General features: G+C 37.8%; 3 protein-coding genes across 3 annotated transcripts; 1 reads left to right on the forward strand and 2 right to left on the reverse strand.

Annotated features, from left to right (window-relative positions):
- Positions 1-23,341: 23,341 nt before the first annotated feature.
- Positions 23,342-32,578, forward strand: LOC127644788 (UPF0489 protein C5orf22 homolog). The gene is made up of 9 exons (XM_052128169.1): positions 23,342-23,514; positions 23,734-23,879; positions 24,386-24,535; positions 25,478-25,904; positions 26,110-26,172; positions 27,233-27,354; positions 27,532-27,598; positions 28,769-28,908; positions 30,779-32,578. Exons 1-9 carry the CDS (start codon positions 23,446-23,448, stop codon positions 30,924-30,926), a joined length of 1,332 nt encoding a protein of 443 aa, XP_051984129.1. The 5' UTR covers positions 23,342-23,445; the 3' UTR covers positions 30,927-32,578.
- A 6,791-nt stretch (positions 32,579-39,369) lies between these two features.
- LOC127645674 (uncharacterized protein K02A2.6-like) lies at positions 39,370-43,179 on the reverse strand. The gene is given in 1 exon segment (XM_052129357.1): positions 39,370-43,179. A coding segment is annotated over 1 exon segment (3,810 nt).
- Positions 43,180-45,077: 1,898 nt separating this feature from the next.
- LOC127644790 (melanocortin receptor 4) lies at positions 45,078-46,058 on the reverse strand. Its single transcript, XM_052128171.1, has one exon. The coding sequence runs from the start codon at positions 46,056-46,058 to the stop codon at positions 45,078-45,080; it is 981 nt and encodes a 326-aa protein (XP_051984131.1).
- Between the last annotated feature and the right edge of the window lie 6,907 nt (positions 46,059-52,965).

A 52,965-nucleotide genomic window follows, 5' to 3' on the forward strand; every position in this document is an offset into this window, starting at 1 on the left:
ATGGTCAGAAACAATGCTCAGATAGGCCGTGGCATTTAAACGATGCCCAATTGGCACTAAGGGGCCTAAAGTGTGCCAAGAAAACATCCCCAACACCATTACACCACCACCAGCCTGCACAGTGGTAACAAGGCATGATGGATCCATGTTTTCATTCTGTTTACGCCAAATTCTGACTCTACCATCTGAATGTCTCAACAGAAATTGAGACTCATCAGATCAGGCAACATTTTTCCAGTCTTCAACTGTCCAATTTTGGTGAGCTCTTGCAAATTGTAGCCTCTTTTTCCTATTTGTAGTGGAGATGAGTGGTACCCGGTGGGGTCTTCTGCTGTTGTAGCCCATCCGCCTCAAGGTTGTCCGTGTTGTGGCTTCACAAATGCTTTGCTGCATACCTCGGTTGTAACGAGTGGTTATTTCAGGCAAAGTTGCTCTTCTATCAGCTTGAATCAGTCGGCCCATTCTCCTCTGACCTCTAGCATCAACAATGCATTTTCGCCCACAGGACTGCCGCATACTGGATGTTTTTCCCTTTTCACAACCATTCTTTGTAAACCCTAGAAATGGTTGTGTGTGAAAATCCCTGTAACTGAGCAGATTGTGAAATACTCAGACCGGCCCGTCTGGCACCAACAACCATGCCACGCTCAAAATTGCTTAAATCACCTTTCTTTCCCATTCTGACATTCAGTTTGGAGTTCAGGAGATTGTCTTGACCAGGACCACACCCCTAAATGCATTGAAGCAACTGCCATGTGATTGGTTGATAAGATAATTGCATTAATGAGAAATTGAACAGGTGTTCCTAATAATCCTTTAGGTGAGTGTATGTATGTATATATATATATATATATATATATATATATATATATTATGGCAGAGTTGTGGTCACAATGAACTGCTCTGTGGAAATTAAGTGGACTGGACAAAAAGCACCTCCTGAGCTGAGATGTCAGAGGTCGTTTGCAGCACTCATAGATGATACTGTTCTTGCAACAAACTGTCACATCATCTGCTGTCTCTTCTCGTCTCCAGTTCACACAATCCTCATCCCCTGCATACTAATCCCTCACTGGACTACAACTCCCACCATACATTTCCTCCCACCATTTTCTCTCACACCTGTTTATTGTTGCTCATTGTCTGTGTATTTAAACTCTGTTGTTCCATCATTCTGTGCGAAGTCTTGCCAGTTCTTTTCTAGTCTGCAATTCTGAGCGTAAATTCCTGTTTGCCTTTTTGGATTTTTGACCTGTGCCTGTTTATTGTGGATTTTGAATCGGTCTTCCCCATTTTGGATTTGTCAGCCTCTCTGGACTCTTTTCTGGTTTTGACCTTAGCCTGTTTTGATCACTCTTTTAAATCTGCATATGGATCCTACATCTGCCTCTCAGTCTGGTTCGTTACACAAACAAAACAAATTCAGAAGACAGAAACAAAGAAAGAGTGAGAACCTTTTACATGCGTGTGTTGCACGCCTCCGTATCCAAAGCGACTTACAGAGCCCTTATTACAGGGACAATCCCCCCAGAGCAACCTGGAGTTAAGTGCCTTGCTCAAGGACACAATGGTGGTTGCTGTGGGGATCGGCTGTGGGGTCATTAGCCATGACTAATAATAATAATGTAATACATTAATGGGAAAAAGAGCCAAATATCATCTTGACATCGTCAAAGGCATCAGCTATTGGTGATCACACTGACCATCGTTGACCCCTGAGATCATTGTCTGTCGGCACAACCCTAATGTGTATTTCTCTCTATAAATTAACAAAATGTTCAGACAGTCTCCTTTCTGTTTTTTCTGACATATTTAGAATCATTACCACTTTTGCTCTTCGTGAGTGCGCTTGCAAAATTTAACAGTTTAGTATTTCTCTGTAATGTAGAACAGTGTTAGCAATGTTACTTATAACATTCTTTCTCAGCCCTGGAACTCAAACCATTTTCTGAATCCCCAAAAAATATATATTTAAGTAATTAAATTAAAATCATAAATCTGCGACAACTAGTTGACTAATCGCTTAAACTAACTAGTCGACTAGGAAAATCTTTGGTCAGGGGTAGAACTACATCCCAGTTAAATCACATATTGTTTAGCATCATTTAGTCTGTCATGAGGTAAACGCTGAGATTTGGACATGGCCTGCATATGGATGACGGGTGAACTGAGTGATAGGACCGACAGTGGTAGTGTGAATAATAAGGGAAAGGAATGGAGAATCACACAGAACGGGTTGAAATCAGTTATTATTTTTAAGAATAATTATTGGTGACTAGTTAAAAGGGATAGTTCACCCAAAATTTAAAATGATCTTATCATTTACTCACCCTCATTCCATTCCAAATGTGTTACTTTTTTCTTCTGCAGAACACAAACAAAGATTTTTAGAAGAATATCTCAGCTCTGTATGCCCATAAAATAGTAAATGGTGACGAAAATGTATAAGCTCCAAAAAGCACATGAATGCAGCATCAAATTGATTCATATGACTTGAATCTATGTCTTCTATAGCTTTTGGTGAGATCAGACCAAAATCTAACTCCTTTTCAAAAATAAATTTCCTTGGACATCATGATGTAATGGGATTAGTGGAAAGGAGGCGGCGAGAACCGGCTTGACAATATAAATAATAATTTAATATAAAACTGAAACAAAAAGACAAACAAACAAAGGTGTCAGACAGCTGTCCGTAAATCTCTCTCTCGCACTGAGCTTCCAGTGGGCCTTTATCCCTGTCTGAGGCTTAATTAGCCTGATTAGGGTGCAGGTGTGCGGAATCACGACCCAACCCAGTCTGCCCTTCGCCATGCCACACATGATTTCAATCTCATTTACACGTTCTTGCACCTAACACTCAGCTTGAAATCATGATTGTGCCTAGAGACTGCAATGGCAAGATGTACAGTGATAAAAGAGTTACATTTTGGTTTGTTCTCACCCAAAACCGATAGCATCACTCATGAAGATATATATTAAACCACTGGAGTCATACAGATTACTTTTATGCTGTTTTATGTGCTTTTTGTAACTTCAAAAATGTGGTCTTACTTCACTTGCATCATGCAGTGTATGGGCCTACAAAGCTGAGATATTCTTCTAAAAATCTTAATTTGTCTTCTGCTGAAGAGAGAAATCCACACATCTGGAATGGCATGAGGGTGAGTAAAAGATGGGAGAACTATTCCTTTGATGTTTTCAACATTTAATTAGGAAGATCCATGTAAATTATACAGAATAATCCTGCGTCATCAGTGATGTTTGTGGTGAAACTGAAGACATCAAATGTTATAATTTTTGTATTAATGACCATATTGAATTATGCACATTTAATTCAAGGTTGAAGTTCTTCAAATTATTTCTTATAAAGCCTGTTTGATTTAGTGTGGTTTCACATATATAGTGTGGTGTTCAAAATGTAAGTGGACTTAAAAGAGGACCCAGTTTCTTATTTGGTCGTCTTCACATTAATGTGGTCTCAGACCCCTTGTTGTTCACACCACTTCTCCTTAAGAACTCAGACCCCATTGCAGCTAGGGCTGTCACTATTATGACATTTGGCTGACAATATATAGCATAAATAATTGTGACTATAATTATAAGCAATTGTCATACTTCTTAAGGTTCACATATGCTTATTACAGATAGGCCTGCACGTTAAGTAGTAATTCAGTGATTTTTAACTTGAAATCATATAATAAAATGGGGCTTTATTCAAATCCAGACTCAAAACACATCTGTTTAGCTGTGCATTTACTGAATGAGCACTGTGCCACTGTGTGTCCGACTGTTTGTACTGTATTTTATTTTATTTTATTCTAAACTGTTTCAATTATTTTAATCTCTTCTATGTAAGGCACTTTGAATTACCATTGTGTATGAAATGTGCCATATAAATAAACTTGCCTTGCCTTGCCTTGCCTTTAAGATTACTTTTAAGGCTTTAAAAAATATAGATTTTTTCATTACAAATTATTGCACAGGAATAGATTTAGATAAAAAGTAATATGTTATATAATTTATGCAATAGTAATAATGTATACTGTATTTCTGTCTCTCACATTATGTTAAGGCTCTCCGATAAAATCACTGATATGAAATCAGATATTGACTATGGAGAGAGATGTCTAATGAATAATAATTTTAGTTTTCGACGGTTTACCATCCATGAGGTTCAAACAGCTCTCAAATTACTAGATACAAATAAGTCAGCATATCAAGATAAATTAGAACCTTTATTTATAAAATTAGCAGCTGACTTTATTTCTCCTCCATTAGTGTTTATCTTTATTCTTTCCATATACTCAAATGAAATCCCAAAGATGTGGAAATCTGCCTTTGTTATTCCTTTGTTAAAAGGTGGTGATCCTACTTAATTGGAAAACTATAGACCGATTTCTAAACTCTGCATTCTTTCAAAGGTTTCAGAAACTCTTATCAGTGAACAATTGTCTTTGTATTTATCTGGAAATAATATTTTATCTGTTAATCAGTCAGGCTTTAGGAAAAAACACAGTACCACTACAGCTGCTATAAAGGTTGTAATTACATTATCGAGGCCCTTGATAAAGGACATCATTGTGCATCACTTTTTAGCGATTTATCTAAAGCCTTCAATTCTATCGATCATGAAATATTGAAACTTAGACTTAAAAATATAGGACTATCCGATAACACTATATCTTGGTTTGGACAAGATATAGTGTTATCGACACTATGACAGAACACAATAGGTGGGAATGGAAGGTCACTCATCTGCACTTTTACAGATCACCAAGTGTGTTCCTCGGGTGTCTGTTCTGGGGCCACTACTTTTTACTATTTATATTAATTGCCTTGATTTTCATATTATAAATTGTAGTTTTCATTTCTATGCCAACGACACTGTTATTTATTGTTGTGCTCCCACTTTACATCAAGCTGTTTGTCAACTACAGTCTGCATTTGATGTTGTGCAACAAAGGCTTCAAAGCTTAAAACTTGATTTAAATGTTGCTAAAACTAAAGCCGTGTTTTTCTCAAACACAAAGAAATCAACAACAAATCTAGCATCTCTTCAAACTTTGCAGGGTACTACGATAGAGTCTGTATTTGAATATATATATATATATATTATGGTTTTATACTTGACGAATCATTATCTTTTAAGTCTTTTAAGTCTCATGTCAGTTAGGGACAAAACTCAAGGTAAAGCTAGTTTTTCTAAAAACGAAACTCTCAGGTACAGAAAATTGCTGTAAATTATTCCTTACGTTCTCAGAATTTCTATACTATTTTGGTTCCATTTGTTCAAGCAGAATTTGGGAAACAAGCTTTTCGGTATGCTGCCCCCTGTGATTGGAACATTCTACAAAATGATTTAAAGATAAAAATGCTGATGTCAATGTGTACTTTTAAATATCTTATTCGAGTATTTGAGAAAGATGTATCAATTTGTAAATGTTTTTAAATATTTTCTTCTCTTTTAACTTCTTTTAGAACATATATTTATTTGTATTTGTATCTTTATATGTTATTTAAGACCGTAAACATCTGCAGCCTTCCTGTCTTGGCCAGGACACTTCTGTAAAAGATACTTAATCTCACTGAGTTTGATTTCTTGGTTAAATAAAGGACAAATAAATAAATAAAAACCTACAAGCCCTTATTTTGCATGAATGAAAACATTTGAAATTCTTTGTGCATTTTAAAATATGATTCTTTATCATCTCGAGAGTAATGGAGCAAGCAAGCATCTCCACCTGCGTGTCATTTACATTGTGTGTACGAGCCAAGAACATTTGCCATTGCGCAAATAAAATTAAAGTGAAACTATGAAAGTCCTCGCTTATATTTTCGTCTGAGTTTGGCGCGAACCACTGTAGATGGTATGGCCATAAGAGCACTTTAAATCTGTTCATCTTAACGTGCTGCTCTGTTCTGAATGTGACCAGTCCGTTCATTTTAGGTGCCAAATAATACAACAAGAACAGAATATGAGACACAAAAACACATCATTGTAATCATGGTATATCTATATTTGCATAAAATTCCCATATATGGACAGTAAATTGTGACTGGAATATGAAGTATGTAATGCAGTATGGCAAGCCAAAAGGAACTTGTGTCATAAAATGCAAAGCTTCACTTTAACATCGCACAAATCAGTCGAACCACAAAAGGACTCAAAAACAAAAAAGAGGTGGTCTGAGTACAGTTTGCTTTTGTGTCCTTTTAGGGGGGTCTGAGACCCCTTGAATTGTTCACATATACACATTATACTGATCTGAGAGCACTTAGAGTGCTCAAATGAACTAGGTGTGAAAACGCCCTAGTTTATTTCCTAATCTTAATTAATGCATTAACTATCAAACATGTACTAACATGGAATTAAGGTGACAGCTATTAAGGCATGAATTCATATGACTGAGTAGTTGTAGTTTATGTTAGCTCTTCATTAGTTCCTGATTAGTCCATTCCTTAACTCACCATTAATTTATGCAGAAGTATTAATTCAGTTATTAATTCATGATTATTCATGTACTGTTATTTTTAAGTGTTACCAAAAATTATGTAACTGTTTGAGATCAGGGGATACTGGGTTACAGGACTTGCATTACCCTGGATACAGACTTACATTATTGGCTATTTATTTTTTTATTACACATCTCTCTGGTTAACTTGACTGTCTGTTAAACATTGTCCCATTTCCTATAGAGCTTTTCTAGTTTTGTTGACCTAATTTGACTCCAAGATCTCTTACTTCTCACATAATGCAATTATTTCAACCCAGTAATTTTCAATAATTGTAACAATAATAAAATAAAAAATGTAATAATAAAATGAATTATTTCATGTCAGGGTCATTATCTCTTGCTTACTTTATTAAGGCTTTTCTAATTTATTTACAGTTGAGTCATAGATCTTATTGGGACCACATATGATCTATGACACAACGTGTCAGAGCACATGCACTAACCGGTATAACATGTCTCCAACAGCTTAATCCTCTATTCTCCGAGCTGTGAATGTTCCTATTATGGTAGCCTATTAGGTATTGAAATACATCACAACATATAGGCAAGCTGATGTCACCCTCCTTATACTGTGTGCATAGGGCTGCATGTGGGTGATGAGCTACAGGAAGACAGATTTGACAGGGCTAAGATTACCATAATGAAAGATTCACAAAAAAAAAATCAATCTGATAACTGTGGATTGAGAAAAGGAAAAATTGTGAAATCCTTCTTCAAATATTTTCTTCGACTCAGTGGTGGAGCCCTTGCATTTGAGCACAGTCTCAGAGCTGTCTGTCGCACTCCCTCCAGTCAAACTACCACCCACTCACCTACACTGGACTATGCTCTTTGAAATTTCAGCCAATCAGGATGCCCCAGGAGGCATGTGTCCTCAGTGGTGGCGAATGTGACAGGGGCATTCATGCGATATGGGAAGAGCTGTAAAGCAGAAAATAGACAGAGGGAGAGAGAGGGGCATAGAAGAAAGAGAGAGATTGAAAAGCAAAAAATACCAGTTAAAAAAGGGAGAGTGCATGGCTGTGAAAGAGCGAGCAAGAAAAAAGGGAGGGATGAGAGAAAGACAGAGAGAAAGAATGGGAACATTCTTCCTTCAACACCTTACTCGGTTTCTAAAAATAGAACAAACCTGCAAAGATTCTGGGACCTTCTTGACATTGATACATTTTCTCTGCCCTTCAAAAGGGCACAATTTACCCATGCAGTGGGCCATGATGCAGTCTGCTCTTCACAGTTACACAAAGCCTACAGCAAAAGCTCATAAAAATATATGAAATCTCTTTGTTTCATAAAACAATTAAAATGTGCTATAATTATCAATAAGATTGATGGGACTTGCAGTATATGGAATGTCAATAAGTAAGAGTGAACAGTGTACAATCTTGTGCAGAAGACAACACAACATAGCAAATTGAAGCTTTTGGCAAAGTGAACAGAAAGCAGGAAGACGATGTGAAAACGCCTAAAAGAACAGCTCCCATTCATTGTATAGCGAAAGAGAGAGAGAGGGAGTGAGAAAGAGATGAGAGAGAATAAGGGAGAGGCAAAGAAAGACAGGAGGAACGAACAGGAAGAGAACATGGAATCTATCAGGCCATCATTATTTATTCAGCAGAGCCCTGACAGAGAGTCAGAACTAATAATCCAGCAGAAGTGAACTGAGCCCTGTGTGTCCTAAAGAGTGCTGAGGAGCTCTGCATTCCTTCACTCTCCAAATCAGAGTGGCAAAGATCATGGTGCTGGGTTACAGACAAACTGACTGACTGCTCGAAGTTTCCACTTTCTTCTTTACACTTGCCTCACCTACTGTGAACTTCCTGGCATAAGTTTGAGCAAAAGGCTGGAAGCCATATGACCCAAGGAATAATTCAACAAAAGAGCTCTCCATGGCGCTTCCTGCTCCAGTGTGAGCTTTTTACTAACAAACCCTTGGCAGCTGATGTGAACCAGGAGCCACCAGTCCAACAGGCTGCCCCTGGAAGTAGGGAGGGATGAGGGGCGGTCGGCCCAGCGTGCAAGGTATGCAGCCTTCATCATTAGATTCTGTCAAAGCCAAAGGCCTCTGCCTATATTAATCATGGATGAGATGGAATGCTGCAACTCAGAACAGACCACATACATATATAGGGCTTTTACTGTACATTCCATTGACGTAAACCTTACAGCATCTCTCAGCGCACCCAATTAGAGATGGTTTAATACCATACTATGTGAGATACGTTGTACCTGTGCTAACTGTGTTAATGAAACACTTGAGACTTTTGCCATAGCGGCTACCAGAGGTTCATGATTCCTGGTAGCCAGGTGAGTGGTGCAGGATCCCACTCGGTTGTTTTAGTCTTTGGAAGTGGGGGTGGAGGTTCCCCCTCCACTGTTTCATAGTTTTAATCGTTCCCATTCAGGCCCTGCACTGCCTGTAGTTACGCCACTGGGGTATTTTGAGTTCATCAAGATAGATGATGACAAAGATAGAAGATGATCAATGAAGATAACTCTAAAAAAATTAAAAACATCATGACATTAATTAAACGATTTTAATTAAAAACCAACTGTTGACAAAAATGTGACTAACCAAAAAATAACAGGATACTGCAAGACATTACAATGGAGAATGTTTTTAGAAAAATAATACATTGAAAGAATTTATTCAAATAAGCCAGTCACAGTACGTTGGGGATTTCACCACTCCTATACTGTATATGTGAAATTAATCACCTACATCCACAAAACAAATAAAAAAATATTACAATTTACATCAGCACAGTCAATGAAGCAAATACACAGGTCAGCTTGAAGATAAATGCTTGTCAGTATGCGTAATGTACGTTGCAAATGCGAATATGCTGTTTCTGTAAAAATGCGCTACACACAATGCAATTTCCAAAACTGTCTAAAATATAGAGAATTAATTAAAGCCTTATACCGATTCACAACACCATAACATATGGTGAAAAAAGATTGTATATCAAGTTTACAGTACATAGCATTCATGCTGGCTATCAGTAGCTACAGTTCCCTTTCTGTCGCTCTCTCCACGTTGTGTCAGAGAAGCGACACTAGGGGTCTCTCTTGAGTGCCGATATTCACCTCTGAACTATGAAAAAAGGCCAATGAGATTTGGCACCCAGTATTTGCATGTCCCGCCCCCGGACATACGGGTATTTAAGCGGCGCAAATACGGGAGTTCATTCAGAAAATTTCTTCGGAGCTGATGGTCGTGCATGCAGTCTGCTGCGAGTTACACACCCAGTTCCTGTTTAATCCTCTGACGCTCTGCATGCTGTTGGATCTGACGGCGCATAACAGCGGCTTTCTCATTCGTGCACGGCTGTGCATTCTTGCCCTGGGCGCTCGACAGCGCAGACAACTCGAAAGAGTTATTCTAAAAGAGTGAATTTCGCTCTAAAAGAGCAAAACACAGCGGCGTTGAACGTCCTTCTCAGGACGCGTCTTTTTAAAGACGATTTTCCGCCTCTGTGTAGTTTCTGGATGCGTTGACTCTCCCCAACTCTGACGGCCATAAAAACTGCCTTGCATTCCTGGGTTGCGATCACACGCAGGCAGCGTTTTTATGAATGGTCTATGTTTTCAGTACGAGAACATAGCCATGACAGCATTGCGGTTGTAGGCTTTTTCTTGTAGTCTAGGTTACGTATGTAACCTCCGTTCCCCGATGGAGGGAACGAGACGTTGTGTCTCCCCTGCCACGTCGCTGAGCCGAGCCACTGTTGTGGCCGGACCATCTCCGGCTCCTCAGAAAAATCCTGAATGAACTCCCGTATTTGCGCCGCTTAAATACCCGTATGTCCGGGGGCAGGACATGCAAATACTGGGTGCCAACTCTCATTGGCCTTTGTTCATAGCTCAGAGGTGAATATCAGCGCTCAACAGAGTTGTGCACTATTTATTTTAATATATCTCTTTACATAAATACTATTTTCCACTTAAAAACTATAATTTCGTTATTTTACTATCCCAACTGACTCATCCACGCTTTCCAATAGGTTGCACGTAACGGGGAAAATTATTTCTTCCACTTAAGAAGAGTTGTGCACTTTTAAGCACTTTTTATTTTAATATATCTCTTTACATAGATATTTTTTTTCTACTGAAAAACTATAATTTCGTTATTTTACTAGCCCAACTAATTAGTAGCCTACTCATCCGGGCTTTGTAATATATTGCACGTAAGAAAAAAAAAGCTTCCTTCCACGTAGAGTTGATACAATGGCGTTGGTGTTGGTTGCTAAAAAGGGTACTACTTTGCCTATATGGCAATTTTTGGGATTTAGACCTGATGAGAGTGGACAGCCAAGGGACCCGTCCGAAGTTTTGTACAAGATCTGCTCATGTGTGATCCGCGCAAAAGATGGGCAGACGACCAATCTTCATGACCACTTGCGTGTGCGCCATCCAGCAGAATATGCCACCTTGTCTGCACGTGCTGGATATGTTGGTATTTCTGGCCAGAAACATCGAAATTTAAACATGGTGTTTGGTGAAAGATAGTAGACTTCTTTACGCATGTTTCCGTCCGTTGTGGAGCTATTCGATTTTGCATATTATTTTTTAAACGTTCATTTGTGTAGTTCATACTTTACAATATTTCAATAACATAATTTATTTTGTAGCCTGTGCTGAAGTTAATTGTGCTGCTAATTATAAGTGAAATGTTAATGCCGAGTTTCGGTCTGAGTCCCGTTTTCTTGTTCTTTATTTGTTGTTCTTCTATGTTTTAATAAATGTGTGTTATTCATATTCACCTTGTTTCTTTCATTTGATTTGACATTATGGATTTATGGCCAAGGAAATTTTTCTTTAAAAGTATTAACCAGACAAAAGTTATTTGATGTTCGCTGGTCTGGGTTTATCTTAAACTGCCGCTTCAGTGTATACAAGAGCTGTATAGCTCTATGTGACAATGAGCAAGATTTTCTGAGACACTACTAATAATTAATTAATTAATAAAGGCTATTTTCTTGTAGCCTACAACATAAAATATTTTAATCTAAATGTACAGTGTAAGACATGTAAAAAAAAGACAAGAAGCTAACAATGTCAAGATCAATATTTGTGTAGCCTGCCTGACACGGTATTTTCACAGACTAACACGTCATAACTCTGGCATATACTACAGTATTTAAAATAGCATATATGCATTAGTTATATTCTCAATTTAATTTACAGAGCAATCCCTGCAAAGTTTTTAGGTTAACTATAGAAGAGACTAGGATTAGTGAGTCACACTAGCAAGACTCGCAAAAGGGGGCGTGGCATCACGATGGTGGCTCTACATCGTGATGTTTGTCAGCCATCACGATGGACGATGATATCATCCATCGGCACAACCCTAATACAAACTTTCAAATTCCTGGGCATTATTATTTTTAATGCTCTCAAATTGCACAAAAATATCATTTCCAAAACCAAGAGAGAAATGCAGCAACGATAATTACAAACCCCTAAAGAATATTCACTATTCACTACCTTTTCCAATTTCTTCCTTCTGGCAAACAGTTCATGTCAGTGAAAACTGAGGCAGCACATCTCTAAACACATTTCCAACAATGTGGTTCATGGTGCACTCATGATGTCACTACAGATAGTTTTATTCATCACAATAGAATAGCAAAAACAACCTCTCATATTGTGCAGACCTTAATAGCATGCTTTCAGCTATGAGAGAAAGGTTGCTAATTCTATAGAATTATCTAAAACATGACCTGACCCTCATGCAAGTTTCAGTGTATGCACAACATCAAATTAAATGACAAAAAGCATAAATTGTTAAGTATTTCTTGACTACACTGATCCAACATGTGTATGTAGCCAATTGAAAAAATGTCATGTAATTTAACTCTAGTCATAAATTGGACGTGGCCCCTTTAAGAGTTTTGCTTTCCAGCACTCTCTCTGTTAGAGATGTGAGAGCATACTGTAAAGGGTCCACAGCAGAATGAAGGAGGACACAGGGAAACAGGCTTCTCCTGGCACAGATAAGATCTTTAATTGGCAAATTCAACTCTTAGTCTCACAAAACTCATTAGCTTCACAGGTACGTGGTTTCACTAACTCATTAGCTTCATAGATACGAACACTCGTAAACTCACAGCTTCACAGACACTATGGACTTACTTATGCCAGGCTCTCTATCTCTCTCTTCTGCTGATGGTGTGGCTGCTTCTATGCCACTCTTTCCATGCTCACTGTAATTAGAAACAGGTGTTAAACATAATCTAGCTCAGATGCAAGCATCCTGACACTTTCTCTCTCTCCGGACAGATGCTTGACCACGACCCCGCTGCCACATATCCCCACTGCCCGACTCAGGTCGGCGAACATCCGGCCTATCTACCACTCCCCAACCCATTTCTGGAACGGAAGTCGGCGACAGTCATCTGCGCTCCCAGCCTGTGGACCACCTTGAATTTAAACGGCTGAAGCTTCAGATACCAACGTGTGATCCGCACATTGGTATCTTTCATGCGGTGGAGCCATTGGAGTGGGGCGTGATCCAAGTAGAGGGTGAAGCCCCCCACACACACACACACAATTTCTATATCAAATTAACAAATGCAGAAACATTTGCTTAAAATCAATATTGAAATCAATATGTTCCATCAGTAATTAAGTCAACTAAACTATTAAACAAAACAATTTTATGGGGTGTTATCTGACAGTTGTTAAATAACAAAAGAAAAAAAAACAGCGGTTGATGGGGTCGTATACAAAAATGAATTACAAAAAATGAAATACAAAATTGATATACAAAAATGATGAGAAAATTAAATATGGAACTGAAATACGAAAATGTAAACAGGTCATTAGCCTACACATATGCTTATATAATTTATAGGATTTTATGCTTAAACCACTCAAAGCATCTTGTGCATTTAACACATGCTTAAACACTGAAAGCATTTTATGCATTTAGGGCCTATCAACCCATTAGGTGACATGGGCGACATCACTTCAAGAGAGCCCCGCTCTCGTGAGTCTATGGCCGTGTTCACAACTGCATACTATCAATACTTCTCTCACTGTTTTTGCCAAACACAGATATGACAGAAACTGTACGAGTAGTATGGTAGTAAGGCATTTAGTACACAGCCTATATGTTCCATGGGGACCACCACAACAAGTTATCGGAACACACAGTGCACATTTTGTTCGACACAGATTGGACGCATGCTAAAATTGGTTCGGTAGGTCGGCACCCCTGAAGTGATGTCACCCACGTCACCTAATGGGTTGATAGGCCCTAAATGCATAAAATGCTTTCAGTGTTTAAGCATGTGTTAAATGCACAAGATGCTTTTAGTGGTTTAAGCATAAAATCCTATAAATTATATAAGCATATGTGTAGGCTAATGCCCTGTTTGCATTTACGTATTTCAGTTCCATATTTAATTTTATGTTATTTAACAGCCATCAGATAAAACCCCATACAATTGTTTTGTTTAATAGTTTAGTTGACCTAATTACTGATGGAAAATCCAAGCATATTGATTTCAATATTGATTTTAAGCAAATGTTTCTGCATTTGTTAATTAGATATAGAAATTGTCTCGAAGGTATTTTGGTCCATTGCCCATAACAAAACTGACTCACATCACTTATATTTTTGGCATGCTTTGGATTACAGGCTTCCTTAAGCAGAGCAGCATCAAGTGAGTAAAAGGGATAGTTCACCCAAAAATGAAAATTATCTCATCATTTACTCATCCTCATGCCATCTAAGATGTGTATGATTTTCTTCTGCAGAACACAAATTAGGATTTTTAGAAGAATACCTCAGCTCTAGGGGTTACAATGTGATTTCGGAGGAGGGGGAAACCCTAAAATCAGGTGGATCATCTTATAGAACATGCTAAACTGAAATCTAATTGTGTAACAATGTAAAAGTAAATGTACATGGTTCTTAACGGGGGAAACAAACACCTTATACACAACTAGGCTACCTTTTACTCAAATTGTTATTCTGATAATATTATTTGTAATGATAACATTTGTGTTCAATTATAAAAAACTTTAAAATACTTTACTGCATCAAGAAGAAGCATTCATTATAGTGAATCCCACTGTATATTTACTAGAAAACCAAATAAAAATAGATGCTGAATAAACAAAAATTGAGTACAAACATAAATATACAAACAACAGTGAACCCTATTACAGTGTGATGGTCGAGTGGTATTTTGATCTCAAGTTGATCTCAAATATCAAGTATGATTGATGTATGGATGGGAGTGATTCCGGATTCAAAACCCCTCCATGTGTACAGCTTATTAACAAAACTAATCAAAATCGCTACTTCATATGAGTGGATCTATGAAACAGGTGAGCAGTTGATTCCGTATTACGCAAATTCTAAGAAACAGAGATCGGACCATGGCACGATACAGCAGCGGAATGCTTGTCTATATGCGTGGATGTGCTGTCTCTTGCTGTTCTCCAATATGCTTTCTCTACTAGCATCCACAACTGACTAGAGTGAAGCTTAATGAACTTGAAATATTTTTGAACAAGTACACTTGCTAAATAGAGACGGAATGTGTCAAATGGATAAAACAAAAACCGCATCAGAGAATACAATAAATGGAATGGATTGACAAAAACCGCATCGGAGAATACAATAAATGGCATTTTTTTTTTTTTTTTTTTGGGAATCGAAAGTGCCGGAATGCCGTTCCGGACTGTACCGGCCCAATTTAACCCCTGCTCAGCTCTGTTTTTCCATTCAATTGCCAGGCCTTTGATGCTCCAAAAAGCATTGATTAAGCCACTGGCGTCTAATGGATTACTTTTATGCTGACTTTTCTCCTTTTTGGAGCTTCACAGGCCTGGCCTCAACCAACAGATCTGTGATGTTCTTCTAAAAATCTTTGTTTGTGTTCAGCAGAATAAAGAAAGTTATTTACATCTAGGATGGCATGAGGGGGAATAAATGATGAGAACATTTTCATTTTTGGGTGAACTATCCCTTTAACAACGGAGTATTACAAGATTGACGTTATCATTACAAAATGCAAAAGCCATAACGTCTGAAATTAACTTGGAATGTGCCTTAAGAATTAAAAATGAACCACACATTGATTGATCCTGTTGATGTTGTAAAGACTTATTAAAGCATATTTTTAGTTTTTTTTATAGTGTTAAAATAAACTATTCAGATCTGAAAAAAATTTTTTGATTGTACTGATAAGTATTCAAATAACAAGGTGCACCCACTTTGAATGGACTGTTGTTCAGTTGATTAGTAGCATATCACTGACTTTTTAAAGACCAAGAAAATAAGCAACTGGACAAGATTATCACAGAAGTGACCAGGGAACATATTAAAACCTTTTAAGAGTTGCAGAGATTGTCCAGGTATAATCTCTTCATAAATTGCTCTTTGAGACAGTGAATACAAGGAAGCCTCTTTTGAGAAAGGCCACCATCAGCTATGCCTAGAAACTGCTAGAAGCCATGTCACAAATGACATGTTCATTGAGATTATAAAATTATGGCTGTTGTTGTCCTATTTATTAATTTCCCACCTTTGTGTCCCTACCCTCGAATGACTTTAAAAGTCATTCTTTCTTACAAAAAAGCTTCCTTACAAAGCATGATCTCACAGTAGTGTAAATCAAGTTTGGTTGTAATTAAATACAAATAAATATTAGAAAATTATTTCCTTTATTGTTTGTTACTTTGGGTCATGCTCATCCTGGATGATGTTTGTTTTTTCAACTGCTGGTAAACCTTAATATTCATATAACTAGACATATAAAAGCCTATGACTAGACAGGAGAGGACTGGTTTTATTGCACCACAAAATGGGCTGTAGTGTAGAATAATGCACAGTGGAGTTGAGCTCTTTAGTCTAAAAATAAAGCAGTTCGCAAATGCAGCCCCACACGCAGGTATCTTCATACCTTTTATTAAGCGCGATGGAGTAGTGTCATGTTTGCAATTAGTGTTTCAGCAGATGAGACAGTAATGCTTGTTGCCTGCCATTAACCAAGAAGAAACAAGGATGGAGCAAAATGTAGGGACATCTGCATCAGTCAACCAGAGACCTAAATGTGCGCAGCTCTTGCCTCTGTGTCTGCATTTGGGATAGATGATTAAATTGGGGTGCATTTGTTTCTTGAGAATTTTTGTCAAAATCAGAATTCTCTTTCGCTAGAGAAATGGGTATTCTAGAACGAAAATTTGTTTTTTAATTATAGACAAAATGTTGAATTAAAGTGTTATTGAAGGAAGAAAAATACTGTGCATTATAAATTTGGAGATAGAACAGGAAATATATGTGACAACACTTCCTGTAGGCACTATATATTCCAGATCATATAACTGTTAAACTTCAGCTCACGGACAGCCAGTGTACTATTCTGCAACAAAATGTATTTGCCATTGTAATATTGATATAACTGACATGAGCCAAAGCAAGAGTTGCCAGCAGATCCTTCTTGCTGCTCCACTGGAGTTGTTTGTGACTTCCTGAAGAACTGTCAGCCTTTATCTTTTTCTTGGCTTAGTTTTATTTGGACTACTACTCCTCTGAATAAGAACAGTGTTTAAACTCCTCCATTTGTACACCACATACCTTTATATTTTTTTCATAAGGGTTGCAAATGTTTTGGAATGTATTTGACATCTGCCTGTTATCCTTAAACCTATAATAATGATAAAATAAACTTTAAAAATAATGTTTTGTTATTTTTTTTTCTTATGGGTTCTGGGTGGTGGTGTCAATTATTTGGTTGAGTCCTGGGGTGGATGTGGCATGTATTTGGCTGTGGTATGGCTGACATCCGAGCATTCTGTTGTAGTTGTAGTCCAATAACGGCTGCTTTCTGGGGATATGGGGGACACAGGAATGTTGTGGGTGAGTTTTGTTCTGGGTCTGGTCTAATGTCGACAAGTGACTTTTGGGCCAATGTTGGACTGTAATTCCATGTGGTATGTGGGCCAAACTCACTGCCGAAACATTGCCAAATTCGACCCAAGGCTATTTTACTATCTGGGATGCCTGACAAAAGATTTTGGAAATCTCAAACTCACAAATGATCATTGGAATGGCATACTACTGTACAACTCTATTTCTTCCCCAGATATGGCAGAAGTAGGATGGGTAGTATGCCATTCCGAATTTATTGAATGTATTCAAGTGAGGCATAAAAAAATCAAAAAGATTTGAGGCTCTGGTTATTCTGTTTAATTCACATCAGCTGTGGTTTCCATGCAGAGCTCATGCTATCATCATGGGTCGTATAACAGTTAAAGATGCAATATGTAACAATTTTCATGAAAATTACTTTTTTTTCAGCAAATGTCCGGCCTCCAGCACAACACCAACTCCAACACAAACTCAGAGAAAGCCAAAAAAAAATACAAAATGATCTACTGATTCCAGTCTGGCTAAGCGGGAACGTGATCACGGTCGAGCGAAAATAGAGTGAACATCGGCAGGGACCTTAGTGCTGTTTTGAATCGCCGTTCTTATTGGACAGGTAAGCTTACATAACTGCAAAGCATATGAAATAAAGACTGATCTGTTTAATTTTAGCTAACTTGATCTTGCCTGCACAGTAACTGTCATAATCAATGTTAATCTGTAATTACAATAATAATTATTCAGCAAGGTAAACTACAATAACACATGAAATGAATACTAGATAATGTTCACGATAATGTAAAAAGACTGATTCATTAGTGTAACATAACTTGTTTATACATAAAATATATACATTATATTATTATAAAACAATAGTGCATCGATATTTCAAATTGACAGTTGTGATGGAATCACATCAATACTGATTTATCAACATATTTATAATGTACAGTCTATTTTATAAACAGATACTGTCATCATACACCAAATTTAGCTAACAGCTATTGATTAAGCTGGCTAGCTAGCTAATGCCGACATACGCTATCGTATAAATGCAGTCAATGTGTCATGCAAATAAAAGTGATTACTTCATACCAGAGCCATATAGAGAGAGAGTTGCGACAACGGAAGTTCTAAATGCTTGATCGTCACGTGATTCACGTAGACTTCAGATAGTTCCAGGAAGTGCTTTGGCGGGCATTTCAAACTGTTAGAGTAGAGTGACAGAACTGCGATTTCTGGTAATTAGTAGTCAATAAATGCATTTATTTTATATACTTATGTAACACACCGACATACACTCACCTAAAGGATTATTAGGAACACCATACTAATACTGTGTTTGACCCCCTTTCGCCTTCAGAACTGCCTTAATTCTACGTGGCATTGATTCAACAAGGTGCTGAAAGCATTCTTTAGAAATGTTGGCCCATATTGATAGGATAGCATCTTGCAGTTGATGGAGATTTGTGGGATGCACATCCAGGGCACGAAGCTCCCGTTCCACCACATCCCAAAGATGCTCTAATGGGTTGAGATCTGGTGAATGTGGGGGCCATTTTAGTACAGTGAACTCATTGTCATGTTCAAGAAACCAATTTGAAATGATTCGAGCTTTGTGACATGGTGCATTATCCTGCTGGAAGTAGCCACCAGAGGATGGGTACATGGTGGCCATAAAGGGATGGACATGGTCAGAAACAATGCTCAGGTAGGCCGTGGCATTTAAACGATGCCCAATTGGCATTAAGGGGCATAAAGTGTGCCAAGAAAACGTCTCCCACACCATTACACCACCACCACCAGCCTGCACAGTGGTAACAAGGCATGATGGATCAATGTTCTCATTCTGTTTACGCCAAATTCTGACTCTACCATCTGAATGTCTCAACAGAAATCAAGACTCATCAGACCAGGCAACATTTTTCCAGTCTTCAACTGTCCAATTTTGGTGAGCTCTTGCAAATTGTAGCCTCTTTTTCCTATTTGTAGTGGAGATGAGTGGTACCCGGTGGGGTCTTCTGCTGTTGTAGCCCATCCGCCTCAAGGTTGTGCATGTTGTGGCTTCACAAATGCTTTGCTGCATACCTCGGTTGTAACGAGTGGTTATTTCAGTCAAAGTTGCTCTTCTATCAGCTTGAATCAGTCGGCCCATTCTCCTCTGACCTCTAGCATCAACAAGGCATTTTCACCCACAGGACGGCCGCATACTGGATGTTTTTCCCTTTTCACACCATTCTTTGTAAACCCTAGAAATGGTTGTGTGTGAAAAATCCCAGTAACTGAGCAGATTGTGAAACACTCAGACCGGCCCGTCTGGCACCAACAACCATGCCACGCTCAAAATTGCTTAAATCACCTTTCTTTCCCATTCTGACATTCAGTTTGGAGTTCAGGAGATTCTTGACCAGGACCACACCCCTAAATGCATTGAAGGAACTGCCATGTGATTGGTTGATTAGATAATTGCATTAAAGGGTAACTAAACCCCAAACCAACTTTTTTTAGTTAATGATCTGTAAGAATGGGGCTTTATTAGTACTGGTCATTGATTCAAGTAATTTTTTTGACAGTGTTTTAATTCTACAATATATGGTGTAAAAACGTCTGAGTGCTGCCCTCTTCAGGTTGAACGGTGGCTACTGCAGTTGAATTTTCCTATTGGCTGTTTGCTGTACTTCGTGACGTAAGCGGTGACAGCTGACATAAGCAGGTTCCAGCTCACCACGCCCTTGGTACGAGCTACCACGCCCATGGCAGTATAAAAACCATCTTGTTTCGTCAAAACCACTGTAGCGAGTCAGGAGTTGGAATTGCGAGTATTGAAAACGATCAGGATAGAGTATTTTAGCATCTATTTAGCATAGCATTTATATAGTTATTTAGATTATTTTGTGTAGCCTAGGTAGATAATTAGCATATTTGTTAGTGTAGTATTGTTAGAAGCATAGTTAGTTAGTAGCATAGTATTGCGTCAGTTAGGATAGCTTCAAGTTAGCGTAGATTATATGTATTTAGTACAGTGGTCAGGATGGTACGTAGGTGTAGTGTTTCTGGTTGCAACAGCACTGCTGGACTGTATAGCTTTCCAGAAGACTTGGAAATTAGGCGCCAGGGGTTGCACGTCCTTGTTCTGGAAGACCGCGAGTTCCCGACTAGAGCTGGAGGAGTGTGCAAACTGCATTTTACGCTTCTCCAACGCAATGGAGGTGGAAATGGGCTTCTCCAAACAGCTCACGCTGAAAAGCGACGCAGTGCCAAACGCTGTTCCTCCTGCATGGACTCCACCACCGCAGCGGCGTCTTGAGGTGAGTGATCATATATATTTGAATCACAACTTATGGTTAGGCTAAAGTTAATCCTCTAGGGTCGACAAACGCGCGTTCGCGATGCGGGAGTGTTAAACGTAATGCACCCTTATACATTGTATTACGGTATTGACTACCTGTATAGTTTTATTTGGAGGTATACGGTTTTGTACATGATGAAGTTACGCTTTACATCACATTCTTCTAAGTTGAGAGAACAGCTAACTGATGTTATGTTCAAGTGAAGCTTGCTAAATAAAAATCCTGCTAAAAGGATAAACATCACTGAACAGCGTTTCGTTTGTTTTTCCTGCACGCGAGTGAAGGTGAATGCGCACTCGGATGCTCAACAGGGAGTTAAAACGCAGTTTGAGCCAGCGGCTCGAATTGATATGGCTCCGGCCCTGTGTCCACAGACAATTCACCCTCCTCCACTTCAGGTGAAGGTGGGGAAGAAAGGTCCTCGACTTCAAAAGACCGCTCCGTGGCAAAGCTACTTGCGTCACTCCAGTCACTCTCCATTTTAGAGTCTGACAGCAGCTGTCACTACGGGTCTCAGGTGCACGCCCCCCACACTCAGCCCCGCCCTCGGTTCGTCCCCTCTATCCCCGCTGGGGTCTGCCCACTTTTCGAGCATTTTTCAAATATTGCTAGTGGGTGGAGTCAGACTCTGAGCAGGGGTTTAGTTACCCTTTAATGAGAAATTGAACAGGTGTTCCTAATAATCCTTTAGGTATGTAGCATGAGTATGTTGTTACAGCGATGTTGTTTTTTTTAAAGATCAAATCAGCTAATATTTGAGGATTAGTGTTCGCTTACCGTTATTTGCCTCAACTTATTTCAGGCTAGGGTTTCTGTTGCCTTTTTATGTTACCTCATGTTCACTGTTTTCACTAATCTCATGGTAACTAATGTCATATTTATGACTTTTCAGATAGTACAGAGACAGGCTGGTGACCGCACAATGGGTCAATGAACTATTAACTATTAGCAGCAGTTATGTAAATGTACAATTTAGTGAAATGAAGCTTATTGTTTACAATTCTTAAAATTCTATATAAAGTAATATAATTATTTATGTATTATAAATATTATATATCTAATGTATAATTCTTACAATACTTATTCATATACACAATATATTCAGCTTTAAAACAACTTAAGCATACTCGTATATAAACTGCTGTTCAAAAGTAATGAGGCTGAAAATTCAGCTTGGCATCACAGGAGTAAATTACATTTTAAAATACATTAAAATAGAAAACAGTTATTTTAAATTGTAATAATATATTACGATATTACTTTTTTTTTTTAAAACGATGGATGAAACTGAATCAAGAGAACAGATTTTACAATTAATAGGGTGTTACTAACTTTATCCAGCTCCAATCCTTGCCTAATCTGTTAGTTATCGGATAACATCCCTTATCTCCTAATTTAATGAGTAATACTCTACTATAAGGTTTTAATTTACAAGTTATTTTTATTTAGATGTACTGATAATATACAGAATAAGATAATATTATTCTTTAAACGTCTCACCTTTTAAAAGTGCGTCGCAAACGGTTTGTTCTGCTGCATCTCTATGGCGCAGCATGTGTTTGCTGCTACTTCCGGGAACTATTGAGAGGCTGCACGAGCCGCCATTGCTGTAAAAAAAACGTTCCATTGGAGTCAATGGAGTTGTCGCAACTCTCTCTCTATATGGCTCTGCTTCATACTAGAGTCTCGCATAGTCAGACATATGCACACTTTGTTTTAGCCCTGTTCCAGCACTGGAGATTCAAATATAATATCTCAAAATATGTAAAAAAACAATCATATCTGCTTAATTTAAATTATGCTACCTCATCTGTCAGCATGATGCCGGTGAATCACGTTGTCTCTTTGTACGTTATGTCATTGTTTTGGAAAAATGTGGTAGGAAGCTGCTGGAGTTCGCTTAACGGCCACAAGTGTCATGAATAACAAGGGTTTCTGAATCTTAAGAAGACACTATTATACAAATTAACCAAATCCTTTTTTTTTTCTTCTTCTTCTTTTTATCATGCTTAACAAGATTCATTTATCACTAACATATGGAGTATGGAGAATTGTATTAATTTAATAAAATATTTATGTTCTATAAATGCACACGGATGTATTTTGTACTGTACATTTATTTATATAAGAAAGTATGTTAGTGTATATTACCGGTGACACTTTACACAATAAGGTTCCATTTGTTAGCAATAGAGAACAACACTAGTTAACATGAAATAATAGCAGTCCTTCAAAAGTTGTATAATTGTATAATGTACTTGTATAACTAAAATTAACAAAGATGAATAAATGCTGTAGAAAATACATTGTTAATTGGGCATGATAGGCCTACCTACCTTAACTAACGTTAACAAATGGAACCTTATTGTAACCATATTATTATACCTACTTTACTTATATATAATGGTTTTATATAGGTTCTTTAAATAGTATGTTGTCTAACTGCCATCGTATTGCCAATAACTCAGAATTCAAAATAATTCACTTTTACCTGAAAGTGCTTATTTCGTTACGGTACATCGTAGGAATTGAAATAGTATTGTTTTTGTTTCCACCCGGTCGAAAAATAAAGATGCACAGTGTAACACAAATAGCGGCATATACGGTATATCCTTGGGAAATCTTTCGCATATGTCTCCTTTTCTTTTCTAACTTTGACGTGAGACAGGAACTATTAACTACTCCTTTGAAAAAAATGAAGACACTCCCTCAGAAACGCGTTTATCCAAAGTTGCCCGTGTGGATTGTGGAGGACCATCATGATGTGAGTGGTTAGTTAGTACATGATTCCAGTTTCAGTCTCTGCTAACAAACTAAATAACTGCTTCAACAATAGTTATAAAACAGCATAATGTTATACTGAGGTATTTAACATTGAAGACAGATCAGTTGACTACTTAAACGTGTAAAAGTGCATTATGCCAAAATACTTGAAATGCACTTTCAGAGTTTTGTCACTTAACCCTCAGTTTACCTGCTTCAGGTTGTGCAACACATATATCGTGCCATTGGTTCTAAACATATTCCAATGAAGGATATTAAGATGATCCATTTGGACTCCCACCCTGACCTCCTTATCCCTGTCAATATGCCTGCTGATACTGTGTATGATAAAGAGACTCTGCTCAGGTGAGTTTACTAAATGTCTGTAGAGAAGTAAATGTAAATATCCAAACTGTCCAAACTTCTCAGACTAAATATCTTGTTTATTTTATTGAATGCATTGGTGAGCGTAAGGGTTGAGTCTTTTTGTTTTCACTTTGGTTGTTGATACAGTAGCCTCCTTTTGGTTAGTTAACACTGCAGGACATGCTATATTCCATCTAAAAACATTATTTTGCTAATTATTTTATCATTATAGTTCATGCATTTTTATGACCCATATTGACTGAGAGACTGCATGCAATATTTGTTCTAAAATAAAATAAAAATTCACACCCCAGGAACTAGTGAAGGCAAAAAGATGATAAAAAAATTATTAAAGCCTCAAAGGAGAAGCTAATCACTGCAGCTAAAATATACAGTTTCTGTTCTACATTGATGTAATTGTTATATTTAATGTTTTACATTTTTATATTGAATGTTTATTCAAAAGAAGTGCAAGGACATGTTATGCATCAACTAAACCTTTACAGCGAGCTGAGTATTGAGAATTGGATTATGCCAATGGTGTATGCTGGACACATATCCCACATTGCCTGGGTACATCCGTACTGGGCTCAGCAGATCAAAGAAGGGGAGCACACTATGTGCGTGGGGAGAGATTCATCCACCACCACCATCAGGTGCAGTATGCCGTACTTATTGAAGGGATATATCACCAAAAAATTCTAAATTCTGTCATAATTTACTCAATTGCATGTTCTTTTCTTTCTTCCGTGGAACAAAAAAAAGGGATTGATGTTAGGAGGAATGTTAGTTTCTGTCACCATTCACTGTAATTGCATTTGGCACTTTTTCCATACTATCAAAGTGAATGGTGACTGAAACTGTTATTCTGCCTAACATCTCCTTTTGTGTTCCACTGAAGAAAGAAAAGTCAAATGGGTTGGAACAACATGAGAGTGAGTAAATAATGACAACGTTTATACTTTTGGGTGAACTATCACTTTAACATTTCTGCAGGTCTTCACCTTGTCAGGGAATTTATTAATGTTACAATTATGTTAAATAAATAAATACTCATATATGAGTATTTATTTATATATATATATACACACACACACACCAATCAGCCACAACATTAAAACCAGCTCCTAAATATTGAGTAGTCCCCCCCAACCCACACGTGCCACCAAAACAGCGCCAACCCGCATCTCACAATTGCACAGATGTTATTCTTCTTAACACAACTGCACAGAGTGGTTATCTAGGTTACCGTAGACTTTGTCAGTTCAAACCAGTCTAGTCATTCTCTGTTGACCACTCTCATCAACAAGGCATTTCCATCCACAGAACTGCCGCTCACTGGATGTTTTTTGTTTTTGGCACCATTCGGAGTAAATTCTAGAGACTGTTGTGTGTGAAAATGCCAGGAGATCAGCAGCATCTGAAATACTCAAACCAGCCCATCTGGCACCAACAATCATGCCTCATACTCAATATTAAGCAGGTGGTTTTAATGCTGTGGCTGATCAGTGTGTGTCTGTGTGTGTGTGTGTGTATATATATGTATATGTGTGTGTGTGTATATATATATATACAGCGCAATTCTCTTTCTCTTGCAGGGTCACAAGCACAGATGATTACTTTTTGAGTGATGCCCTTTATGTTCCACTTGATCAACTGGAAAACCCTAAAGAATTACATTTAAGTGTCATTAGAGTGGATCCAGTCCACAATTCTCAGAAAAGGGATTGTGAAAATGGACAAAGCAGTGCTAAAATACCCAAAGATGCTCCTGGAAGAACTGTAGATCAAAAAGGTGTTGAACAGTCAAAATTGGACATGCCCTGCACTTCCTCTTCACAACCACGTGATAGCAGCACTGCAACAGAAAAAAGCAGTGGCACAGTCATGAAAGCAGATGAGGGGTCAATAAGCTATATTACAAACAAGCTTTTATCGGTTATAGAGCACACTGACCCTTTCATACTTGACATTGACCTGGATTTTTTCTCCTGTACGAATCCTTTCAAGGAGTTGTATACTCAGGTGGAGTTTCATAAGTTGACCCATTCTTATATTACTTTTTGTTTGTTTGCAATTGCAGTTATTCCTCTGTATTTTGTGAAATCTATATAGTGAAGGCTATTCATGACATACTGTGCTATTATCTTATATACTGTTAATATACATTTGCGTAATATGTTGTCAGGAGTGATACATGCTTTGTGTTTCCCCTGTTGTCATCTTACAGGAAGAGTATGCTCTCCTGCAAGAGTTATATTGCTTTAGCAGGCCAAAGCAGGGTCCAGATGAGGTAATGGAGGTTATGAATAAAATATTCTATAGCAAATCAAGAGGTATTGTTTACTCATGGACATAGCTAACAAAACTGTAGCAGTTGTTAGAGACCTTCTGGGGCCACGTGGAGCTAGATTTAAAGGGAAAATAAACCAATAAGCCACCAGATGTGGCACTTCGGGCATTGGGTATTTTTAAAGGAATAGTTCACCCATAAATGCAAATTCTCTCATCGTTTACTCACCCTTATTCCATCCCAGATGTACATGACTTTCTTTCATCTGCTGAAGTAATCCATAAGACTCCAGTGGTTAAATCAATGTCTTCAAAAGCTATATGATAGGTGTGGGTGAGAAACCGATCAATATTGAATTCCTTTTTTACTGTAAATTCTCCTCCCTGCTCAGTCAGTCTCCACTTGAACTTTCACATTCTTCTCCTTGTGTTTTGGTTATTAAAATTCTTCATGCATATTGCCCCCTACTGGGCAGTGAGAAGAATTTCTAGAAAAATAAGGACTTAAATATTGATCTCTGATCATCCACAGCTATAATATCACTACAGAAAATATGTATTAAAACACTGGAGTAATCTGGATTCCTTTTATGATGCCTTTATGTGCTTTTTGGTGTCAACATTTTGGCAGTTTATAGACCTACAGAGCTGAGATATTCTTCTAAAAATCTTAATTTGTGTTCTGCTGAAAAAGAAAATCATACACATTTGGGATGGTATGAAGGTGAGTAAGTAATGAGAGAATTTTCATTTTTGGATGAACTATCCCTTTAATAGGCCACACTGCATGGCAAGATCAGAGTGCAATATTATAAAATCAATGTAAAACAGCCTCAAGTGGCTTAAAGCTTTTATTAGGATTGGTGTGTCTGTGACCTGTTTTGAAAACAATTCCAATTCCATTTGGCTGTTTTAAAAATAAATATTTTTTGTGTAACTGTACAAATCCGCTGATCACTTGTAAATATTACACATGCCTTGCTGAATACAGGACATTTGTGATAAAGGAGGTACATTTAACACGGTGGCAAATAACAGTGTTTATTTGTATTGGTATTCAGGAGGAGCTCTCAGATTGCGTAGTGAGGCGCACCCACCAGCTTGAAGATCTGGAGGCTGCATTTGCTGACCTGGTAGAGGATGACAGCCAGGAAACTATAGATCGTTTAGCAGCGCACCCCGGGTATGCTTTACTGCTATCATAGTGAATGTAGAGCCCCAGGCTCTGTGCTTTTTGATTACAGCTTCATATCAGCGCATCATTGGCTTGATTGATTGCTGTATATGCATTTGATCAAGCAGATGATGACACAGCCACATGCATTGATTTTTTTTATCTTCATCTCTTTTTTTTTTACAGAATGAAATCTCTTGCCAGACTTGTACACAGCATAAAGAATCGAACTGAATCACCAGACTATGAAATGGTGAATTTGTTTGTTTGTGTGTGTGTGTGTTTGTGGACAAATGGACTATGTTTAATATGTTTAAAAACATATTAAACATAGTTTAATATGTTTATGTAAAAAACATATTAAACTATGTGTTTTGGAAAATGTAAAAATGCAGAAAGTGTTTTGTGAGGGTTAGTGGATAGAATCTATAGTTCGTACAGTATAAAAATCAATATGTCTATAGAGAATGTGCGCGTGTGTGCGTACGCAGGGATCAGCCCATTGTCCTTATTAAAAACACCTTAATAAACATACTAAATGATGAAATTCTAACTAAATTTAATGCAAGTCAAACCATAAACATATTTTTGTGTGTGTATGTGGGTCATGTGTTGTGGTGACCAGCCAACAATCCCTATGAGTAAAATTGCTCCAGAAACAAACAAAATAATGTCTTAATTAAAATAAAAAAAATGCAGAAAGTTTTCTAAGAGATGTATGTTTAGGAGCAGGGTTAGGGTATACAAATATTTATATCATATCGGTGTAAAAACAATATAAGTCAGTGGAAAGTTCACACCAAGTCAAGATAAATGAACAAACAAACGTGTATGTGTGTTTTTTTTTTTTTTCAATCATATTTGAGCTGTCTTTCATTCCACAGACCACCAAATGCTTAAAAGGGTAGTTCACTCAAAAATGTATATTCTCATCATATACTCACTTTCATGCCATCCCAGATGTGCATGACTTTCTTTCTTTATGACTTATGATGAAGTTTTTTAGAAGAATATTTCAGCTCTTTAGATCCTCATAATGCAAGTAGATGGGTACCAAAATTTTTAAGCTCCAAAATGCACATTAAGGCAGCATAAAAGTAATCCATACGACTTCAGTGGTTAAATCTATATCTTCATAAGTGATATGATGGGTGAGAAACAGATCAATATTTAAGTCCTTTTTTACTATATATTCTCCTCCCTGCCCAGTAGGGGGCGATATGCATGAAGAATGTTAATTGCCAAAAACAGAAGAAGGAAAACGTGAAGGTGAAGATTGATATAAAAAAAGGACTTAAATATTGAATTTTCATTTTTGGGTGAATTATTCCTTTAACAAAATTGCCTGCCTTGCTTTGTAGGCCCAAGACATGTCTGCAAGTGCCAGCGACTTATGTTTTTCTGCCTGTGGTGTTCCTTCTAGGTGCATCAGGCAGGCTTAACCTGTGATTACTCTGAGCTTCCTCACCACATCAGCACTGAGGAGGAGATCCAGCAAATGATAACTGCTGTGCAGCTCTTCCTGGAAGCCCTGCCCAAACCCACCATAGTCACTATATCCAGGTATGACTGTCATTAGATCACACAGAGGCCTGTTTTATATCTCCTTATAAGTACATTGGGTCCTTTAATCTGTGTTTAGTAATTATTTGTTGCTCTATTTGTTACACAGAGGTTGCACTACTAATAACCAGTAATCATTCACTATCCTTCACTTTGATAGACTGGCTTGTATATTTTCCTCATTCTGTGTTTTTACCAGTCAGTAAAATATTGTAATGCTTGGTTGATATTTTTGAGGTGATTTAAATGTGATATTGATATCACAAGACCTTCTGTGGCACAAGCTCTTTTAGTCTTAGTGTTGTGGGTTCAAGGTTTTTTTATGCTGCACTCGCAAGGATAAAAAGACTTGCAGTCACCCAATTTAATGAAAAATCACATGAATGATTTTACTCCAAATTCTAAATAATTTCTCTGACCTTACACTTTCTTCACAACAGACATGTATAAAAAAAATACCAAATAAAAACTCCCAAAAATAAGCCTTTAAAACATGTTTGCAAATGGGTCCTCCAAATGGACAATCACCCCAAGCATACCTTCATAGTTGTGGCAAAATGGCTTGAGGACAACAAAGTCAAGGTACTGAAGTGGACATCACAAAGCCCTGACCTCAATCCGAATTAAAATGTGTGTGGAGAACTGAAAAAGTGTGTGCAAGCAAGGAGGCCTACAAACCTGACTCAGATACAACAGTTTTTGTCTGGTGGAATGGGCCAAAATTCCAGCAACTTATTGTGAGAAGCTTGTGGAAGGCTACCCAAAACATTTGACCCAAGTTAAACAATTCAAAGGCAATACTACAAATACTAACAAAGTGGATGTAAACTTCTGACCCACAGGCAATGTGATGAAAGAAATAAAAGCTAAAATAAATAATTCTCTCTACTATTCTGACATTTCACATACTAAAAAAATAAATTAGTGATCCTAACTGACCTAAGACAGGGAATGTTTTCTATGATTAAATGTCAGGAATTGTAAAATTCATTTTAAATGTATTTGGCTTAGGTGTATGTAAACTTCTGACTTCAATTTTATATCTTAGATGTCCAGAACAAAATATGCCATCCAGCAGGTAAACCATGCTAAACAAATCATCATAAAAATATATATTTTTACTATTGATGGTAAAAATTTTATATATCATTGCAAAGAGGAGGATCTCAGCTTTGTAATGACACCTAGATTGAGCTTCTATTCAGAGGCCAAGATATTCAATGAAACAATAAGTATGGTGCATAAACTGTAAATAAGACAGAATATATATGGATGAGCACATCTAGATTTCTAGTGCTTTCTGCAATCTAGTGGAATGAAATAAGACTTTTCAAAGTGAGATAGAGTGAACTGAACCAGAATTGCATGCTTAGAAATTTGTGATAAAAAAAAAAACGTTTTGTTTATCATAAGTTTGTAAACACAAACAATATTATATATGAATAATTTGAGTCTTTTTTTGTATTATTATTTGCAGGGTTTTCTGAAGAAAAAAAAATGAGACACATTTTTTGCAATTAGTATACAGTGAGTGTGAATGGTGAACTTTTAAATTTGAGTGTGAAAAATTGCAGGCGGCAGCCCAAAAATTCAGCAGAGTTTAACGAGTTAAAGTAGTCCATATTACTTTTTCACTATACTCCAATTCTTCTGAAGCCATACAATAGCTTTGTGTGAGAAACTTTATTTACTGGAAAATCTTGGTCAACGTTCACCGATCATTATGAAGAAAGAGCTTTGACATTCTGCTATAAATAAAAAAGAATTTGTTACACTGAAGAAAGTCATGTGGGTTTTGAGAGATATGATGGCAAGTAAATTATGTTTTAGCTGAACTGTTCTTTTTTTAACTCCATTTTCTTTTTGTCAGGTCCAGTTTGGATGAGTATTGCCCAGGTGAACAAGTGGACTCCATTCAGAACAGTGTGCTGAATATTTTAGAGTGCCTCTTCGGCTCCTTGGATGTTCACAGAGAGTATGAATCAATACCAGCAGAGAGCACATCTCAGACCACATGAGGAGATGGGATAAAATTCAGCAGAAGCTGTGACATGTTCTTTGCCAACAGCTGCTTTCAGACTGTTGATGTTTTGAGGCTTTTAAAGCAGGGCTGAGATGTGCCGTGTGCTCTTGGTAATTGTCTGCATTAAGAGTGTGTGTAACAATGAGCTTTCTATGTATAGATGTGCAAAAGAAGGTGAGTGAGTTTCAGGCTGGGATGTGGGTTTTTAATTTAAAGCATTAGTTCACTCAGAAATAAAAATTCTGTTGTCCTTTGCCCACCTTCTTTTTTCGAAAACCTGCATGACTTTAATTCATGGAACAAAAATGTAGACATTTATAGAAGAACAACCAAGCTGCTTTTTTCCATACAATGAAAGTGAATAGTGATGTCAACTGTAGAGCAAGATTTTCAGTGAATAATGGCTTTTTTTTTTGTGCTGTTGTGTTCTTTTTTGTGCTTGACAGCCCCTGGTCACCATCCACAGTTATTGTATGGAAGTGAGATGCTTTAATATTCTGCTAATCTATTTTTATGTTCCACAAAAGAAAGTCATACAGGTTTGGAACAGCATAAGGGTGTGTAAATTATGACAGAAGTTTCATTTTGGGCGATCTATTCCTTTAAGCTTGTTTTCTGTTATTTGTTAAGTGCATTCATTCAAGACATCAGATCCTATCACTGAAGGAGTAAGCATAGAATTAAACATGGGGTTGTTCTTGTATATATTTTCTCAGTAAAAACCTGAGACCTTCATATGAATTCAGCCATTCATACCTTGTGTTTTCATACTTCAATTTGATGGTTTTATGTATGAGTTTAGAATTGGAGGGACATTGTTTCTAAGAGAGCACATTTCTCCCCCTCCTGTGTGGCCCTCTTCAGCCTAGACTGTCTTTGTCTGAAGCAGTTACCAATTCATCTGAGCTTTGTACTTGCCACTGCTCTTCTTATCGCTCCACACCCGCAGACTTCTAGACTACCCTAAATATGCCTGACCTGACTTTAAATTTCCCAGGATGATGAACAATTCTTGTAAGGCTTATTGTGTCTGTCTTTGTTCTGTAACTCTCAGTAGGAATTTATACTGTGGAATTTGTTTTGTTTTCCCTCTGGTACTGATATCTCTATTTATGGTGTTTCATTGTTGCGATTTGTGATTTATCACTCAAATACATTTCTTACACTTACACAGGAAGAAGTGCAGGATAGCAGCTTGACAATGTATTCAGGCGAAGAATGTGGTGTTACATAAACTCATAGTCAATAGTTCTACAAAGTTATAAAGAATTCAAATGATTACATCACACCAGCACTATGGATACCAAGGATGTAAGAGGAGATGCTGGTTCTAGGCACTACTACTGGTCACTTAAACAGCACCGGCTGAACAGTTGCCTAACTAATCAGTAGCGACAGTGGCTCTAAAAAAGTAATAGGAGGGCTGCTGGTCTAAATCCTGTTTAAAAGAGATATTTGCACTGCCATGCTGCCCTTGAGATGACAGCACCCCTAACACTGCCCTACCTTTTACTATGTTTTCAAAACACCCTCTTCAATAATGGCTAAAATGAAATCTTTGTCATGCATTGGCCCATTTGGATTTGTGTATAATGTGTTCCTAATAAATAATTTTTAATGCATACCTGAAAAAGGATCATGCAAAGCTCAGCAAGATGTCTCTGTGTGAACTGATTTTTTTTTAGTTGTAGATGATTTGAAAAAATTCTATGCCAGGAAATGCTAAACAATACTACAGCGGTTCTCTTCAAAGCTGCATATTATTTGTGGAAAACAGCTATTACAAATGCTCCATGGGTATACCAAAATAGTTTTATTCAATTTACTTTAGATAAATACATGCTCCCATGATGAATTAATATGGCCTGCCCTTTTAGATGCTCTCAAGAGAACAACCATGACGTTTGGAGGCTTTCTCTTCCCAACCAAATATCCACCATTACAGCAATCTCATACTAAATAATGAGTCCTCTAACATTAGTTCGGGTAAATGCCTTGCACAGAATAGCAGAAAGCACAGCTGAATATCAAAATTGATTTTGACCCACAGTGCAACCAAAAGAGTGGCACTGACAAGTTTTTCCCTCTTGTCTCATGTATGCAAAGCACGAATCTAATGCAATGAATCATTAGAGATTTGATTTAGAATATTTTCATTTTTTAAGTCCCATTTAAAAAAATATTTACTTCCAGAAATATTTACTCTAGTATTAGTTTTCCCCAAAATTAAAAGTCTGTTCTTGATTACTCGCCCTCATGTAATTCCAAACAATTATGACTGACCTTTTTCAGTGGAAAAAAACAAAAGGTGATTTTTTTTTTTTTAAGAACATTCATGCAACTCTTTTCCATATAATGAATTCCAATAAGGACTGGGGCTGTAAAGTTACAAGATTACAATTTTTCTTTTTTAATAAAAGTATAAGATAGCTTTATGTAAGTAAAATTCTTACATTTAATATGTTATTCATTACAGAAGTAGTGGTCTAATTATTCATTGTTCTATTTGTTAACTATGAATCAGATAATCCAGTTCACTAAAAAGGTCTGAATGATTTGTTCACAAATGGACTGATTCGGTTGTTGAGTTCAACTCACTAGAGGGGAAGATCATCTGTGAAAACAACTTAAATGTTGGTCTTTCACACTTCAGAATACTATTGAGTCCAATGGAGCTTGGCAGCCCCATTCTCCTTTCATTGTATGTAAAAGAATGGCCTAAAATATAAATCTTTTGTGTTCTATGGAAGAATGAAAGTCATGAGTTTGTAATGACATGAGGGTGAGTAAAATAAATGACAATTTGCATTTCTGGGTGAACTGTTCCTTTTTTGTCATTTGAGTAGCAAGCCTGGGGTTTTCAATGAAAGGGAAAAAAGTAGTGACTTTTGAAAGCATCAGAAAGGTTTTGAGCTTCATGTTGTGCTTGATTGGGTCAGTGTTGTAGTGTTACTGTGAGTGTTCTCATCTGCAATACATATCAAAACAATGAGATGCAGGCAGGCAGGAACACACCATTCCCACAGCGTTTATGCTCACTAATGGACAAATTTTATTCATCTCATTCCCTATTGTCCTGCTAAGTAATCACATAAGGCAAAAATAGGCTTGCCTCATGCCTTTCAGTTGGTAACCGTGGTTGTGAATATCATCTTACACCATTAGCCTTGTTATCTTGCAAGTGTAATTAAAACTGGGTCCCATTTTCATGGTTCATTTAGTTTAGAAAAATGTAAATGCATTTCCTTCATTTTACATTTGTTCCCTTCTGAACGGTTCCTAAAAATTAATGATGCACAGTTCTTTCAATGAAGTTACGAAGAGCTTTTGGCATTAGAAACTCATGGGTAATTTTTGGCAATGCTGTTGTAGCCTGTTAAGATATTGCAAAGAGTAATTGTTTTTATTTTATTTTCTTTACATTAGGCACGACTCACTACATTCAGATTTGCCAGGGCAAACAGGAACTATGTACATACTGTATATTAATGGAAAACATTTATTTAAATGTTTTTCTGATGTCTCATATCTTTTCTTTTTTTTTTTTTTTTATGTTTACACACTTAACCATGCTTTTAATGTAATTTCTTTTTTTTTTTCCTGTTTTCATTCATTTAACTAATTCTGTTGTAAACCAAATCTGCCCATCTCAGTATGCCTGAAACACAGGTGCTTATTCTAATGCAGTGCTGCCATCACCACATTGAGTGCAGGAGCCAGTTTAGCTCAGTTTGTCGAATATGTCATCGTGGTGAACAGCCTGACTGAGTCCAGATGGATGACAGTGTTATCACACAGGTCTGGTATATTGTCATTCATCAAATGTCTGTATGTAGACAGATGTATGCCCTCTACCCAGCAGAATGGTAATGGAGTTGCTTGTCAGGTATTCAGATTGCACTTAGTGATTCAATTTGATGAGTCGGGTAGGATATTTGATCAAAGGCAGAAGTTGCATAATGTTTACATTTACTTTAAAACTGGAATTCCCAAAAAACCTCTCGAATCAAAACAGTGTCAGACATTCCGTAATTAATTTTGGTTATAGCAAATTAATACCTTTGAATACTCTAGGAGGGGCTATTTCAGTTATTGTTGTCAAAGCTATAAATAAAGAGCACAAAACATATTTACCAGTAAAAAAAAAATCAGATTTTTGTACATTGCTTTAATTGCCCATTCTTTCTTAAAAATAAATAAATAAAAAGAATGAAATTACTAAATTTACTAATAACTTAGTCATATCTGACCAGATACTAAATAGTAGTCATTTACAAATGAGTTCATGTTTTTGTGAGGAAGCCTCATTTACAGAGACATGGCCATGGGCTGTGAAGCTAATATATCAATACCCATGCTCAATTACAGGCAATCAATTAGAGTGAGACAAACAGGAGAATTAGACCTAAAGCCCTCACATTTCTCCCTGCAATTACGGAGGAAAGAGATTGCACCCATTTTATATATTTGTATTTCCATTTCCAAGTTTCTCAGAATGGTCTATTCATGTACACATAGGAAGCATTTCCAGAAGCACTTACCATGTAACATGAGTTTAGATAAAAGGAAGCTTTTATTCAGCGACCTGACAGTGACATGGAAGCGAAGACATTATTGTTAATGCACTTTTTCTTGGAATTTATATTCATTTCAACATGAGTTACATGAATGGATTTTGGAAGATGTCAAATCAAACTTTATCAGGAGACATTTCTTATAAAGAAAGAAGAAAGTCCAAGGAAGCTTTGTGTCAAACTAATCAATTGATAGAGCTGACTTTTGTTCAGTTATGTTCAGTGACTTTATTACAGTGACAATTTGTCTTTGACTTCACCATACACAATAAAAATCACCAGCACATCACATAAAACAGCATAGAAAAAATCAAACAAATATAATCCACTAAAAGGATACCTTCTGCAGGCATATTCAAATGCCTACCCACATATTTACACACATAAACAGCTACACGTTTAATAATCTGACTGCATTTGGCACAAATGACATTTGATACACATTCTTGATAGCCTGCGGTTGCCTAAAACTCCTCCCTGAGGATAATAACTGAAAGTGACTGTGTAGAGGATGGATAAGATCTTCTATAATCATCAAAACATTTTTTTTACTTAGGATATATATATATATCCTATTTAATTGAGTCGCCTTTGTGTCTTACCTAAAATTTTACTTGCTACATTAAAAACTTTAGACAACTTTGCTTTGTTTTTTTACAATCCAGTTTCCATACCACATGGTCATATTGAAAGACATAATGCTTTCCACAAGATTCTTATTAACCATTTCTAAAATGTCTTTACTTGCACCAAAGTGACCTCCTAATAACATCTATGCATTGCTTTTTAAAAAACATAATCTGTTTTATCAGTAAAATTATGATGACTATCTATGCATGTTCCCAGATTTTTAAAACGGCAAACTATTTCTACAAGGTGCACATCAAGTATTAAAGGTTCTACTTGTTCAGAGATTTCCTGCTTCTTGCTTGTATCAACTTATTCTTTGTTATTATTCACATTACTCTTGTGCACTCAACCGACACCAATTCTGGAGGGAATTTACGTGATTATAGTAAATATTATTTATTTCTGTACCTACATGCAAAAGGCAGACAAGTGCCATGTCATCTGCATATGTAATTAAACTAAAATGCGCATCCTGAATTTTAAATTCATTAGTATACACTGAGAATAGTAAAGGTGACACTATGGTTCCCTGTGGTGAACCTGTGTTCAAAATAGTTGTCTTTGTCAATTTACCATTAACGAAAAACTCTTTGTGGACGATTGGAAAGAAAATCTCTGATCCACCAGTTGAGGCCTCCATTAACCCATAAATCAAGTAATCTCTGTAAGAGACTGTCTATTTTCATTGTATTAAATGCTGAACTAAAATCTATAAATACAATTCTAACATAATTTGTTGTCTGCTGTATATCTTCAGCAACTAAATTACATAAAGTTAAAGTTGCATCATCAGTACCCCTTACTCTTTTATATGCAAACTGTAGGGGGTATGCATTTGTAGTTACAGAGGACAATATGTGTTTCGTTAAAACCTTTTCCATGCATAAGCACAAAATAGACATAAGTGCAATGGTTTAGAATCATTTAACTGAGTAGCACCCGAATTTTTCAGTACAGGAACTATATTTGATAATTTCCAAGATCTGGGGTCTGTTCTCTTATCTAACAAAAGTTGAAACAGCTGGGTAAAAACCCCAGTCTACTGAAAAACACAGTCCTTTAACACTCGCCCCTTCAACCCATCAGGGCCTGGTGCCTTTTTAGGCTTAATGCTGGAGAGGCTGACTGCGATTTCATGCTCTTTAAGAATAATGGGCTCATATGTTGGAATTTTAAGGCACACACTGTCACATTCAAGTAGTGCACTTCCCAATGTTAAACCTACTAGAATATATTCAGATCATCTGCAAATGATGCACTATGTAAATGATATCTTTGTTTTCTACTCTCTCTTCCCATCATAGTGTTAAGACCTTCCCATGCCTGCTTTGCATTACCCATACAAACTTTTTCGTTGTTCTTATATTTTAACTTGGCTTTCTTAATTTTTCCCCTGCATTCCCTTTTCTGTCTAACCAAATTGTAATCACATTTGAGAAAAGAAAACATTTTTGCATGGACACATTTTAGGGTCTTGCAGACTATTTTTGTTTGTACACAACTGCTTCACAAAAACGTTAGACATAATGGTGTCAGTTATATCATGAGCATTATCACATTTAAAGATTAATTTTCTGCAACCAGAGAGAAACGAACACCTGTATACTGTTGCACAAACAGTGAAATAAAATCTGTATTTTGTCTTGAATATATTTCTCAAAAAAGTTACATTTAATTGAGAATTAAAATTGATATAAACACTTGTTTTCAGGGAATATATCTTTAAGTTTAAATTCCTTACTCCACTGGCAAAACGCGCAATTAAATATATTGATGTTGATGCATGAAACAAAAAAAATATTCTTTAAAAACCTGAGACTTATTTTCATGCTTCTCAAATTCGTTTTAAAGACGTTCAGATAGATAAAGTAAAAAAATAAAAAAATAAAATACGGAATAGAAAATTATTGTAGATGGGAAGAGTTTGTTTTCTACATAACTTTTTTAGGACATGCAGAACATATAAAAACAACTGACAATGAGTGCCGTTTAAAAATATGCAGCATATTTAATAATAAAGTAATGTGTTAGAATATGCGATTAATAAGGTATCGTCTTCTCTAGACATTGTAAATAAATGTGACAGTAACCCACATTCGAAGATGGTGGTGAACCCATTTATTTGAACAAACATACACACAGCAGTTAGCAAGTGAGTGAAGCACGAGCAGATCGATTCAGGAAACAAACAACAGTACTTGTTGGTGGTGGTTATTGTATTTGCAGGTTGAAGTGTTATTTCGGCTGGATAATCACATTAGAGACTTGGAATAAACTTCGGAATATCGCTGGAGAGACATCGTCGCGGTAGCACGCTGGCACGGCGTCTGACGGTGAGTGAGTCTTCATACGGTGATGATTCGAGAGTGGAGAGTTATATAGAGGAGCTGATTGACATGGTGACTGGAGGCAGGTGAGGGTGATTAGTATTCGGGTGAGAGGGAAGGTTGAGTGTTTGTGGCGGGAAGGTTAGGTGGATCCGTGACTATGTGGATAAAAGTTAAATTCTAAAGTGTTACAAGTATGTGCGGTTGTTGCAGGCCATTTTCACCAAAGACTGCAAATTAACTTTGTTTCAAAGGGATATGTTTCCATCAGGCTGTTTCTTACATTTAGCTAATTCTTTTGCTGAAAATATTTGTAGGACCAGGAGGATCCCTTGGGCTTACAAATGGGAAATAGCTCTTAATTAGTCAGCAGTCCAGGCATGTAAAAAGGGCACACGTGTAACCCATGTAATAGAGGAGAAGAAGGCCTGAATCAACAAGCCTTTACCTGAGAGGAAATGTATGCAAACACTGGCAGTTCATCTTGTCTTAAACTCTGCCACTGTTCTACTTCAGCAAACTATATTATGTCTGCATCGATATGCTATAATAACATATATTATTCAGAGTATACACGAGGGGAAACCGGAGACACGTCTGCACTGTTTATAGACTGGTTTTTAATCGGCACATTGCAACATCAACAACCAACAGTACGGGGGTGCCCTCTAGTGGCCATCAGGTATTGTAACATCAACCCAAATACATTACATCTCTCCCTCCTTAATTCAGTCTACCCCGTGTTTTTCTTTTGAACATAATAACCTCCATTTCTTAAGGAATAACAGTTAGGAGTCCACAATTAGTAGACCACCCTCAAGCAATATTAAGTGACATGTCAACTCAACTACTCACTCACAAGTAACACTTTAAACACATTCAACTGTGTATAGAACCTTTACACATTTTATAGGTCAAGTCTGTTAGGTGGTTTACGGGTTCTAGCAGGAAATCTTCTCACATTTGGGGAAGAAGCAGTAGCTGGCTCAACAAGCTTGGTTACCTGCTGATCTAAAGCATTTGGTTCGGTGTCATTGGATGTTAAAGGCAGTTCTTGCCCCTTAACATCCAGTGTTTGTGATGTACTGTTCTCTGATGACAGTGGTTCTGTGTTTTCTGTAATTTCTGGGTGACAGTCTAACATTTGATCTGCATGTCTTTTCCAGCTTTGTGAACCGTCCACCTGAACCGTGTACGACACTGGTCCTGACTGAGAAGAAACAGTACCGGTTTTCCACTTCTCCTCTCCCCGTCGATAATCTCTGACCAGCACTGAATCACCCACCTTGAAGTCTCTGTATTTGGCATGGAGCGCACGGTAAGAACATTGAACTTTTTGTGCTTGCTCCACAGTCAGTTTCACACTTGGTTTCAGTAGATCCAGCCGTGTTCTCAATCTGCGATGCAAGAATAACATAGCAGGTGTTTCTTTTGTCGTGCTATGTGGTGTATTCCTGTACTGTAACAAGAAAGAGTCTAATCTCTGCTGTAATGGTACTGGTTCTTTGGATGCTTTCAGTGAATGTTTAAAGGTCTGAACGAAACGCTCAGCCAGCCCATTGGTGGCTGGATGGAACGGTGCAGAGCGAACGTGTTTAACACCATTTGTTTTCAGAAAACATCCAAACTCCTCTGAAGTAAATTGTGGGCCATTGTCGCTAACTAGTGTTTCAGGTATACCGTAGCGACTGAATAACCCACGCAGCACTTGAATTGTCTTGGAGGAAGTTGTCGAATCCATCACATGAACTTCTGGCCATTTTGAGTGTGCGTCAACAACTACCAGAAACATTCGTCCTTCAAATGGACCAGCAAAGTCGATGTGGATTCGGTGCCAAGGAGCTTCTGGCCATGCCCAGGGATGTAGAGGTGAGAGACATGGAGATTTTTGATTTTGTTGACAGGACATGCATGTCTTTGATTTTTCCTCAATTTGTGGGTCAATATTTGGCCACCAGATGTAGCTACGTGCACCTGGATGTCCTGTGTGTAAATCCTCCAACACTCGTTGTCTCAGATTTGATGGAACGATAACTCGTTGTCCCCACATCAGACAGTCCTGCATCAGAGAGAGTTCCTCCTTCCTTGTGAGGTATGGTTTTAGTACATTTTCTGAGTCTTTTGCAGATGGAAATGATCCAGTGGATACCATCTCCTTCACACGACAGAGGATTGGGTCTGCTCTGGTTCCTTTACTGATGTCGCTGCTACACACTGGAAGTGCATCCATTTTCCTAATGAGGTAAGCGTCCACTGCATCTTTCCTGTCTCTGTGTTGTACAGGCAGTGGCAATCGCGATAATGCATCTGCATTCCCATGGTCAGTAGCACTTCTATGTTGAATTGTGTAGTTATGTGCAGCCAGCAGAAGTGCCCACCTCTGAAGTCTTGCAGCAGCCATGGATGGAGTTGCTTTATTAGGATGGAGTATGGTGGTAAGTGGACGATGGTCTGTTAATAATGTGAAGTGACGTCCATATAGATAAGTATGAAACTTCCTTACTCCAAAGATGATTCCTAGTGCTTCACGTTCTAGTTGCGCATAGTTTTGCTCAGGTTTACTCAGAGTTCGGGACGCAAAGGCTATGGGTCTTTCCTGCCCATCCGGCATCCTGTGGGAAAGTACGGCTCCCACCCCGTACGGTGAAGCGTCACAGGCTAAACGAACTGGGAGTCTGGGATCTTAATGTGTGAGTACACTGGGTGTTAACAGCTGTGTTTTAGCATCTTGAAACGCTTTCTCACACTCCGGCAACCACTTCCATTTTACATCCTTGTGTAACATTGCATTCAGGGAGTGAAGAACTGTGGCCATATTTGGCACAAATCTTGCATAATAATTAACCAGTCCCAAAAAAGATCGAAGTTGGTTAACATTAACAGGAGCTGGTGCTTTGGCGATGGCACGCAGTTTGTCTGGGGACTTGTGAAGCCCTGATGCATCGATCACATGTCCCAAATACTCCAATGAAGTTTTGAAAAACTCACTCTTCTCTCTTTTCACACGAAGTCCGCATTTCTCCAGCCGACTCAACACAGCCTCCAGGTTAGCTAAGTGATGAGCATTGTCTTTTCCTGTGACCAGGATATCATCCAAAAAACAATGTACACCTGATAGTCCTTGTAACACTTGTTCCATGACACGTTGAAATATCGATGGAGCTGAAGTGATGCCGAACGGTAATCTGTTGTATACAAACATCCCCTTGTGGGTTGTGATGGTAAGATATTTACGTGAATCTTCATGCACAGGAACCTGCAAGTAGGCATGTGAAAGATCTAGTTTGCTAAATCTCTGTCCCCCAGCCAGTGAAGCAAACAAATCTTCAATTTGGGGTAATGGATAGTGTTCTGCACACAGAGCTGGATTCACTGTTATTTTGAAATCGCCACAGATCCTAACATTGCCACCTTTTTTTATTACAGGTACAATCGGGGTTGCCCATTCACTGAATCGCACAGGTGAAATGATTCCTTGTTTCAGTAAGCGATCGATTTCTTCTTCCACCTTAGGTCTGATGGCATACGGTACCACTCGAGCTTGGAAAAATCTTGGTTGGGTTCCCGGTTTCAGACTTAAGGTAGCTGTATACTTATTGAATGTCCCTAGATCTTCTCTGAATACTTTGGCGTACCTTTTTAAAAGACTGTCAAATGTCCCTTCATTAACTTGATGCACTGCTCGTACAGTTTTGATCTCACGCCAATCTAGACGAATTCTGCGAAGCCATTCTCGTCCCAACAGAGGAGCTGCGTTTCCTGTAACAACATACAAGGGTAAGCGTACGCTTTGTCTGTTTAGCTTGACACGCACTTTGATGACGCCTTCTGGCGGAATGACTTCACCTGTATATGTCTTGAGAACAACGTTCGTCCGGCGTAGTCGAACATGACTCCGTTTATCTCTGTACAGTTCACTTGAGATAATGGAAACCGCCGCCCCTGTATCCACTTCCATATCAATTGGCAATCCCTCAATTTTTGGTTGTACTTTTATCACCGATGACACTAAATCAGTTCCACTTTTCATTTTGTTCACCCGTGGAGAATTGTGCAGTGTTGCTGTCACTTTGTGTAGTGTCAGTTCTGTATCCGTGTCCGAATTTGTCTCTTCCTCACTCTTTTCCATATTAGCATCCACTCTGTGAATTGGTCTTTTCTTGGTCTGTCCCTTCCATTTTGCACTTTTCCCTTTTACAGTAGTTCTAAGTGTTTTCTCCTCTGTCTTATTACCTTTACACATACGTGAAATGTGGCCTTTCTTCCCACACTTGTGACACACTTGATCTTTGTAAAAGCACTCACTTTGGATATGATTGGACTTTCCACATCTATAACATTTCTCTTTGGACGATTCTGACGACAGAGACATGGCATTTACCTTCAATGAGTTGCTCAAGTGCTGTGATTCTCTAGATACAGCCTCCATTGACATCGCTATATCCACAGCCTTTTTATACGTGAGCTTCGATTCAGTCAATAGTTTCCTTTGTATTGACTCGCTACTCAGGCCACACACGAATCGGTCTCGCAGTGCGTCATTTAGATTGTCGCCAAACTCACAGTGCTCCGCCAGTTTCTTTAACACTGCCACGTATTGTGCGACACCTTCCCCCTCAGCTTGATTTCGTTTGTGAAATTTGAACCTCTCTGCAATCACAATGGGCCTGGGGGTAAAATGTGCTTGGAGGGTGTTCACAATCGCATCATATTCCATAGTCCCGGGCTTAACTGGTGCAATGAGACTACGCAAAAGTCCATAAGTCGACGCCCCCATTACACTGAGAAAAACTGGTACTCTTTTTTTTTTTTTTTTTTTCTTCGCTAATGTCATTAGCCTCCACAAAGTGTTCAAAACGTTCAACATACGTAGGCCATTGCTCACTTGCCTCGTCGAATGCCTCGACCTGTCCGATGATCGTAGCCATCCTTTTCGCTCGACCGATGACTCGATAATTTGGCAGTGGGAACTTTATTCTCGTCGCCAATTTATGTTATGTCTGCATCGATATGCTATAATAACATATATTGTTCTGTTGTGTTTCAGAGTATACACGAGGGGAAACCGGAGACACGTCTGCACTGTTTATAGACTGGTTTTTAATCGGCACATTGCAACATCAACAACCAACAGTACGGGGGTGCCCTCTAGTGGCCATCAGGTATTGTAACATCAACCAAAATACATTACATATATTCTTAAGAATCTGGGTATGTTCATGTATCTGTTCATATTTTATTACCTGTTGATTATTTGGATGTTTAGATATTAAGTTGGAGTTAGAAGGAAATATATATGATTTTACAGTGGGAAATCTATAAATCATGAAAGCTTTGGGGATGGTCAAATTGATATAAATCCTTTTTTAGTTGCACTGGTACATGACAGGCTATTCAGAACAATGGTTCAACTTCAAGGCAGACTGGCAGAATAATGAGCTAGAAGAGCTTGAAATCCAATCTTCTCCTAGATGATGTGAACTATACAAATTTACATTTTGAGCGTCATTGTGCTGAAGATGAATTAAGGTACAAATGACCACAGAACTGGACCCAATCTAAAGTAAACCATGGCATAAGCTGAAGTGGAACATGGGAAGTAAAGACATATTCCACTTCAATATGTTGAAGAAAATCTTTTGAGGCACAGATGCATATTATAATGTTTTTTTTATTTGTATTGTAATCACAGTTAAATGGTATTACAAACAATTTTATACAATTATCTTAACTTATAAAATATGAAATTGATCATGAAATTACTAAACACTCAATTAATCATGCAACAATGATCTTGCTTGGAGAATTGCATAAGAGCATAGTTGCCAGATATAATGCAGGTGCTTGAATTATCGAATCACAACACAGTCTCATGAATATTCTTTTATGAAATGTTTTTAAATATTGGTGATTTGTCACATTTTTAATATATCTTAGTCAGCATATAAAATGAATGTGACTGGTATAAATAAATATACACTTCACGTTCTATGAATGAAAAAATACTAGCACTGACTAAATCATTAACATAAGCATGAAGTATGGTTGGGCAAAGGCATCCTAACACATTTTTATGGTGCTTGCATTTGGCATCAAATAATGTGCACAGTATGTCCGCATAGCAAGCCACTGCACTATAATCAGATTAACATTCTCAGCATCATCCAGCAATTGTTGCTAAGCACTGTCTTGCAAGGCATATCAACATTTTACAATTAGCCTTTAGTGCCTTAACAACAATAAAAACGATTCCCACTTTATATTTTTTTTGTCATTCATCTTTAGTCTTTAACTACTTTGTTCATTCAAACATTATGCATTTGATACAGTGTTACTTATTGTGTATGTATTGTTTAGCTAAACTCATGCAAAATTTGCATTTGCTTCAACCAGGGTTGGGGAACAGGTAAGGAGGTAAAGGAAGGGTCAGGGGTTAGTGGTAGGGTTAAGGGTTAAGGTTAGGGTCAAACATGTAATTAGAGATGCAATTCAATGTGACTAAACATATACACAATAGGTCAACTAAAAAATAAAATGATTAATTCTTTTAATGTAAGTACATAGACACATAATACAAAAAGTGACCAAAAAACTTACACCATAGACTGTACAAGCTTACACACAGAGTGAGTTCAATCCATACCAACAGCAGCAGATCTCCTTGAAGGTCTTCCTCATTTCTTGGCTCCTGAAGGCATAGATGAGAGGGTCAATGACCGAGTTGCACATAATGAGAATTAGATACATGTTGAAATGTGACATGAAGCAGACACAGTAGGGGTTCCGTGGGCAGGAGATCATGAGGATAAGGTGCAAGAAGAACGGAGCCCAGCAAACCACAAACACTCCCAGCAGGATGGTAATGGTGATGGCTCCCTTCATATTCGCTGCCTGCCAGATTGGGCCATTACCAGTCAGGGCGGCAATGCGCTTCATATGCAGCCGGGCAAGGAGAAACATGTGGACGTAGAGTGAAGCCATGAGAGCAAGCATGGTAAAGAACATGCTAATTAGGCAGATAAGAACAGTTGCACTCTCTGAGTACACAATAAAGAGCACACCGGAGACTGTGCAGAAGGTCCAGATGCAGGTGATGATGATACCTGCCCGCCGCTGGGTCATGATGTTGTGGTACCTCAAAGCATAGAATATTGTGATGTAACGGTCCACTGCGATTGCTAACAAACTCCAAATGGAGGCTAACAATGAGCTGCAAATCATTGAGTCAAAAATGTTGTCCATGTTCTTGATAATGCTCTCACGATTGGTCAGATTGCCCCCCGTAATGAGTGCCATGACCACTGTTTCAGAAGCATTAGAGACACTGACCAGCAAGTCTGCTACAGCCAGGCTGCAGATGAAGAAGTACATGGGAGAATGAAGGTTCTTGTTCTTGATAATTGCAGCAATCACCAGAATGTTCTCCAGGAGACTGACAAGCCCAAGTGTAAGGAACACCTCTGTGGAGATGAGAAGCTGCTCATAGCATCCAGAAGTTGATCCCCTCTCACCCTGAACAGGCTTACCCACTGGCAAAGCTCCTTGACTGTGATTCCGATAAGAATGATGCAGTCCATGATGGTGTGAGGTGTTCATTTCCGAAAATATCCGTAGCCGATGTTTTGATCTATATCTAACTCAGTCCCACATCTCCTGCTGAATTCATCAGTCAGGCAGTGTCACATTACACATCATTCAGCATGATGATCAAAGTGTATTTAGAGGTTCAAGCATCTATTCATCCCTCACCTCAATAAATCTTTCTCTAAAGCAGCAGAAGTCAAACAATGGGCTGGCAAAAGAGCCCTCTTTGTTCAAAAATGTAAGAAAATTAAATGCAGACAGAGAAAAGAGAGCATGGGAGTGAGCGAGAACAGACTGAATGTGGAAGCGCTGACTCGGAGTGAAAAAGCAACATGCAGCATACAGTGAGTGAGGCACACACTCACAGAGCGCTTCCAATACTTGGCAGGCTGGCGGGTGATATCCTCTAGTCCTCACAGCCACTGTCTGGCATGGTAAGTACTGACTCCGCCTCCAGCTCTCTCTGCCAATCAGAGACTGCTTTTATAGGTGAATGTAGTCTAAAGGCCTATTCACACCATAACTGAGACCAATTTGCAAGACAAACTGTCAACAAATGTATGCTCATACTGAAACCAAAACAAATGAAATTAAATGACCTTTTGGCATTAACAAAAGCATTTTTAACCGTAAGGCATATATTTACATGCTTATTTATTTCATTAGTCCCTTTCCCACCTACAGTCCCGGTACTTTACCTTTAGTAACTTTCAAGATGAGAACTCTTAAGAGGAACAGCACACTTGAGGAGACTTAACCCCCATTGTGATGTCCCCTAGTGCTGACCATTTATCTGTGAAAATTTTGTGCATGTGTGATTCAAGAGAAACGACACAAACAAAATGGCAGAGGATGCTAGGATTCGAGCTACACTTTTGTTCGAGTTGTTTTGAACAAGCTGTTGCTGCATCCGAAAATGTAGGCAGCTGCCTAATCAGTTAATGGCTTAAATGACAGTGTTTTTGAATGAATGGAACTCTTAAGGTAACTGGTCTCAGAACAGTTTGAAAAGCACCTTTTTACATCCTACCTCTTTATACAGCCTCCAAAGGCAGCATTTTCCAGTTTTCAGATGGAGTTTGTGTGTTTAGGTTACAGTGTACAATTGGTGCTTGCTGTGCAGTGTCCTGAAGCCGGAGTGAGTTGAGAGATGAGGTGGTCATCCTGTTCAACCAAGCAGCACACGCTGAACTACGAGGAAAACATGTTGAAAATGCACTATAATCCTTTTTCTCAACACAATCTTTTACAATAAAAGGCTTTTATGACTCAAATAATAAACTGTCTGAACTACTCACTCACTGACTTAAAAAAAGATGTCTTAAGGAATAGTTCACCCAAAAATTTAAATTATCTCATCGTTTACTCACCATCATGCCATCACAGATGTGTGTGACTTTCTTTCATCTGCTTAACTCAAATGAAGATTTTTAGAATAACTTCTCCACTGTTTTGGTTCATACAAAGCAAGTGAATGGGTGCCAAAATGTTGAAGCTCCAAAAATCGCATAAACCAGCTTAAAAGTAATCCATATGACTTCAGTGGTTAAATAAATTTCTTCAGAAACTATATGATAGGTGTGGGTTAGGAACAGATCAATGGTTAAGTCCTTTTTTACTATAAATTATCCTCCCTGCTCAGTCAATCCATACTTTAACTTTCACATTCTTCATGCATATCACCACCTACTGGGCAGAGGGAGGATTTTCTAGCAAAAAATTACTTCAGTATTTATCTGTTTCTCACCCACAACTATCAAACCAATTCTGAAGATATGTATTAAAACACTGGAGTTTTATGCTGCCTTTATGTGGTTTTCAGAGCATCACAATTTTGGCACCCATTCGCTTGCATTGTATGGACCTACAGAGTTGAAATATTCTTCTAAAAATCATAATTTGTGTTCTGCAGAAGAAATAAATGATGTTCGGTACTGAGAATGCTGACAAAAACCTGTTTGGAACCAAACACAGTCAGGATATAGGCCTATATTTAAAAAATATGAGGTATCAACACATTTCAAAATTATTTGATAAAGAAATATTTTATTAAATTCAGAAGGCTTTCAGATACATTGAAAGTTTACACTTTTGGGCGAGAGTTTTAAAAAGTCTATATAATAGAATTATGGGCAATTTTCTTGTTTGAGTTCTTAATATAGTTAATATGGGGATAGTTCTCTCAAAAATGAAAGTTCTCTAAATATTTACTCTCCCTCATGCCATCTCAGATGTTTATGACTTTCTTTCTTCTACTGAACACAAACAAAGATTTTCAGAAGAATATCTCAGCTCTGTAGGTCCATACAATACAAGTGAATGGTGGCCGTAACTTTGAAGCTCCAAAAAGCACATAAAGGCAGAATAAAAGTAATCCAAATTACTCCAGTAGTTAAATCAATGTCTTCAGAGGCGATATGATAGGTGTGAGTAAGAAACAGAAAATAATGAAGACCTATTGCTATAAATCTCCACTTTCACTTGCACATTCTTCTTTTATTTTTTGGCGATTCGTATTCTTCAAGCATATAACTTTGTGAAAGCATATCTTTGTGTTTCTCAACCACACCTATCATATCGCTTCAGAAGACAAGGATTAAACCACTGGAGTCTTTTGGATTACTTTTATGCTGACTTTATAGGATTTTTGGAGAATCAGAGTTTTGGCCACCATTCACTTGCTTTTTAGATATTTTAGATATTCTCCTAACAAGCGCAAAGTAGTGGGGCCTCAAAAAATTTACAGTGCCCTTAACAGCCAGGAGAAATGTTGATTTTCAGGTCTCTCACGTGCATATCTCACATTACTCTTCAGCTTTACATCCTTTTTTTTATTTTATTTAAATCAGAATCAGAATCAAAATCCGCTTTATTGCCAAGTATGCTTACACATACAAGGAATTTGTCTAGGTGACAGAAGCTTCCAGTCTACAACAATACAAACAATACCAAAAACAGCAGCAAGACATGGGTAATTAAAACAAAAAAGAACACAAAATAAATAATTATACATATACGTACATACACTCACCTTCATACATACCCACATACACACACGTAGTGCAAATCTATTACAATCTGTTATATAAAGAACAAAAAACAGTATATTATGTACAGAGCAATGTAAGTAATGGCAGAAGTGGATTTGTTGGATAATATAAATTAAAATTAAACTGTGTATTGCACATAATTATTGCTCAATGGGGCAATTTAATTGTTCATTAGATGGATGGCCTGAGGGAAAAAACTGTTCCTGTGTCTGACGGTTCTGGTGTTCAGAGCTCTGAAGCGCCGGCCAGAAGGCAACAGTTCAAAAAGGTAGTGGGCAGGGTGAGTGTTGTCCAGAGTGATTTTACCAGCCTTTTTCCTCAATCTGGAAGTGTATAGTTCTTGAAGGGGGGGCAGGGGGCAACCAATAATCCTCTCATCAGACCGAACTGTCCTTTGTAGTCTTCTGATGTCTGATTTCATAGCTGCACCAAACCAGACAGTTATAGAAGTGCAGAGGACAGACTCAATGACTGCTGAGTAGAACTGTTTCAGCAGCACTGGTGGCAGGTTGAACTTCCTCAGCTGGCGAAGGAAGTACAACCTCTGCTGGGCCTTTTTCACAATGGAGTCGATGTGTATCTCCCACTTCATTATCATTATCTATAATAGCAAAGCATTTCCCACTGTACTTTCAGTTATCATATGTTTTATTTTAAAAATCACTCATCTATACTGAAAGATGTTTCCTGCTCTCACTCAATTTTCAGATGATTGTGTCAGCCCCAAAAGATTTCCTCATAGTTAATAAATGTTGCAATCTCTTTGCCCTTTGCTTGTTCAATACATTATGATTTTAAAAAGCATGTCTGGTTAATCAAGCCTTGTGCTCAAATGTAATATTTTAATGTTACTGATATGCTAGTAAAATAAAGAATGTAAACATTATCTCCCACTATGGCCACAAGGTAGTGTAACACGACTACTTATTTTTTTTTATCAGTCTTTGTTCTTAAAGTATTTTGCCTATTCATTTTCTCATTAGAGATTTCAAAAATTCTTACATTTGTATGCTCTGAGATGAAACATAACATTTCAAGCTATTTGAACCAAAAAGTATGAAAATCAGATTTAAAAAGCAAAGAGGTACAGGATTGTGGACTTGTGGATTGTGCACTAAGTATTTTCTATCTTTTAAATTATTTGTTTTGTTATTTTATATGCTAAACTTTCAAACAGAAAGAAATTGTAGAATATATATATATATATATATATATATATATATATATATATATATATATATATATATATATATATATATATATATATATTTTAAATACTGTATGTTTGAATTGATTTACACACATGAGATGAAGACTAATCAGTCTTAAGGCCAAAGTATGCTTCGGTTGCCTGTGTGCCAAATTTCGTTTTCAGCACAGTACGCATGAACTGTCCATGAGCAGACTAGTTGTCCAGACACTTGGACGTTTTTGAGCATCATTGATGCATACATAGCCTTTCACTGACTATACGCTAAAAGAGTATCACAAAGCAGTCATAGTGTGCATGCATCGAATGCGTCCATATGAACTCCTGATAAAAAGAGTATATTTTGAAAGGCTGAAAGCTCGACCATGCACGAGATATAACAGCAGACAGAAAAATTAAGTAAAGGCCTACCGTTGCCTTAAGAGAAAAGCAGCTTTTCACATGATGCTGCATTTACACCACTAAGTGGTAGTGAACAGAAACAGGAATTTTAGTGCACCTTTAAATTAATTTTGCTGGATAGCTCAGCGAGTATTGAAGCTGACTACCACCTCTGGAGTCACGATTTGTAATCCAGGATGTGCTGAGTGACTCCAGCCAGGTCTCCTATACAACCAAATTTGCCCGGTTTCTAAGGAGGGTAGAGTCACATGGGGTAACCTCATTGTGGTCGCGATTAGTGCTTCTCGCTGTCAATGTGGAGCATGGTAAGTTGTGCGTGGATCGCAGAGAGTAGCATGAACCTCCACATGCAGAGTCTCAGCAGTGTCATGAGCCACGTAATAAGATGTGTTTATTGACTGTCTCAGCGGAGGCAACTTGCCCTCTGCCACTCAGATTTAGGTGAGTAACCGTGCCACCATGAGGACCTACTAAGTAGTGGGAATTGGGCATTCCAGATTGGGGGAAAAAGGGGATAACAAAAATAAATAATTAAAAAGTGCCTCAGTGAAAACAGACCAGTATAGTAACGAGAGATTCCAAGTCTAGGCCAGTGGAATAGTTAATGGGACATTTATTCAGTCGGATGACATGATGGCAAGACATCAGTGTCTGTTGTGTTCGTCACATTGCCATAGCAGATTAAATAGAAAAAGCCATGAACCCACAATTCAGTGCAAATGTAACATTGGATGATTGTAGTGCAACCTCATTACACATATAATTACTTATAAATGCATGTTCGGATTACGAACATGCATTTGCTTTAACACCTTCTTTGAATGTGGATAGAAACCATCCCTGACCACCTCCGGATGTGGACACTTATTCCGCAGATGATCAATCAAGTGTAATCATTGGGCAAATAAATATGATTTAAATTGTTGCTTAAATGTAATAAAATAAGGTCTAGATGATTTTTTTTCCTTTATTTGATTATGTGACAATAGGGCATGGTACAATGCTGAGCATACTCTTCTGTTGTGATTTTGTATTAGATGGCAAAGCCCAAAAGGCCTCTATTGCACTGTCGAGAACTGATCGGAAGGTTTATATCACTGTAAAAGACGCTGAATCTCATTAATCTATTGTTGCATGGATTTAGCATACTTAAACACAAAGTTCTTATATGTAATTTGTTCTTAATAAAATATTTGATAACTTCTTTTTTTTTTCAATAATTGCACTCTTACAAACTTCTTATAATTTATCCTTAGAAATGTCCTTATTTTTTCTTATGAACATTTTTGTGAATCCTGCCCCAGATCCCTCGAAAGTGCTTTTTCAGGACTCTAACTTATATCTCACATAACCAATATATCACACTAACACTTCAGCTTTACTTCTTTATTTTATCATTAAAATTATAGTATGAATGTCCATATCTGTTATATATAGTGTGAATGTGCCTTTTTGACACATGTTTGATTCCACATTTGTTGCACACTTTTTGCCATTTTTTCCTCATCTCCACTCTTAATGTTTTCTTTGATACTACTTATACCAACATAATACATAAAAATTATCTAAAAGGTAATTTTACTATAGTAAGTGTAATGTTTGCAGGGATGAGAGAAAAAGGATCTAAGTGCTGGCTTTTAATGAAAATATACACAGGGAACACAAGAAACTCAGGAACACTGGAAAACGAAACAAACCACTACAGCAAACAAAGGATAATAACTCACAAAGACAGAAATAACATGAGGGTAATATATACACACAATAACTAACAAGAGTAACAAGACACAGATAAGATCAATTAAGTGGAACACAGAGAACAGAGACAAGAGAGGAAACCCTCCCCACATATGTGACAGAGCCCCCCATCTAAGGAGCAGCTCCTGACACTCCTTAACACATAAACAAAAATAGTTAATGGGAGGAGCAGGAGGGGGAACCTCAGGGGCCAGAATTATGGAAGACTCGATGGAAGGAGCCATATAAATCTCAGGGGGTGGAGCCACAGGTGGCAGGGGCTCAGAGGTCAGGGCAGTTTTGGACCCAGAGAGCAAGGTACTAGGGGACTCGGAGAGCAAGGCACTTGGGAGCGAAGCAGCTGGGGACATGAGGGTTAAGGCAAGTAGGTGTTCAGGCAGGGCAGTGGCGGCTGGACAGGGGGTCAGCAGACTGGTGGCTGGTGTCTGACAGGTGCTGACCACTGGACTGAGTAACAGACTGATCAACATGTTCTGACCACTGGACTGAGCAACAGACT

Source organism: Xyrauchen texanus, chromosome 6 (assembly GCF_025860055.1).
Source record: "Xyrauchen texanus isolate HMW12.3.18 chromosome 6, RBS_HiC_50CHRs, whole genome shotgun sequence".
NCBI lineage: Eukaryota > Metazoa > Chordata > Actinopteri > Cypriniformes > Catostomidae > Xyrauchen > Xyrauchen texanus.

What these genes read in the sequence shown, in the direction of transcription:
- LOC127644788 (XM_052128169.1), top strand. Translation starts at nt 23,446, where the DNA reads ATGAAGACACTCCCTCAGAAACGCGTTTATCCAAAGTTGCCCGTGTGG. An exon ending in CGTTTAGCAGCGCACCCCGG is followed by an intron (nt 27,355 to 27,531) that starts GTATGCTTTACT and finishes TTTTTTTTACAG; the next exon opens with AATGAAATCTCTTGCCAGAC. An exon ending in AATCACCAGACTATGAAATG is followed by an intron (nt 27,599 to 28,768) that starts GTGAATTTGTTT and finishes TGTTCCTTCTAG; the next exon opens with GTGCATCAGGCAGGCTTAAC.
- LOC127644790 (XM_052128171.1), bottom strand. Translation starts at nt 46,058, where the DNA reads ATGAACACCTCACACCATCATGGACTGCATCATTCTTATCGGAATCAC.